The sequence below is a fragment of the Dromiciops gliroides genome, chromosome 4 (assembly GCF_019393635.1).
Source record: "Dromiciops gliroides isolate mDroGli1 chromosome 4, mDroGli1.pri, whole genome shotgun sequence".
NCBI classification, from domain to species: domain Eukaryota; kingdom Metazoa; phylum Chordata; class Mammalia; order Microbiotheria; family Microbiotheriidae; genus Dromiciops; species Dromiciops gliroides.
The window spans coordinates 284565621-284637709 of record NC_057864.1 but is presented as its reverse complement, the minus strand read 5'-3'; the positions used below and the strand labels follow the sequence as shown (position 1 = coordinate 284637709).

Sequence of the window (72089 nt, the reverse complement as noted above, 5' to 3'; positions counted from 1 at the left end):
AATAATAAAAGCATAAAAAAATGTTCTGCTCTCAAAGACATTATATATTAACAGGGTAAAACAACACATAAAAGGAGGCCAAAAAGGAAGAGGGAATTGGGGGAAGAGTGTGGAGTTAGAGGACCTCCACATTGTAATGTGTAGAGAAATGAGACGTGTCTGCCCCAAACACACTCCTTAAAATGGAGCGAACTTTCACAGGATTTAAAGGTACCTCCAATATATGAATTTCAGGGCTGGAGTGAGCTTCCAGGATAAGGAGCTTGCTAAAGCATGTGTTGCGAAAAAATTTTAAGTGCAACGGAAGAATGAAAATAACAAAGTTTCCAGGCTGTAGCAAATAGGTTTATTGAGAGAGGGCCAGTCCCTCAACTAAACCGGTCATCCAGGCTTTGAGCCTGAAAGACCCAGAAGTACAAACTGCATGGGTTTATATACCCTTGGGGACATTTTCTAAAATTAGAACATAGTCTTGAGTAATAACAAGGGATCAGAGTTATGATATCAATAGGGTGGATAATTGGTAGGCCAGTGGAAAGTAGTGTGAACAGTATTGCTGACCACCTACAGACCCTGTGACATTTCCTAAGGCAGATATCACAAGATCAACTACACTATATCATAGGAAAATTGAGAAATATGGAAAAAGGACTTGACCTTCTAACCTCATGCAATCTATATGAATCACAATTTTTTTTGTTAATATATTGATCATTATTTTAATTAAATCACTTAAAACTATAGTAAATCTCTTATAACTAAGGGACAGGGAAAATCTCACTCACACATGGCAGAGGAAGTCAAAAAAAGTCTAGAAAAGAAGGAAGTCAATATTAAATATAATTAATACTGGATAAAGAGAAGGGTTATATTTGAAATCTTAACATGTATTTCTTTCCAAATACTTCAAAAATCTATCAAAATTATTGCCAGGCATTCTGGAGTTATGGAAATGTAATTTTCACAAATTCAGACCCCTTCCAGAATAATAAAATTGCAATGGAATTAAATTATATTGAAAAGTTATAAAAATTAAGTTCATGTAACCAAGGTTAAAAATGATAAATAATTTTCTTTAAATAGCAATAGAAAATGTTTTTATGACTGTGATTTTAATTTTTTTCTTTTATTCCATTGTTTTTACAATACACTAACAGTACATGAATACTTGAAGAATCTATAATTTTTCTATGAGGTACTCCCATCTTGGATACTCTACCTGCAAAAAACAGTTTTTAAAATTCTCATTGATTTTGTAGAAAACACCTTGGTATTTGCTAAGGCCTGTTGATGCTACATATCTGAATATAAGATAATAATAATGATGATGATATGTTATTACAATTATATGATATATTTGATAGTAATTTATATTATATTAAATGACTGTCATTGCCATTGTTAACAATAATTAATATAACTACATTATGATATTATGTAATATATTGTAAAGAATGACAAATAATATTTAAATAGGTTTTAGAAGTTTACAAAGTATTTTACATATGTTATCTATGTGCTATTATTATCTGCATTTTGCACAGATAAGGACACTGAAATAGTGAACTTAAATGACTTACCCAGAGTCACATATGTCATAAATGTCTGAATCAGTATTCAAACTCATGTATTCCTGACTCAAAATCTAATACCGTCTACACTGCACCATCCATCTGCATCAACTAACATACATAATCAAGGACACTTGAGATTTCGACAAGCCAAAGCAACTGATCTTGAAGTTAGAAGACAAAAAGGCAATATGAACACTTTTTCTCTCTAAAAAAGACCTGATAACAAAAACACTATAAGTATTAGAAATAGAAAAAAAAAGGACAAAGCATAATCCATTAGTATAAAAAGAATGCTGTTAAAACAAAGTTCTCTAAATTGAGTTTATGAGAAATAGGGTCTCCAAGTTATAGAGTTTGAATCTATAGGCTAGGGAAATAATAAGAACGGTGTGTACTAGTTCATCATTAGTCAAAAACCTATAATAAATATAATTAAAATGAACATTAAATTTATCATTAGTTTCAGTACTCTTTAGTCAATGAAGTATTTCCCACTGTGTTCTCTTAACACCCCTTAGAAGGATATAATTCCATAAATATGTCATTATATTCAAGATTCAGGATTATTTCAGTAATTACTTGGAAGTTTTATTTATTTTCCATATAACTTTAAACAAAGGTCTTATTTTCCCAAATTGAATTTATGATTGAAAAGTAAATGGAGGGGGCAGCTAAGTGGTGCAGTGTATAAAGCATCAGCCCTGGATTCAGGAGGACCTGAGTTCAAATCCAATCTCAGTCACTTGACACTAGTTGTGTGACCCTCGGCAAGTCACTTAACCCTCATTGCCTCACAAAAAAAAAAAGAAAAAAGAAAAAGAAAACAAAATGAAGAAAGTAAATGGAAATGAATTTGTATCCAACTATCTCTTCTGAATCACTTGTCAAAATTTCTTAGTGTTATTTTAGAAAAGTTTAAGGCTTTTGCACAGAATGAGGAAGTTTCTTCAAATTGTACCTCTTAAATTTTAATTCTACTTTCATTTGTTGTGTTGGCTTCAAAATTAGTCACTACAATCCTGAGGCAATGTTGATAGCTAAACAAATGGGATTTGGGGAAGAATCCAGGAATATCCAGCTCCAAAACAGAGACAGAAGTCATTTAAATATAAGGTGGTCTATAGCCAGATCCATCACTACTGATCAAAACACACCAGTACACTAGCCAACAAATAAACAAATGAACAAATGAACAAACAAACAAATGATGTATCTCCAGGTGAAATGGATGTTTAGTTGTTTTCTATTATAATATGTGTTCTTTTTTGCCTCTCCTCCATCTCCACACAAAAGAGAAGGGTGGGAGTATTTACTACTAACATCAAAAGAGGCAGAAAATCTGAATTCCAATTATAATTTATCTCATCTATTTTCATAATTCAATTTAATTTTGTACCCTAGGAAGATAAGATTTTTTAAAAGTAGGTTGTTGAAACATGTTAATTTATAATTCAAGATAAATGCATAAAACTTGTATGGAATTCTATTTTCTTACATAAATTTCATTGTCTTACATTATTGAAGAAAGAATCTCAAGAAAGCAAAAAAAAAATTATTTGTGTTTTGATGCCTAGCATATTTTGACAATCATAATTGGCTTTTACATATTCTTTTTAGGAATGTAAGATGCTTTACACACATTACCCTCACCCTAGCCAGATGAGGTTCATGCTACAGTTATTGTTGCCCATATTTTACAGATTAAAAAAGACTCAGAGAAGTTCAACTAGTCATCCATTCTCATACAGATAAATGTAGAGATAATTCAAAAGCAATTCTCTCCAGATTCTCACTCATGTCCCTTTTATATTATCATGTTACTTTTTGATACAAACTTTTATCATTAAACATTTATTTTTAATTTTATCATAAAGTGGTCCTTGACATAGCAAAGTATATTCCCATAAAACTGGCCAAAAGGAAGGTTGAAGCTAACCAAAGATTCAGCTAAGCTAGGTGACACTCTTATAAGATGTAAAAATTAGAATTGGAGTCATTCCTTTGAATGATCTTTAAAATTCATTGCAATTAGAAGCAATCAGGAAAGAGGGATTCTATTCCTAAGGATATAAGTAGAAGATTCATGGAGCTGAAGGAGCTGGTGGGGGAAAATGGGATGGGAGGGGCCATACCTCATGGAACTGGGAAATGGAGAGCTTGGCAGATACAGTGACCACAAGGCCAGAACTCTGGGAATAAGGTCATTTTGGCCACTTGTGCATCAGGAGTTTGGAGATAAATGCTGTATTGATGAAATCCTAGAGAAACCTAACATGGAGTCTGAATACTTTTTTTCTAAGGTATAGAGAAAACCTGTTTATCTTTCTTTGTTCTTTTTTGAAATTTATTTATGCTTTGAACAATGATAACTAGTAACATTTTCTAGTCTCTGCATTTTTATTAGGAATGCCTTTGGACCTAAGCAAGGAAAAGGAAGCCTCTCCAGCAGAGAGGAAGAGATTGAGAGAGAGAGAGAGAGATGATACTGAGATATTATAAAAAAAAATAAGAAGTGTTATCTCTTGGTGGGAATTCAAAACTAAAAACAAATAAGACAAATATAATTATGGGTATTATTTTTGGTACCACAAAGATCAAAAACGTATTGTTATCCTGGAAAAAACTATTTAGTCAATAATTCAGTAAGTATGGATGAGGAAATGATAAATAAGAGGAGCTGAATACTCTTGTTTACTATTTCATTCCACAACAGCCACATTATTTTTTAATTTGTTTCAGCCACATTATTAATAACATAGTTTCTATAATCATCTAAGGGAGAAAACAATAGACAATGGACATATTTGAACTTTTGGAAATTTTCTGGCAGAGCATAAGTGAAGTGGAAAGAGAGAGTGACATTAATTCAGGGAAACCAAAACACACAATATACAACAATATTTCTATATTGTTATCTTTGAATTCCCCTTCTTTCATTTTTGTCCTGGAAGTTCCTAAAGAAGTTATTTCTTTTTACCCATATTAATCTTTTTTAAAAAAATTTCTTTAGCATTAGTGACTATTTTTATTTTAGCGTGATGGATTTTTGTTTGTTTTTCTGAGTAGAGAGTTCAGAAAACTAAGAATTCTTTAGTAGGCACAGAAATGCATAATAACTAGCAGAACACTTCATTTTGGACCCTAAGGCATTGAGCAAGCCAAAAATTTAGGACTAGGAAGGGAATTATTGAATCATGGCATTGCTAGATTATTGGCAATGTGAGAAAAGTAGGTGCTTATGTCTCTCTATAGCCTCTATTTTTAGGCAAAAACAGTATGCTTCTCTTGCTTATCAATTTTTTACTTTTGTCATAAAACATTTGATCTTCTTAGGGCAGCTAGTTGGCACAGTGGATAAAGGAATGATCCTGGATTCAGGAGGACCTGAGTTCAAATCTAGCCTCAGACACTTAACACTTTTGAGCTGTATGACCTGGGACAAGTCACTTAACCCTCGTTGCTCTGGAAAGAGAAAGAAAAAAAACAGACATTTGCTCTTCTTTGTGAAATAATTTACTGATAAATTCAAAAGTGTAACTTTTAAAAGTATATCTTTGCATTTCCAAAATATGTGTATCTATATATAATATTAATGTCCATATATGTTTGCATTTTTACCTAAAATGCTTTTAAATTTAAATTATATTCAACATGAATGTAAAATACAACACATGAATAAAGCATTCTATAGAAGTGTTGTTTTTTTCTTTATCATTGGTGATGACTGTTATTTATTTATGTGTTTATTATCAGAAGCAGGGCAATTAAGATACTGGACAATGGAACACTTTGATAGCAGGGAAAATAGTGGGGATTAGTTAAATGAATGAAATAAACCAAACCACTAAACAAAATAAATTTTGAAGTAAAGATTTAACAGTAACCTATTTAGCAGAGAAGGTATACAAATATTAAATAATTTTTAAAGGATTAAAAATAATAGAAAGAGAATTATAGATCAAGGTAGAAAATCAAATGAAGAAGGAAAAAAAGGGATGGAAATGACAATCATAGTTGGTGCACTGAAATCATGAAGTTTACAAGGTTATTGAGAACCATAAAACATTCTCCTAATAAAGCCTATGCTATTTATTATGCCCTAGGAAGAAAAGGAGATAAGGGAAAACCTATAGCAGCATAACTTAAGAATTCTCTCTCATTCCCTATGTACACTTGTACAATCAATGTACAGCCAATATATATTCTTGGATTCTTGTGGGAATCAATGATTGAAGAGAATGTAGGAAGTTAGATGAATCACAATCAGTGGTCTTAAAGAATATAGGTGCAGTCTATAGTCATACTGAAGCTCTTAAAAGAGTCTGAAAGGAATAGTAATGAAATTTATAATCTATATAAGGTTGTTCAGAGATTTTTTGTTTTTGTTTTTGGGAAACAGTGTTTTATACTGTTCTAGATTACAAACCAACTTGCTCCAGAAGAGAAATATAATTTTTGACAATATCAAATGAAAAACTAGAAGTAACTAGCTAAGTATTGAAAAAATTCTGAATACTACTTTAGCAAAATTATAAGATCATCTAATAATAAAGTTAATATAAAATAAGTTAAGTTTTTTTAAAAATTGATAACTCTTCCAAAAATTTCCAAGAATGAAAGAAGAGAAACTTGAAGCATGACAGATAATATCCTTTTATGCATGCAATATCAAGTTGATGTATAAGGGATCTAATTAAAAAACCTTCAACATTCACATACACACACAAACACATATACACAAACATCTACACAGACACATACACATACCTATACATAAAGCCTTATACTGAAGCATAAAGTAATATACTACTAGAATTCAATCTTCCTTCTCCTTTAATCTTAATAAGTACAATAATAATACTCAAATACCTAAGGCAAGTTACTTATACTGTCTGGATCTCATTTTCAAATATGTCAAATGGGGAATTTGAACTAGATGACCAATAAAGTCAATACCATTTCTACATGTTATGTATTTTCAAAACATTAATATTAATAATATATGTATACATGTATTCATTTCTCTGTTATGCTTTAATTTATTTTTATGTTTTTATATTTGTCCAAACATGTTGTCCTAATGAGAAAGCACCTCTTACTTTCACCCTGAATATTTCTAAATTAATATATTTTCTTTCAAAGTATGATTAATATGGAAATATATCTTGCATGACTATATATGTTTAAATTCAATTTAATTGTTTGCCTTCTCAATGAAGAAGGTGGAAAAGGAGAAAGGCAGAATGTGTGGAACTCAAAGATTAAGGAGAGATAATATAAGAATTGTCAGACTTCAGGAAAGTTATGATTAAAAAATCTAAATGAAGAAATATATTAAATGTGATTGAATATATATAACCTATATCGGATTTCTTTCTGTCTTGGGTAGGGGGAGGAAAGGGAGGAAGGGAGAAAAATTTGGAATTAGAAATCTTATAAAAATAAATGCTGAAAACTCCCTCTCCATGTAACTGGAAAATAATAAGATACTTTTATCATTAAAACAATCTAGGCATTATAATTCCAGAAATTGTTAAGGAAAACTGTGATAAAGCTCTGGAACTAGAGGATAAAATAGAAATATTTTAAAATCCATTCCTCACTGCCTTAAACACATCCCAACCTAAGTTTAAAAGCTCACAGGTTAAACAGAAAATCTTGCAGATACTAGTAAGAAATATTTTAAATATTGTGGAACTAAAATCAGGACAACAAAAGATTTATCAGTTTCTACATTAAAAGACTGAAGGGTTTAGAAGATAGAATTCCAATGAGCAAAGGTGTTGGGTTTCCAAAAAATAATAACCTGAACAAGTGCAAAACCTACAAAAAGACAGACTGAAATAATCTTTTGGCTTAAGACAACCTAGAAGGTCTTTAGAAAAGGTCTTTCTCACCTGAGTATAAGAGGAGCACAATTCAATACAGAGGGTATCTGGGCAAGCCAGCAAAAGGCTCTTAGCCACAGCACAGATCATCAACTTAGGAACCAAGGTCCTAGCTCAGCAGGCCAGTTGTGAGACCCCCAGTGGTCACAATTAAGCTAAGCCAATCCAGTGCAGTGAACAAGCTACAAGTGGCTGTGGCTTCAGAGCAGAAAGTCAGTGACTACCCTCCTAGCCTTTATCAAAAGAAGGTTGAGACAGTGCTTGCTGTACAACAGGAGCAGGACTTCACTTCAAAAGGCATGAAAAAAGAAAAATATGAATGAAAAAGAAAAAAATCTCACCACAGAACATTACTATAGCAATAGAGAAAATCAAATCATAAACTCAGAGGACATTAATGTTAAAATGACTACACAGGAATACTTAAAGGGGAAGAGAAATTGGTATCAAGACTAAGAAGCCCTCTTAGAGGACCTAAAAACAAAAGATATTGTAAATGAAATAAGTGAAGTAGAAGAAAATTGGGAAAAGAAATGAGATTTGTAAGAGAAAGTCAATATCTTGGAAAAATAAAATAATGCCTTAAAATACAATTGAACAAAAGGAAAAGGAGGTGCAAAAACTAACTGGGAAAAATAATTCCTTAAGAATAAGAATTGGGTAGATGGAAGCTAATGTCTCAATGAGACAACAGGAAGTTGTAAAGTAGAATAAACAGAATATAAAAATAGAAGAAAACATAAAATAACTCTTCAGAACAACAACAGATCTAGAAAATAGATCCAGAAGGGAAAATTTAAGAATAATTGGACTACCTGAGGACCATGATAAAAAAGAGTCTGAAGAACATATTTCATGACATTATCAAGGTGAACTTCACCAATGTCTTAGATAGAAGTCTTGGGGTTGAATTGAATATGATGAGATGATCCTAAAAAATAAAATTAATGTAGGCAGAGGTAAATCCTCCATCTTCTGATCATCCAATTGGGTACGAAATTCCCCCTACCCTGTCCCTTTAAATCCGAAGTACTGCTAAGTATGGCTGTTTTCCCTTTATATTTTCAAATGGGCTTTTTCAACTCCCTATATACCCTATTTCTGATTTTCGTCTATTTAAACAGACAAATGGGGGATAATATCATGTTAATGCTTTGTTTTGTGGATTTTCTATTTTTATTTTTATTTTTGTTAGATGAGACAGCAAGGTGCTCACACAAGGGAATAGAAATATGCCCCCCCTCCCAGCCATGCCTTTTCAAAGATACCTCTGACTCCTGCAGCTTTTGCAAATTCTAACACTAATTGTTCCTTTAATTTTGTATGCCTTGAGGCAACAACCCAGCCTCTAGAAGCCTTTAATCCCCTAGAAGCAGGGGAAGGGGAAATCAGGCCTGAGTTAGATTCCCTGGCTGTGCACCATGTGGGAGAGGTGGTGCCCTCCCCCTCCTCTGGCACCACCTCCTATTCCTCCATCCTCCTCAGAGCATGCACAGCTTTCTCTACCTGCATTTGCAGCTTCTACTCAGTTCCTGGAGCAGTCATTCTCAGCCCTTCCCCAACCTGGCTTTGATTCTGAATCGACCTTCTGTAGTTCTCCCAAACCAACCTTAGAAAAACCTTTAAATTCCAGATATGCTTGTTTTGTTCATAATTTTGTTAACCTACTTTAGTTTTTAATTAGTAACCTTATCAAGCATTTGTATTATGAAAGGACCAACAGAGAATATAAAGGGGTTAAAAAACAAGAGATCCTTAAGGTGAATACAGATGTACAAGACAAGTCTCATCCTCATAGTTCAAGATTCAACTTCTTTTGCCATGGAGGGGTACGTATTTTACAGAAATTTTGAAAGTAAACAGCAAGGTATTAATATGATTATAGGGGGTTTTAGATATCAGAATCAAAATTGTTCTAAATTCACTCAGAGAAATAATGTCAGTTCAGAGGTTACATAGGATTTCTATGGTATTACATCTACATTTTGAAATTAATTGTATGGGTTTATTTTCATAGAGATTTTCATGCTTTTGAGATTGTGTTTTATACTTAGCTTTAAAAAAAATTCCCTAGTTTGAATTTCATTGTCTTTTATTCTTCCATGTGTATTTTCTTCTATTCATTCATCTATCTAATTTTGAAACAATGCAAGATGGTTTTGATTTCATAATGTGATGTTAATTCTGGGAGTATTGTGCTCCCATATTCTGAGTTGTTTGTTTTTGTTATTTTTTTTTCCTCTCAACTGAATATTTGATCTAACTCTATAAAGCATTTCCCTGGTGAATTGGTTGCCATTGCAAGTGTAAATTGATTCTAGAGGTATTATTTTTGATAAGCATATTCCAAAAAAAAAAAAAAAAGAAAAAAGAGGGAAACATTTGTAAAGATTTTCTTTTTTTAAAAAAGTTTTCTTTAAGATTGTGTTATGCTTTAACTTGTATTTAAATATCTTCTGATTTTTCACAAATGTAATTGTATACTTAGTAAAGAAAAGTATTATTTGAAATTATTGCATAAATGTATATTGTATTCTGAGTCAAGGTACATTCACATTTTTGTGATCATTACTGTCCTCAATTTTTAAATCCATGTGAGACTTGGATTATGGGAATTTATCATTTAAGACATTAATTGCCTTCATTCTGAGTTATCAGATGTCATTTGGCCAGGATGCTATCTGATCACAAGAGGAATACACGCAAGAGCAGATATTGAAGTGTCACATGAGGGGAGACATGCTTGAATCAAGGTATGGCCGAGGGAATGGCTTTTGACAAACTTTGATGTTGATTTCTCTTGGTTTAATTTTTTCCCATAATATTGTACAAATGGCTGGAAGTTTTCACCTCACCCATCTCATTCTATACCTGGCTTCTATGCCCCCTCGTATATGCCTGATGCCATGGACATCTCAATGCCATGCATCTGATTAAGTCTGACTCAGTTTCCTCCAATATTTTCAGTGGCATGGATGTATATCCCATCTACCTATTTTAAGCCTGGGATACTGCATGGGCAGTATATATTGCTCAAGTGTGTTAATGCTCATTATCCCATCATTTCACTGTTCTTTTATGGTAACCTCCATAATTATCTCAGGTGTCATGATAAATACAGTGTTGAATTTGGCCTTGAAATCTGTTACCAATTATATTAGATTTTTTAATTTCTCATAATGCCATGAGGATAATTAGGCAGATGATGCAAAAAGTGATGAAACAAAGATAAAAATATATATATTTTTAATTAATATGGCAGCAATCGTCTTCTCAATTTTCCCTCCACAAGGGGCGACTATAGGAATATTAAGTTTTAGAGAATGTATCAATTTTTTTTTATTATATGTTTCATGTGTAACAACTAAGATTCTGAATTCCCTTAGACATGTATCTAAGAACTTTCATTGTTTGATTTTATTATTGACAAAGCTATTTTAAGGCCGTGTTAAGCTCAATTTTGTAGGAAATTTTCCTGTCTGATTACCAGCATCCATACATCAACTCCTGAAAAGACTTCCATTCCATTATTATACCCAGAGGAAATACCAGGAATCATGTGAGAAAAGACTTACAAAGACTTTAAATTAACAGTTTTGTTTTATTGATTTTCATTCCCTTCTGTTCTTATGTACACCATTTGTAATATGTATTCTCTGCAGAGGCCCTCCCTCTGCAGGCCAGTGTCGAAGCACCAGTTCATGAGGGACCACCCCTCTGGAGAAAACTTTCCTTTCTCCCTTTTCTATATTGTTATTAATATATTGTTTATTAGAATAGGGTATTATATTCTTTTATTTTTGATTGTTTCATCAAGGAAACACCCTGTGTTTATTGAAGAAATGAAGGGGGGAACTTTAATGATTGGAATCATGCCACCTGCTGGAGACATACTGTAACAAAGCTCCTCCATGAGGAGAAGGTGTCTGAGAGCAAGACATCTGGCTCTTTGGCATCAGGAAGTAATATCTGTTTGCAGGAGGAAGAGGCAGCGAGGCTGGCACTCTCGCTCTCTTTCCTCAGGAGTTGGGGGGAGAAGGGAGCTAGAAATGTACTCTCCCTTTAATACATAGATGAATCTAGGCCTTCCTCTCTCTCTTTACCAAATTCTTATTCTCTTTAACAAATGCTTAAAAGTCTAACTCTTGTTAAAGCTTATAATTTACTGGTGACCACTCATTAGATATTTTAGACAGAATAGCTAGAATTTTAGCCCCTTACAAGACCAAAGGCATTAGCATCATTCTAGGAAAAAAAATATAATTTTCCTTAGGGAAAAAAATGTTGAAGAATTTGGAAAACAAATCTATTATATTCCATATATATGTGAATGATTAAAACACATATATGTATATATAACATGTCTATGTGGTATGTGATTATATTAAATATATATTTCATACATGTATGTATATATGAAATAGAACAGAAAATACATTGCATGTATTTTGTGCATGTGTATATATACATATAAGTATGTATATTTATATATATGATTTTTTTCTGTAAATCCAAGTTATAGAAAATATTTTTTAATGCAGACCAGCAATTAATTTTTACATTTAAGTCTTCAAGAGTTTATTATGACAGAGATGAATCAAGTGACATCTATGGTTACACAGCCAGTATGCTGAAAAATAGAACTCGATTATATGTCTTCCTATTTCTAAGACTGGCTTTTCATCCATTGTACCTTGAATTCTCTCCTTCATTTCAGTATTTACTCAGAAAGAGCTCATTCATGAAAACAAAGACATTTATAAAATCAAAATGGATGACTTTAAGAATTCAGTTGGGTCTTAATACCAGGTTGTAGAAGAGTGAGACAGTATCTTTTCATGATACCTCAACTTTTTCATTTCAATCAATGTTCCTTTCTGAAGTAATGTAAAAGACCATTTTGACAGAAAGGTTAAGTTCTGTCTGTCTAATTAAGGTCTTTGTGACATGGATAGTCTATTTATTCTCTACTTCATGTAACTGTGAGAAGAGCATAAATGAAATCACAAACAAAATAGGATGTAAGTACTAGTTTGCTAGTTGATTTTTTTTATTACTTTTTATTATTTTTGGTCTATACAAAAATATAAGCTGGTATGTCAGCATGATAGAAACATTTATAAATGTTCATATTTATTTATAAGAATATTCATAAGAATTTGTGATCTCATCAAAAAAAGGTACAGATCTCATCAATTTAATGGTACAGACCAGTACAATCCACATCTACTCAATCTGAATGTTGCGCCTTTTCCTCTCATAGATTCAAAAAAGAGTCTTGACCCTTTGTAATGAGGGCCTTCTTTTAATTTTCTTAACTTTATAAAGACACCAGGATAAACACATAACCAGAAATAATGGAAATTGTTTCAGCTTATCTCTTCCCTCTGATTGGAGGGCAGAGCAAAAATGACAACAACAACAACAACAGCATACTATTCCCAAGTTTTTCCTTAAAGAAGGCTCATAATTTTAAACCATCTTTCATTTCTTACTAATTGCTCTGCTTGGTTTTTTGAGAACACAAATATCATGGTCCTGTGAAGGGAATGCCCTGTAAGTCCTTTAACTTCTTTTTAGCTTTCTTTTGTGTATTGCTATACCTCATTGGATTGTAAATTCTTTGAGGATATGATTGCCTTTTTACTGCTTAAAACCCAACATTTAACATGGTGCCTAGCACATGGTAATTATTAAAAATATTTATTGAATATTGATTTTTTGTTGATTAATAGTGCAACATCCAAAAAAGTTCTCTTCTGTATAAGTTTTTTTTTAATTCTACAGTTTGTATGTGTATGTGTGTGTGAGTATGTGTGTGTGTGTGAGAGAGAGAGACAGATAGACAGAAAGCGACAGAAGCAGAAGCAAAGAGACAGAGAAGAATGTAGTTTACCAATATAGTAAAATCAAATATATTTAATTATATAAGCATAACTACATGCATATATATATGTGTATATATAGGTGTGTCTATTATGTATATTTTAGTCTAATTATGTACTAAAGTAGTAAATGTTTCTTGGTACCTACTCATACAAATCGTTGGGGAGGGCATACACATGCGTTTGGCATAGTTCATTCAAAACCCAAAAATTCCAACTTTTGACTAGTTGCTCATTTGACCTAAATGAATATTAAACCCATTTTAAATGAAAAATTTGTCCTTCTTTCATTCAGGATAATTTAGGAAATGGCCCGGCATAGCATCCCAGTTAAAAGTAGAGGAAGAAAGAATGCTCTTAGAAGGGGGAAAAAAGAGACAATTTTGCAGCAATCTTACACTAATATTTTTTCTCTTACTGCCTATTATATTCTTCCTTTTGTCTACTAGGATCTTCATGACATATCAATTTAGAATTGGTTTCTGAGGGTGAGAGAAAGGAGTGGATCTAATGAAAAAAAGCCAGCAGGTTTCAAAAATTACAATTGCTAATGAATCTATACAAAGAGGTTAATGCTCATTGATGAGAATTTGAGACAATTTTGGTGTCATTTTCTAATGAAGGTGAACACATTCATTTTCCTCCTTAATGTAAGAAAAAAAAATTTAAAAAGTCCAAAGCAGTAAAGAAACAAAAATCTAGACTTTCTATAGAGGAAAATAGAAAAATCTCACTGAATCTGTGCCTAGGAATAAATATAACTTATTTCCTCTTGACATTGAGGTGCCCAAATATATATATATATATATATATATATGTATATTTATGTATATATATATATATATGTGTGTATGTGTGTGTGTTTCTATATGTGTATGTATATATGTCTATGTATATATATGTTTATGTGTGTATATAGATATATTTTTTTTTGGTTTACTTGGGGACTCATTGCTATTGTGTATGGTTTCAGTAAATAGGTAGTGGATGAGAGCTTCAGACATTTTTTCACTGCTATGAAATTACTCTGAGGAAAACTGCATCCGAGAAATCATTACAACCTAGATAGAGGAGCACAAAGGTTTTGGATCATAGAAAGCAGCTTCCATAATAATGTAGGGGTGGTGGGAGGGAGAGAGATAGAACATCTGGCATAGATCAAATGGCTGCCAGAAGGAAGATATGGATTGGAGAGTGCTACTGTAATGTGATTTACCTTGTCTTGTCTTAAAAGGTAAACATCACAGTGTTTTCTCAGCTCTCTTAGCTTTGCTGTAACAGGCCCTTCTAACAGTATTAGATTCTTAGTCCTGAGGTAGCTCACAATGACTTTACCTGATAATCCTGTGACCCTCTGGCCACAGGGGCAAACCATTAATTAAACTATCATTCTACAAGTTATTCAGTAGGATGTGAGAGAAGAAAATATTTATAAGAAACCAAATTAAATTGGAAACATTTACATTGTGTCAGAACAGAAGTGTGGAAGAGTCATCAAGTATAAAAAGAAGTCAATTTCATCATTACAGTATATGGTTTTATAGTTAACTTGGTTTTTTGTTTGTTTTAGGTTTTTAGGGTTTAGGAATTATTATTGCTTTGTTTTATAGGAGAGGAACTAGCAAGGTATAGTAGTGGAGTGCCAACTTCAGCAGCAAGAATAATTGAATAAATGATTAAATGAATAAATGAATAAAAATCATTATGAGCACTTACTACATTCAATACACAATTATGCATAGGAGATACAAAAAGAAAAGTAGCATAGTTTCCTGTTGTCAAGAAGCTCACATTCTAATTTAGGAAAGCAATCAATATAACAGTTGCAAGTCAGATGGAAAGGCCTACTGGTCCTGATTATACAGTGGTAAAGGATCCAAGATTCAAGTCTAGTCTTTGAAATATATTGGCTACATAACCCTGGGATCATGACTTAATCCCTAAGTATCCAAAGTACTCTCTAAGACTTTAAGTTTCAGAACAGCTGCTGATCTGCATTGTTTGGTGGAGTTTTATCACAAGGAGTTCCTTTATCAAAGAAAGTACAAGGCCATACCAAGACAAAATAAAATAAACTGTATATTGAATATAGAACCAGAGTTAGAATTTAATTCTCTTTACACCTAGTCCAGTGTTCTTTCTAATGAATGATATTCAGAATTAGGTACTTTCAGTGTTTCCATAGTAGTATTCTGTTCACTCCATGATAGCACACAACATAAGATAATGGAAAGAGTATTGTACTCTGAGGAATTAATTTCACCCAAACCTTAATGACCAATACTCAGTGGTATTAAACATATTGTTTTAACTTTTGGGGTCCTCAAATGTATACTCTTTAAGGATAGAGATAAAGATTAGAATTGGGATTTCATTGATACAGGAAACTCCCAGATGAACTTCCTCTTCCAATACAAATTGGTACCTCCTTTGAAAATCATAGTCTTAGATATTTGTCTGGGGCATTGATAAGTTAAGCAACTTGTTCGTTATCACAGTAAAAATATGTGAAAGGCAGCATTTCAACCCAGGTCTTCCTGGTTTTGAGATCAATTCTCCATATACTATGCCATACTACCTTCCCTGCTCTATGAAATGGCAATAATGCAGCAGTCACTAAAAATTCCTGCATTATATTAGATGTTCTTTTGTGATTCTATAAAATTGGCAAGAATTCCGCAATTTCTCCACATAATTTCTCCTTAAGACATCCCACCTCCCTCTTAATTCTAAGGTTTATATATACCACAGTATAGTCTATATGGCTAGTCTATACTATCATTAAAATTTTTATATAAGGAAAATTCATGAGCAAACCCTATGATGAGAATGCTTGAACCACAAAGAGAAATTGACTTAGAATGAATAGAGTCCACAATTCAAATCCCACCTCTATTACCAATAGAATGAGTGACCATATACAAGTCATATGATCACCATAGATTTGGAGTGGGAGGGGACTCCAGAGCTTATCCAGTTTAACCTCTTCTCTTTACCTCTAGAGAAACTTAATTATGGAGAGGTTCAATAATCCATGAACATATATGTTTAAGTCTCAGTTTCCCAATCTGTGAAATGGTTCTGCTGCCTTTTGTGGCAATCATATGGCTCAAATTATATAGTGCTACATTAATGCAATTAGCATTATTATTTTCATTAATGATTATTAACTATATGATATTCTATGTCCTACAACTAACCCCCACCCCCACACCCCTTGTGTTCTATTGTGAAAAAATAGACAGTCATATTCAGATACTCTGGGAAGAAGCAGAATAAATTACTAAGATAATAGGAAGACCTACTCAATAAGTATGAGCAGGAAATATTTTTAAAAGAAAATATAAAGTGAAATTGTGTGGATATATACACACACACATATATGTATATATGTGTGTGTGTACATATGTATGTATGTGTGTATATATATATATATATATATAAATTTAAATAAAGATAAATTTGTGCTTATAAAAGTTGTCCAGGATGTAGGATATACCAGACCTGTTTACAGTCCTTTTATTTTTATACCAAGTATTTACACTCTATTAAAATATAGACCAAAATTTTGGAAACATTTATCTTTTAGTTGTGATAATTTTTTTATATTGATATTTAACATGATTTTGTTTAAATACTTTTTTATTATGACAATATATTTATACTTTTCCCTAATCTAATTTAAATGATTCTATAAGTCTCAAGGCAGTGGTTTGTAAAGCACCAGTTTGGGGCCACACATAGAATATCCAAGTTCAGTGTAACCTTGGTCTTAAAACAGTGGGGGGAGGGGGGTGAACTACAGTGTCTCCCTGTGTATTACTCTAGCTGCTGCAGTGATTTAACTTGATTGAACAAATTCATCTCTTAGAAATGGAAGAACTGAAACTGCTTGAAGTCATTTACACTGACAGTGTGGGGATAGAAAAGATCCTTGAATTTCTATTATGGAAAATGTGCTGTACAAGGAAGTTGCCATCAGAAAAAAAAAGCTCAGTGAAATAAAGCTGCTCAGTCAAATTCAGGAAGAGTCTATTCTTTTAAGAGTAAATGTATAGAATGAGGGTCATGATCTAGAGATCAGTCTTTGTCCTCACTGATTTGAGATAGCTTAGCTTGGACCTACCCTAGAGATGTGGCTTTAACTGGCTACTCTGAAAGGTAGAATTGAAGGTAGCAGCTGAAATAACTGTGTCTCCATTTGGGGCTCACTTAAACCTCTATGATGCAATCCACCACTCACCAGACAAATGCATATGAACTGTTTCTTTTTTGCCCATTTTTAAAAATAGCTAATAAAGTTATTTCATGAACTCCATCACACACCCTGGGAAGGCTGGATCTCTTTGAGGTTTACTCATTTAGCTATAGGTTGCTAAATCTTCCCTCAACCAAATGACCTGAAATAATGGGTACTCCTCAACTTCTACCCCAAATATGATTTTCCCAAGGTCAGCATTATATCCAGGTAGTTGAAACAAAATTGTGCGTTTTTCTTTTATGTTTTGTTTTCTTTCCTCCCTCCTTACCTCTCTGCTTTCTCTTCCTTCTTTCCTTTCTTTTCTTTCTTTCTTTCCTCCCTCCTTACCTCTCTGCTTTCTCTTCCTTCTTTCCTTCCTTTCTTTCTTTCTTTCTCTCTTTCTTTCTCTTTCTTTCTCTCTCTTTCTCTCTTTCTCTCTCTCTTTCTTTCTTTCTTTCTTTCTTTCTTTCTTTCTTCCTTCCTTCCTTCCTTCCTTCCTTCCTTCCTTCCTTCCTTCCTTCCTTCCTTCCTTCCTTCCTTCCTTTCTTTCTTTCTTTCTTTCTTTCTTTCTTTCTTTCTTTCTTTCTTTCTTTCTTTCTTTCTTTCCTTCTCTCTTTCTTTCTTTCTAGCATGCCATTGTCCAGATCTGATTCATAAGTTTAAAGAATTCCAAATAAGGAAACACTCTTCACCCAAGCAGAGTAGCAAGTCCTCTTTAACGTATAGTTTTAGCTAGTAGGCTGGGATACTAACACATTGGGTCTTGTCCCTGGTCACACAGTTTGTGTCACAGACAAAATTTAAACCAATGTCTTCCTCCTGCTGAGCCTGGTGCTCTTTCCTTTCAGCTACATTTTTTTTTCCTCTTGTGAAAATAATGATGCTATTGAATTATTTAAAGATTACTTTCTTTTGTGTTGTTTTGTTTGGATTACCTATTTAATACTCAAATAGGATCTGTGACTTATTGATATAGTTCCTTCCTCAAATGATGGAGATTTAAACCCATTCATACCTGACTATTCTCTGTGACTTATTCTAGCTCTCCAAGAAGTTAACCAGTATGATCTTGTTCACTTTTTAAATAATTTTTCTAAGACAGTAGCTGAGCACTGAGGTTGTTCAAGAGACTGTTCCTCTCTCAACATGGAACTAGTCTAAATTTTCCATCTTCTTTTTTCATTTTGTTTTTTGTCATCATTCATTCTTGTTTGTATCCATAGTACATAGGATCATGAAATTTATTATTGAAAAGGAACTTATGATTGTTCAACTACAAACCCATCATTTTACAGAAGAAAAACAGAGAGATTAAGTGACTCGGTCAAGATCACACAGCTAGTATAAGAGGTGGAATTTTACTCTAGTTCTTCCTGACTCAAGATCTAGTTCACTATCTGTTTTTGTCACCTATCTGCCACTGAAAAGTAATTGTTGCAATGCCTTAATCAACGATAAAATAGAGTTTTCAGCTTTTATTTTTTAACTTTATATTTTTTCTTTCAGCTTTTTCCCATATAAATATTTTATTATTTTCCAGTTATATTTAGAGATAATTTTCAACATTTGTTTTTATAATATTTCTAGTTTCAAATTTTTCTCCATCCTTCCCCTCTTCCCCCCCTCCTCAAGACATCAAGTAATCTTATATAGGTTATATATGTACAATCACATTAAACATTTCTGCATTATTCATGTAATGAAAGATGTATCAGAGCAAAAAGGAAAAATCTCAAAAAAGAAAAACAACAAAAACAATAGAAATAGTATGGTTCAATCTGCATCCAGATTCAACAGTTCTTTTTTATTCTTTTTTTCTGGATTTGGAGAACATTTTCTATCATGAGTCCTTTGGAACTATCTTGGACCATTGTATTGCTGAGAAGAATCAAGTCTATCACAGTTGATCAACACACAATGTTGTTGATACTGTGTACAATATTCTCCTGGTTATGCTCATCTTACTCATCATCAGTTCATGCAAGTACTTCCAGGTTTCTCTGAAATCTACCTGATCCACATTTCTTATAGCAAAATAGTATTCCATTACATTCATATACCACAACTTATTCAGCCATTCCCTAATTGATGGTCATGCCCTCATTTTCAAATTCTTGCCACCACAAAAAAGGAGATATAAATATTTTGTACATGTGGGTCCTTTTCCCTTTTTATGATCTCTTTGGGAAAAATCCCAAGAGTGGTATTGCTAGGTCAAAGGGTATGAAAGTGTTTTCAGCTTTTAAACCACAATAAAATGAAAGGTCTTTCTCTCACTCTGACTCTTGTCTTTCTTTTTTGTTTCTTAATTTGTTTCAGTTTCTGCCTATCCCTATATAATTCTTTTCACTTTTTCTCTCTCTCTCTTTATCTATTGGATATCATAGAAGGACCCAGGGGTGTATAAATGCAGAATGATTTAAAGGGGATCAGGTTATATTCATGTTGTGACCCAACTGGGCAGAGGGTCACCATGGTCTCTGGTGAGGATGGGACAATTAGGAAGATTTTCTTTGGCTTGGGAAGGGTTGCAAATTATTTGTGTCCAAATTTCATTTCTTTTTTAGGCTGAAATAGTTACTTCTCATGGGATAAAGAAAATTAGTGTTCTTATCAATTTCACATAAGATCTGTGCATAGTTCCTGAGAGGCTTTTAGAGACTAATAACTTCCAGAACACATGGGACAGTCAATGTGATATGAAAGCAACGTTTCAATGAACAATACAATCATCTTACAGGGTTGGTACTGTGGGATGTCAGGTCAAGTATGAGCATGGATCTGTTATAAGTGAGATCAACTTCTTTTGAGAATGTTTTCCAGGAAATTTCTGCAACATGCATGCAGAAATACAGGAAACAAAAAGTTTCATCTGTTTTAAATGAGATCCCCAGCAGTAAAATCATTCTTTTAAGACTTAGAAGCAGGATATGATGAATGGTATTTCTAGCAATGTCTATTAATACTTCATGCTTGAAATAAGTAGAATTAGTTAATTACCAAGTGACTGAAGATCTTTATAAGCACACGATAGATTCCTTAAATTCAAATACTTCAAAGTTCTATTAATTTCAAAAGTTATCATTCAGTGTAATATTTTTACAGATTACCATAATGAGTCTTCTTTGATTCTGTGAACAAGAAAGTTTACTTGAAGATATTTCTATATAATATTAAAAGTTATGTACAGCGTGTTTTGTATGTGTCTGTAAGCATATGAAACTTGTTCATGACTATCATAAGACCAGAAGATATATAAACTTTTTATGTTAGTCTATTCCCCTGTTTCAAGACAGGGTGAATATGCTGAGAAAGTAATCTATTTATTTTTCCTTTAATAGAAGTGAGCTCCAAAGTCATAGCAAGAGGAAAAAGTGGCAGTTTCAGCCCTCTGGCTGCTATGGCTCAAGCATATCAGAGCCATAGCCTTGTGTTGCCCTGCCAACTTATACAGCTTGGCGCCTTAGCCTTTAGCAATGATGCCAAGAATTGCTGGCTCCTGGGGTAGACAGTATGTTTGGAAAATTAGCTAATGATACCAGTTTGGCTACTAGCTTGCTTAAAAAAATTAAAAAATAACTTCCTTGGTAATTTATTCCTCATTAACCTTAACTTTAGGAAATAGCTCCCTAAAACTCTACTCTATGTGTATGTGTACATACACACATATGTATGTATGAATGCATCTATTTTTGTGTGAACATATGTGTATGTATGTATAAACATATATATGTACAAACATACACATAGGTATAAAATATATAGCTGTATATATATATACACACACACAAACATACATACACATATTCATATGTTTGTGTGTGTATTCTGTTGTCTATACCTCTAGGCAATGACCTTTATTCCTTTATTTCATTCATAATGGATCTGGAAAGTAGTTTACCAAAAAAATAAATAAATAAACAAAATATTAGCTTGTGCAGTAGGAAGCAAGTATCCAAAGAACCTGTCTAAGTTCAGATTCTAACTCTGCTCCTTACTGCATCTGTGATCTTGAGGAAAATCCTTTAACTTTCCTTAACTTTAGTCTCCTTCTCTGTAAAATAGAGTAGATGACCTCTAAGGCATTTTCCATCTTTAAACTTATGAGTTTTCCTCTTCTGTACAGCTAAACGTCAACTAAGGGCAATCATGAGGGGGAACATGGATACAAGATATTCCACTGTGGTAAATTATCTTAAAATAATTTCAGTTTCATTTTGGAACATTTTCTTCTCCTTGATCCCCAACCCACCCACCTCATCTCCAGAGACTGTTGTTCTCTATTATGACTAGCATATGGTAAGGCAAAAGAAGGCTTGGATTTGCTTTCCTGAGCCCTAAAACTATTAGAATATGTCCCAAATGTTGTTCTGGAGGTGGACTGTGGAAAGGTCATAGTATTATATATTTTTAAAAATTCCCACAGATGTTTCATAAAGCATAAAATCCACAAGTGGATGATTAAGAATCTTCTACACTTGGGGCGGCTAGGTGGCGCAGTGGATAAAGCACCGGCCCTGGATTCAGGAGTACCTGAGTTCAAATCTGGCCTCAGACACTTGACACTTACTAGGTGTGTGACCCTGGGCAAGTCACTTAACCCCCATTGCCTCTCAAAAACAAAAACAAAAACAAAAAAGAATCTTCTACACTTGAGGCCTGCTATTACATCTCTCCTACCCATATCTTCTTTAGTCTCAATATTTTGAATTTCTTAAAACTGGTCTCTGTTGTACTCTTCCAATCCTTTGAATGCTTTGCTTTTGTTACACTTCCTTGCATTCTCTTTTATTGCTCAAGTTGAAGGGTTCTGCAATGAAATTGCTTAGGGTTATGAACACTGCTTAGTGAATTGTAAAAGTACCATAACTTAACTCACAATTAAAGAGACTGCCTCGCATAGAGCACCCTTACATGATCACTACTTTTTAGTCCATCAATAAACATTCATAAGCACCTATTAAGTGTTAGGCAAAATATAATTCCTGCTTTCAGGAAGTTCACAGTTTAACTGGGGAAGACAAAAGGCAAACAATTATGAACAAATAAGACATGCATGATAAATTGGGATTAATTTATGTAGAGGAGGCAGTATAATTAAGGGGAATCAAGAAAGGATTATTGCAAAAGGTGAGAAGTTAACTCAGACTTGAGAGATTCCAGGGAAGCCAGGAGGGAGACAACTCCAGGTACTGGGGATGCCAATGAAAATGCTATGTGATGGGGGATGTAATGTCTCCTTAAAGGAATAGCAAGAAGGTCAATACCACTGGATAACAGTGTATGTAGAGGTGAGTAAAATGTAAGGAAGAAGGTATAGATTATGCAGAGATCTGAAGGACAGAGAACTTTATATTTGATCATTTATGTTGTAAGGATTGAGATGTTTAAAATCTAAATGTGTGGTCACCTTAAATTGGAAGCTTTAGCACCAGTCTTTGGGCATTAAACATTTATTTAAGCATACTAGGTACTAGTAAAAAGGAAAACACGTGTAGTTCAGAAAGTTAAGAAAAGGCCTATCTAGCCTAGAGTTCTAGCCTGGTCTTGTTCTTCCTCAAGTCCTCCCCCATGAGCCAGCTTCAACCATGAACTGCTCTCAAACTGAGTGTGGAAGCTTTTTATAGGTCTGGAGCAGAGGGGGTCCTTACACACTGCTTCAAGCTTATTGGTAGGTGTCACCCAAATCCATTGGTTCACTGGAATTGAAGGTGGTCTCAAGTCCATTTCAAAGTCCTTAGCTTCTGAGAACAATACCTTCTTAAGGGCTGGCAGGTGTGGTTACAATCTAATTAACTTTAAGTAGGCTAATCAGCAAAGTCAATCACTCTCACTTAATTCAATCAGTTTAGATTAATCTCCAGGTGAGCCTTTGAGTATCTGCCAAATTCCATTATTTTCTTACATTCCCCTCTGTGCTTCGTTAAGAAACATTGTTTCCTTAACAAAGCAATAATATTACAGATACTTATGACTAACAAAGTAAAGGGAATGAAAAAAGAGAAAAGAAATCAAGTTCATTAACAAAGGCTAAAGGTGGCACTCCCCTTTTAGCAGGAAGACATTACTAACAGAAAAACTAAAGGGGGAACCTCCCCTTTAGTAAGTGGACATTATAAACAATGTATACAATGGGGAAAAGGAAAAGAGAAAAATGTCCATTTAAGTCTTTGGAAGGCTTTTCTCAGATGATTCATGGGATGTCCTCTGGGTGTAGTTGTGGAGTGAAAGTCTTTCCGATGTGGATTCTGATGATCAACTAAGAATTCTCAGCTGTAGGGTTTCAGGTGTGATTGTAAAGTTCTTCAGATGTTTCAGATACTGGTAATCAGCTAGAAAGGTTCCTTAAAAAATTGAACTTAACACAACTTTAAATAGCTTTGTCAATAATCAAATCAAATAATAAGAGTTCTCAAAAACATGTCTAAGGAAAATCAGAATCTTTTACAGATTTTGCAATTATTGTCTCGTTATTATGCATGAAATATATAATAAAAACAAAAATTGAAACATTCTATAAAACTTAGTATCACTACATTTCCCCTCTTGTGGGGAATAAATTGAGAAGACAATTGTGATATAAATTAAGAAAATAATTTTTTAAAAATATTCATTTCATCACTTTTTGCATCATCTGCCTAATTATCCTCATGCCATTATGAGAAATTAAAGATCTAATATAATTGGGAGCAGATGTCAAGACCAAATCCAACATTGTCTTTATCATGATATCTGAGATAATTATGGGGGTTACCATAAAAGAACAAAGAAATAACTGAGTCAGGCTTAATTAGATGCATAGGATTGAGATGTCCATGGCATCACGCATATAGAAGGGGGAATTGAAGTCAAGTATCCAATGAGATGGCATAGCCTGACCATCTAGTGCCATATGGGGGAAAATTAAACCAAAAGAATCCAACCTCAAGTCTTGCCAATAGCCATTCTCTCTCCTTTCCCAAGGCAGTGCACTACCTGAACTTCCTATGTGTCTCCCCTTTTGTGACAATCCAATGCCTGCTCTTGTATGTATGCCTCTCATAGATAAAAACAATTAATCTCACAAATAGTAAATTCTCATAATCCAAGTCTCATATGGATTTAAAAATCGAGGATAATAATGATCACAAAAAATTTGCATTTGCTTTGACTCAGAATATAAGTTATAATGTGCAATAATTCCAAATAATATATTTTTTAAAAATAGTATTTCTAGAATTAATTTACACTTCTCATGGTAATCAATTTACCAAGAAAATACTTTATATAATTTGATCAAATAACCAGTTGGAAAACAAACACTTTAGAAGAACAAAATACACTTGGAAGAATAAAAAACCATGAAACTCAAATTGGCTTAAAACAAAATCTAAAAGGAATGAAAATCTCTATGAAAATAAACTAATACTATTGATTTCAAAATGTAGATACAATGGCATAAAAAGAAACCCTTATGTAACATTTGAACTGATATTATTTCTCTGAGTGAATTTAGAGCATTTTTTATTTTGATACCTAAAATCTCCAGATCTCATATTAATATCTTGGTGACTAGTTCTGCATTTCTGCAAAATATGTCCCCATCTATGGCAATAGAAGCATATTCTTAAAATATGATGATGATAAAATTTCTCTTGTTTTTCTTCATCCCCTTTATTTTCTCTTTCATAATACCAATGCTTTATAGGTATTAATTAAAGGCAAAAGCAAGTAAAGATAAATCAAAGTGGAAAATCCACAAAATGACACGTTAACATGTTCTTATCCCCACTTTGCCTGATTAACCAGACTAAAGTTAGAGAAAAGCAGGTACTTAGGAGATACTTAGCAAGTAGAAGAAATCCAACTGAAAATATAAATGGACAAGGCATAAAATTAATGAAAATAGGAGAAACTTACAAAAGTAAAATTTCTTACCCAAGTTGTTTTGCAGAGAAGATCAGAAGGTTGTATGGTTCAGCAATCCCTTCATGGTTGCCAAACTGTGATATTTGGAAGCTGGCTAAAATCACTGAGAAATGCAGCATGAGTTTAGGCTTTTAAAGATTTATTAAAGTTTGGATCTACTTGGTATAGCCAGAGAGAAAGAAAACTTTTCTTTCCTAGCAGCCCATGTGAAAATTTGCCACCAAGCTGATGTCTCAAACAGTAGTACAGTTCCTGCCCTCAAGGAGCTTACATTTTAATATGGGAATCCAAAACCTGCCCAACATTTTAAGCTGAGAAACTAGGAGCAAGGGATGTCATTTAAGGTTTAAAGAGGGATTAAATATATTTGTAAAAGGCCCTATAGTGAATGGAAAATTGAATCAAATTTTTGTTCAGTCATTTCAGTAATGACTGACTCTTTGTGACCCTATTTGGGATATTTTGTCAAAGATGTCCCAAATGACAAGGGGGACTCCTGTTCTCCCTCTTTCACCACACACCTATTCCTCACCAAAAAGAGGCTCCTTCAGTGAGAGAGTGTCCACTGTTGAATTTTTATCCCTAGAGCCTAAGAGTGTCTAGCATATGCCTGGTACATAATAAATGCTTATTAATTAATTAATTGTAACCACATCATTTTAACAAATGTTTATTAAGGGCCCCCTCTTCAAAGAACACTATGCTAGGAAGGGCTGAGGAAGATGTCTTCATGGGGTATGCGTTCCTATGGATCTTACACTGTAATAATAGAATAAGAATCCATACATAGGCTTCAGTAACCAAAAATACAAATGAAACCTAGGACTCTAGATAACAAATTAAATGAGACAATGATGAAGAATCCTGAGCATACCATTATCTCTATGTTTTTTCCCATGCCTACTTAGACATGTTAGAGAATAGAAGGGATTTGCAATTGAACTGTGGGTCTTTGGAATACCTGGAACTGTGGCAATGATTGGGAATATAGATTCTATGTGAATATTGATGATTTAGGCTAGCCTTTAGTGATTCATATCAGGAGTTATATGAATGTTTATTATAAACTCTAATGCAATCACTATTGTAAGACCCAAACCTCTGCACTAGGAAGTCCCAAAATACAGTTTCAAGTCTAGCTATTTAGCTAGGAGTGACTCTTGTATTTGTTCTAGAGGTATCACTACCAAGACAAAGATTTACCTCCTAGATGAAAGAATGGAGCCTCAAGGGGGCATAATAAAAACCAATAAGAAAAATAAAACTTTAAGAATCTTTATTTATTCTAAATAAGGGAATGTGCTTTCATGTCCAAGGTTAACTTATTTTTGTATACAATTATGTATGTTGTATACATATATGTATATATGTGTGTGTGTGTATATATACTAAAAGAGTAGACTTTTATGCCCTTTAATTTCAAAGTTAAAAAGTTATACATACACACACACACACACATATATATATATGTACGTATAATATATGTATGTATGTATGTATTATGTATAAATATTGGGGGGTTGCATTAGAAAACCTTGTAACTTTTAAATGAAAGATCATAAAGGTCTACTCTTTTAGTTAAAAGTTACCATTCCCTATACCAAGATTTCAACTGAAGCCAAAAGCCATGAATGCTTCACAACTAAGTTCCCAGTGGGCCTATATTAAACAGCATCCAATGTGGAAAATGTATCCTGCATAGACCCCACATATCCAGTGGAAGAACATCAGAAAAGATGGTATACCTAGTAAAGAAAATTAGGGAAGAAGCCATGTAGAAGAACAAGAAAAAGCAGAAGAAATCAGTGGCCTAGAAGCACTGGAAACAGCATTATGTTTGTGTTACTTACCTATGCCTCTATATGTTTCCTGGCCAAAGACCTTCCTATGTATTTGCCTCTCTATTTTCATTCTTTATATGTACTTGTTTTTCCTACTGATAATACATTTATTTGTCGGAGAGTGAGCTGTCGGATTTCAGAAGAACTGCCTTCTTGCTACTTTTATTAGTGTGGTATTTTAATAAATGACTTTTTCTTGCAACTCTCTCTCAAGCACACACACACACGTTTGTCTGTGTAGTTTGTGAGTAACAAAGTAACTTAAATGTAGTTCTGTCTTTGTTGTGGAAGTTGCTTTGTGAAGTAAGAGAGGCTACACCCAGAAATATAAAATGGAACAGCTAGATGACACAGTGAATAGAAATACTGGGTCTTTAGTCAAGACCCAAGTTTAAATCCTGATTCAGACATTTATTAACTGTGTGACCCCGAGCAAATCACTTTGCCACCACTTGCTCATTTTAAAAATGGGGATAATGTCATAACCCCCCACCCCCATGGATGTAATGAGTATCAAATGAGTTAGTATTTGTAAAATGCTTGGTAAAATGACTGGCACAGAGTAGGTGACAGTTCTTTCTATGCTGCTGCTCCTGCTACTGATGATGATTAGATTATGATTATTCACATTAATGTAAAAATAGGTTCATGAAAATAGTTGCAAAACAAAATGTGATATGAGATCACAGGGGTAAGAGGTTACAGCAAAAAGGGGGTTAGAAGGGTTCATCTTTCAGGACAAGATAACATTTAAATCAGCATGGTTAGATGGATGGATAGAAATTTATTGGGTAAAGTGCAGGCAGAAGGACATTCTAGGCACAAAGAATATGCTCATTAAAGGTACAGAGAAAGGAAAGCACAGTGCATGTTTGTTTGGCAGATAATAGTCCAGTTTCCCTCAAGTGTTAAGTACATGGAGGAATATAGAATGTCCATAGCTTCTCTATATGTAATTGAAAAAAAAACATTTTTTAAAAATAATAAACAGTTACATTTATAGATTTGAGTTTTGATTTTTATCCTTCATTCCCTCCCTCCCGTCCTCCTTCCCTGAGGTAGTACGTAATGAGATAAAGTTTATACATGTATGATTAGGGAAAACATTACAATATTAGTCATTTTGTATAAGAGAACTTGAAGAAAAAATTAAAGAAAAAGGAAAAATAGCATGCTTAAGTTTATTCCATCAATATCAGTCCTGTCTTTTTTTAAATAAATGAATAAATAAATAATTTTATTATTTTCCGGTTACATATAGATATAATTTTCAAAATTTGTTTATATAAGATTTCAAATTTCAAATTTTTCTCCCTCCCTCCTCTCCCTCCCCCCTCCCCTAGACAGCAGGCAATGTGATATAGGATATATATATATATATATATATATATATATATATATATATATATATAAAACATTAAACATAATTCTACATTAGGTATGTTATAAGAGAAGAATCAGAAAAATAAGGAAAAACCTCAAAAAAGAATAACAAGAGCACCAAAAACAAAAGAAATAATATGGATCAATCAGCATCCATATTCCACAGTTCTTTTTTTTCCTGAATTTGGTGAGACTTTTCCATCAAGAGTCCTTTGGAACTTTCTTTTACCTTTGTATTGGTGAGAAGAATCTAGTCTATCACAGATGATCAACACATAATATTTATGATACTGTGTATAATGTTCTTCTGGTTCTGCTCATCTCACTCATCATCAGTTCATACAAGTCCTTCCAGGTTTCTCTGGACTCCTCCTGATCATCGTTTCTTACAGCACAATGTAATTCCATTACATTCATATATGACAACTTGTGTAGCCATTCCTCAATTGATGGGCAACCCCTCATTTTCCCATTCCTTGCCACCACAAAAAGAGCAGCTATGAATGTTTTTGTACATGTGGGTCCTTTTCCTTTTTTTTTTATCACCTCTTTGGGGAAAAGACCCAAAAGTGTTATTGCTGGGTCAAAGCATATGCACAGCTTTATAGCCCTTTGGGCATAATTCCAGATTGCTCTCCAGAATGGTTGGATCAGTTCACAGCTCCACCAACAACGCATTAGTGTAACAATTTTCCCACAGCTTCTCCAACATTTATTATTTTCCTTTTTTTGTGATTTTAGCTAATCTGATAGGTGTCAGGTGGTACCTCAGAGTTGTTTTAATTTGCATCTCTCTAAACAATAGTGATTTAGAGCATTTTTCATAAGGGGATAGATAACTTTGATTTCTTCATCAGAAAACTGCCTGTTCATATCCTTTGACCATTTATCAATTGGGGAATGTCTTGGGTTCTTATAAATTTGATTTAATTTCCTAGATATTTTAGAAATGAGGCCTTTATCAGAAGTGCTGGCCATAAAAATCATTTCACAACTTTTTGCAGAGAAAGATTTTGACAAAATACAGCACCCATTTTGACCTTATTTTGTACTAACATCATTTACTACTTTGTCTTCTGTGCCTAGCCTATTCCAATGATCCTCCACTCTATTTCTTCACCAGTACCAGATAGTTTTGGTGACTGCCACTTTATAGTAGAGCTTCAGATTTGGTACAGCTAACCCACCTAAATGTGCATTTTTTCCATTATTTCTCTTCATATTCTAGACTTTTTGTTTTTCCAGATGAATTTTGTTATTATTTTTTCTACCTCTATAAAATTATTTTTAGGTAGTATGATTGGTCTGGCACTGAATAAGTAAATTAATTTAGGTAGAATTGCCATTTTTATTATATTAGCTTGGCCTATCAATGAGCAATTGATATCTTTCCAATTATTTAGATCTGATTTGATTTGTGTGAAAAGTGTTTTGTAATTGTGTTCATAGACTTTCTGGGTTTGTCTTGGCAAGTAGACTCCCAAGTATTTTATACTATCTACCATTATTTTAAATGCAATTTCTCTTTCTATCTCTTCCTGCTGGACTTTGTTGGTCATATATAGAAATGCTGATGATTTATGTGGATTTATTTTATATCCTACTACTTTGCTAAAGGTGATAATTGTTTCAAGTAATTTTTGAGTTGATTCTCTAAGATTCTCTGTGTATACCATCATATCATCTGCAAAGAGTTATAGTTTTGTTTCCTCCTTGCCTATTCTAATTCCTTTAATTCTTTTTTTCTAGAGCTATTACTTCTAGTACAATATAAAATAATAGAGGTGATAATGGACATCCCTGTTTCACCCCTGATTTATTGGGAAGGCCTCTAATTTATCTCCATTACATGTAATGCTTGCTATTAGTTTTAGGTAGATAGTACTTATTATGTTAAGGAATGCTCCACTTATTCCTATGCTCTCTGGTGTTTTTATTAGGAATGGGTGCTGTATTTTGTCAAAATCTTTCTCTGCATCTATTGAGATAATCATATAATTTTGGTTAGTTTTCTTATTGATGTGGTTGGTGATGTTAATAGTTTTCCTAATGTTGAACCAGCCCTGCATTCCTGGTATAAATCCCACCTGGTTATAGTGTATTATCCTGGTGATCACTTGCTGTATTTTCCTTGCTAATACAAATAATATTAAAATAATATCTTATTTAAGATTTTTGCAGGGCAGCTAGGTGGCCCAGTGGATAGAACACCGGCCCTGGAGTCAGGAGGACCTAAGTTCAAATCCGGCTTCAGACACTTAGCTTTGTGACCCTGGGCAAGTCACTTAACCCCAATTGCCTCACCAAAAAGAAAAAGACATTAAGATTTTTACATCAATAATCATTAGGGAAATTGGCCTGTAATTTTATTTTTCTGTTTTTGTTCTGCCTGGTTTTGGTATCACCACTGTATTTGTGTCATCAAACGAATTTGGTAGAACTTCTTCAATTATTTTTCTAAATAATTTATATAATTTTGGAATTTATTGTTCTTTAAGTGTTTGGTAGAATTCATCTGTAAACCCATTTGGCCCTGGGGATTTGTTCTTATGGAATTCATTAATGGCTTGTTCAATTTCTTTTTTTCTAATATGGGCTTATTTAAGGATTTTATTTCCTCTTTAGTTAACCTGGGCAGTTTGTATTTTTGTACATATTTATCCATTTCATTTAGATTGTCAAATTTATTGGTATACAGTTGGACAAAATAAATCCTAATTATTGCTTTAGTTCCACTTCATTGGTAGTAAAATCAGCACTTTCATTTTGGATACTGGTAATTTGGTTTTTTTCTTTCTTTTTTTAAAAATCAAATATACCAGTGATTTATCTATTTTAATGTTTTTTTTCATAAAACCAGCTCTTAGTTTTATTGAATAATTCTATAGTTTTTTATTTCAATTTTATTAATTTTTCCTCTAATTTTCAGGTTTTCTAATTTAGTATTTAATTGGGGATTCCTAATTTTTTTCTTCTTCTAGGTATTTAAGTGGCATGATCGATTCATTGATTTCCTCTTTCACTTTTTTATTCATGTAAGCAGTTAAGCTACAAAATTTGCCCTAAGCACTGCTTTTTTGTGTATTTCCTCTTGTAACTCATTTAATTTCTCCTCTAAAAATTTAGATACATTACCACTTAGCACATACATGTTTAATATTGATGTTACTTCATTTTCTATAGTACCCTTTAGTGAGATGTATTTTCCTTCCTTTACTCTTTTAATTAGATCTATTTTTGCCTTTGCTTTGTCTGAGATAAGGATTGCTTCCCCTGCTTCTTTTACTTTAGCTGAAGCACAATATATTCTGCTCTAGCCTTTTACCTTTACTCTGTATCTCTCCACTTCAAATGTGTTTCTTGTAAACAGCATATTGTAGGATTCTGGTTTTTAATCCACTCTACTATTCTCTTCCATTTTATGGCAGAGTTCATCCCATTCACATTAACAGTTATTATTACTAGTTGTCTATTCCCCTCTATTCTATTTACCCCCTTTGTACTTTTCCCCCTTCTTTTCCCCTATTCCTCCTCACCAACATTTTGCTTCTTACCCCTGCCTCCCCCAATCTGCCCTCCATTTTTATCACCCCCTCCCTTTTCTTTACCTTTCTCCTCCCTTGCTTTTGACCCCCCTTTAGCCTTACCCTTTTACTTCCCTAAAGAATAAGCTAAGTTTCTTTATCCAAATGAACATATATGTTATTCCCTCTTTGAATCAAATCTAGTAAGTGTGGGGTTGAAACAAGATTCACCCCTCCCTTCTTTCCCTCTATTGTAATAGGTTTTATGCACCTCTTCATATGATGTAATTCACTCCCTTCCACCTCCCCTTTCCTCTTTTCCCCATAAACTCCCTTCTTAGCCCCTAAATTTTCTTGATATCATCACATCAAAAACAGTTTATATTTATACCCTCTGTGTATAATCCTTCTGTCTGCCCAAATACATATACAATTCTCAAGAGTTATAAGTATTATCTTCCCATGTAGGGATGCAAACAGTTTAACCTTATTGAGTAACCTTTTCCCCCCATTTACCTTTTTAAACTTCTCTTGAGTCTTGTATGTTAAGATCAAATTTTCTATTGAGATCTGGTCTTTCCATCAGGACACCTTGAAAGTCCCCAATGTCATTGAATGTCCTTCTTTTCTCCTGAAAGAGAATGAACTGTTTTGCTAGGTAATAGATTCTTGGCTGCAATCCAAGCTCTTTGCCTTCTGGAATATCATATTCCAAGTCTTGAGATCCTTTAATGTTGAAGCTGCCAGTTCCTGAGCTATCCTGACTGTGGCTCCGTGATATTAAAATTGCTTCCTTCTGGCTGCTTGGAGTATTTTTTCCTTCACATGAAAATTCTGGAATTTGGCTACAATATTCTTTGGAGTTTTCCTTTTGGGGTTTCTTTCAGGAAGTGATCAGTGGATTCTTCAATGACAATTTTATCCTCTAATTCTATAATATCAGGACATTTCTGCTTAATAATTTCCTAGAATATGGTGTCTAGACTCTTTTTCTAATCATGGCTTTCAGGCAGTCTAATGATTCTTAAATTGTCTCTCCTGGATCTGTGTTCCAGGTCAGTTGTCTTTGCAATGAAGTATTACGCATTTTCTTCTATTTTTTTTTTTATTCTTTTGATTCTGCTTGACTGATTCCTGGTGTCTCATGGAGTCATTATCTTCCAACTGTCCAATTTAAATTTTTAAGGCATTGTTTTTTTCTGTGAGATTATGCACTTTCTTTTTCCATGTGGCCAAATGAATTTTTTAAGCAATTGTTTTCTTCATTCTATCTTTGTGCTTCCTTTGCTAAGTTGCTGTTTCTTTGTGCTTCCTTTTCCAAGCTGCTGATTCTTTTTTCATAATTTTCTTGCATTGCTTTTATTTCTCTCCCTATTTCTCTCAATTGATTTTTTTTAAAGTGAGGCAATTGGGGTTAAGTGACTTGCCCAGTGTCACACAGCTAGCAAGTGTTAAGTGTCTGAGGCCAGATTTGAACTCAAGTACTCCTGACTCCAGGGCAGGTGCTCTATCAACTGCGCTATCTAGCTGCCCCTCAATTCAGTTTTAAAATCTTTTTTGAGCTCTTCCAAGAAGGTTTTTTGTTAGGTGATTTGAGAGTATTGTCCTCATTTGAGTTTGTCTTTGCCTCTTCCCTGTTGATACAGAAGTTCTCAATGGTAAGAGATTTTTGTTTCTTGCTCATATTGCAGCTTATTTTTTTTTTTTAAGTTGAATTCTGCTCTAGGGGTCCCAGCGTCCCTGTTTCAAGCTTCTTGTGCTGGGGTATAGAGGCTGTGTCACTCACTTTCTACACTGAGGCCTCTATGGCTTGTGGAGTTCTCACTGCCCTAGGATTGCTGGCTGCTTGTGCTGTGATCAGTAGGCCTAATTGTGCCTTTCCTGTGTGTGGCCCTCTAGCTAGCAACCTGACCTCTCAGCTGGTGAAGGTGCATTTCATCACAGTCCTACCGTGCCACCAGCATGTTGAGCCAGGATCCAGGGGCCTCAGTTGATCAGCTGTGGCCCACAACTTCCTGCTGACTTGCCCCAACCCCCTCCACATGTTGAGTTGCTGTGTGCTGAGCATCCCTTTTGCCAGATTGAGATTGACCTTTCCTTAAGTCTTCTAAATTATCTCTGGTTGGAAGACTGTGTCTATCTGTCTCTTTCCAGGTACTTTAGTTTCAGAATCTGTCCAGAGGCTTGATTTAATGTTCTTTTTGAGGGAAGAGAAAGAGAGCTCAAGCAACTCGCTGGCTTCTCTCCGCCATTTTGGCTCTGCACCCCAATATCAATCCTTCTTAGGAGATGGATATTATATTTCTTTAACATTCCTTTGGGATAATCTTGGATCACTGTATTACTGAGGTTAATAAACTCATTCACAGTTCTTCATCAAACAATATTGCTGTCTCTGTGCACAATGTTCTCTTGGTTTTGTTCACTTCACTATGCATCAGTTGATACAAGTATTTCCAGGCCTTTCTGAAATTATCCTGCTTGTCATCTCTTATTCATTCATTCATTCATTCGTCTATTTATTTGTTTGTTTAGAATTTTATTTTTCCAAGTTCCATGTAAAAACAAATTTTAATAGCAATTTTTAAAACTTTGTGTTCCAAATTCTCTTCCTCCCTCCCTCATTACTCCCCCTTAAAAATGCAAGCAATTCAATATAAGTTATACATGTGTAGTCATGCAAATTATTTCCACATTAGTCAGGTTGTGAAAGAAAATAGAAAAAAAAAACTTAAGAAAATGTAACTAAAAAAAATTATACTTCAATCTGTATTCAGACACCTTAAGTTCTTACTCTGCAGATGGAATGCAATTTTCCCAAGTCCTTCAGAGTTGCCTTGAATTATTGTATTACTGAAAATAACTAAATCATTCAGGGGCAGCTGGGGCAGGGTGCAGTTTATAAAGCACCAGCCCTGGCTTCAGCAGGACATGGGTTCAAATCCATCCTCAATGGACACTTACTAGCTGTGAGACTCTGGGAAAGTCACTTAAACCTCATTACCCCATAAAAACAATAAGTAAGTCATTCACAGCAGATCATTTTACAATATTGTTGTTATTTTGTATATAGTACATTTCACTTTGCATTAACTCATGCAAGTCTTTCCTCTTTTTTCTTATAGTATCATGTTCATCTTTATTTTTTATAGTAAACTACATTTATATAGTACTTTAAAGAGAGATTTCCTTAATATAAACTTGTGATGCAACAACAATAATAGATAACATTTATATAATACCTTAAACCTGACAAAGAATTTTCTTCACAATAGCCCAGCAAAATAGCATGCATTTCATCATCATTCTCATCCTCCTCATCCTAATGCTCCTCTTCCTCATCATCATCTTACATTGCTCTTTCCTCTGCTTCAATTTTTTTTCACCTTTACTATTGCTAAGTGTTTCCCTCCATCCTATTCCCTCACCATGATATTTTTCTATTATTCTATTATTCTATTTTCTATTTTCTATTTTCTTTCACCCTATCCCTCCTCAAAAGCATTTTGCTTCTGACTGAATCCTCCCCCAATTGGCCCTCCCTTTTTTCTACCATCTTCTGTCCCCTTTCCCATCTACTTTCCTGAAAGGTAAAATAAATTACTATACCCAATTGTGTGTGTATATCATTCCCTCTTTGAGTCAGTTCTAATAAAAGAAAGACTCACTCACTCCCCCACACCTCCCCCATCTTACCCTCCACTCCATAAGCCTTTTTCTTGCTTCTTTTATGTGAGACATTTTAATCCATTCCATCTCTCCTTTCCCTTTCTCCCAGTACATTCCTGTCACACCTTAATTTGATTTTTAAAAAGATAGCATTCTGTCATATAAAACTCATACCTGTTCTCTCTGTCTAAATAAACTCCATTCAGATGCCCTAATAATGAGAAAGTTCTTATGAGTTATACATATCTTCTTCTCACCTCAGAATATAAATAGTTTAACCTTTTAATATCCCTCATGCTTAATTTTCCTTCTTTACCTTCGCATGTTTCTCTAGGGTCTTGTATTTCAAATTCAAATTTTATATTCAGTTCACATCTTTTCATCAAGATTGCCTAAAAGTCCTCTTTCCTTGAATTTCCATTTTTCCCCTAAAAGAGTATATTCAGTTTTGCTGGTAGGTGATTCTTGATTGTAATCTCAGTTCCTTTATTCTCTGGAATATCATATCTCACCATCTCTGATTCTTTAATGAAAAAGCTGTTAGATCTTTTGCTATCCTGACTGTGGCTCCACCATACTGGAATTATTTCTATCTGGCTGCTTGACATATTTTCTCCTTGATCTGGGAGTTCTGGAATTTGACTATAATATTCCTGGAGGTTTTCATTTTGGGATCTCTTTCAGGAGGCGATCAGTGGAATCTTTCGATTTCTATTTTACCTTCTATTTCTAGAATATCATGGAAATTTTCCCTGACAATTTCTTGGAAGATGATGTCTAAGGTCTTTTTTTTTCTGATAATGCCTTTCAGGTGGTCTAAAATTTTTCAAATTATCTCTCCTGGATCTATTTTCCAGGTCAGCTGTTTTTCCACAGATGTATTTCACATTACCCTCTATTTTTTTTCATTCTTTTGGTTTTCCTTTATTGTGTCTTGATTTCTCATGAAGTCATTAGCTGCCATTTACTCAATCCTAATTTTTAAGCAATTATTTTCTTCAGAGAGCTTTTCTACCTCCTTTTTCATTTTGGCTTTTCATACTGTTGACTTTTTCATGACCCTCCTTCATCACTCTCATTTCTCTTTCCATTTTTTCCTCTATCTCTCTTACTTTATCTTCTGAGTCCTTTTTGAGCACTTATGAGACGCATCTATATTTTTTGGGAAGCTTTGGATGTAGGAGCTTTAACTTTTCTATTCTCTTCTGGGGTCTCTTTTGATTTTCCCTGTCACCAAAAAACTTTTTAGGGTCAGCATTTTTTCCATTTTGCTAATATTTCCAACCTATTTCTTGACTTTTAACTCCTTCTTAAATTGGGACATTGCTTCCAGCCTGCATTTTTCCAAGCTTCAGGTGGTGCCAGGTGGTATGATTTAAGGAGAGACACATTCACCAGTCCCTTGGCCTGTGCTCTAGTTTCCAAGTAACCACAAGTCTGTTTGCCCCCTGACTCTGAAGAGAATCCTGTTCTACTATGTCTGCAAGCTCTGGCATGCCTGTGCCCTTTCCCACTTGGGATGCCAGTCAAGACTGTGACCTGGATCCTAGCTCAGACAAAACAATGGAGTCCCACCTGAGCACCTGCAGAGAACCCTGTAATCTCTCTCTAGCCAAATGCTTGACTCCCTACTCATCTGTGGGATGAGTTCCAGAAACAGCTACAGCTGAGAGGCTCCTCTGGAGTGACCTGCCTGGGGCTGGAATTGCATGAAATGGCAACAGGGCTGTGACTCACACTTACCCTGGCTGAATTGATCTTTCCCATATTCCTTCCAGGCTATTTTTGTTTGGAAAATTACCTCACCCTGTCCTTTTTTGGGTTCTACTGCTCCAGGAGTTGTCTTATGACATTATTTGAAGGAATTTTGAGGGTTCTTGGGGAGAGCTCCTAGGAAGTCACTGCCTTTCCTCGGCCATCTTGGCTCTACCCCCTGCTTGTGATTTCTTACATCACAATAATATTCCATCACTATCATATACCACAGTTTGTTTAGCCATTCCCCAATTGATGGGCATTCCTTCAATTTCAAAATCTTAGCCACCACAAAAAGAGCTGCCATAAAAATTTTTGTACAAATAGGTCTTTTTCTATTTTGGGCGATATCTTTTGGAAATAAAACTAGCATTGGTATTGCTGAATCAAAGGGTATGCACAGTTTTATAGTCCTTTGGGCATAGTTCCAAGTTGCTTTCCAAAATGGTTGGATCTTTTCACAACTTCACCAACAGTGGATGAGCATCCCAGGTTTCCCACATCACCTCCAACATCCAATATTTTCCATTTTTGTTAGAATTACAACTCTGATATGTGTGAGGTGATACCTCAGAATTGTTTTAATTTTCATTTCTCTGATCAGTAGTGATCTAGAGAATTTTTTCATATGATTATAAACAGCTTTGATTTCTTTGTCTGAAAAATCTGTTCATATCCTTTAATTTATCAATTGAGGAATAACTTGTATTTTTGAAAAATTGACTCAGTTCACTATATATTTGTGAAATGGGGCCTTTATCAGAGATATTTGTTTCAAAAGTTATTTTCCAGTTTTCTTCCTCCCTTGTAATCTTGGTTACATTAGTTTTGAAAAACTGCATTGTTTGTTTTGTTTTGTTTTGTTTTGTTTTAGTGAGGCAATTGGTGTTAAGTGACTTGCCCAGGGTCACACAGCTAGCAAGTGTCAAGTGTCTGAGGCCATATCTGAACTCAGGTACTCATGACTCCAGGGCTGGTGCTCTATCCACTGCACCACCTAGTTGCCCCCTGAAAAACTGCATTGTTAACTCACACTTAATTTGTGATCTTCTATGCTACTCTACTCTTCAATTTTTCTTTTGCTGATAAAGATTTTGCTTGTAACAAAGAAAAAAAAATAAACAAGCAACACCACCAACACAGCAATGTTATTTGACAGCCTACACCATTTTCCATACTTATAATCCAATGAAAGGAGGGAGAGGCTAAGATACACCAATACAATTATGTAAATTTGAGCTTTGTTTTATATATGTTTATTCATCTCTTGTATGAGCACACATATCAGCTTCCATATTATAACAGTCATTACCAATTTTACTTTCCTGGTTCTGCTTACTTTATATTGTATCTGTTCAAAAAGTCTCCCCATATAGTTCTAAATTTTTCATGGTTGTTGATGTTTATGGTAATTTAACATATCACATTTATGTACCACAGTCTGTTATTAATCTATTCTCTAGTTGACAAACGTCTGCTTTGTTTCCATATTTTTTTGCTACTTCAAAGGTGCTATGAACATTTTTGAGTAAATAAGGCCTGACTTTTAACTGTGGTGCATATACTTTGCAGTTATTTAGTCAAAAACATTTAATAAATGATTTCTATGTCACAGGCACTATGTTAAGCAGTGTACTGCATTTTCTTACTTTTTCATCTTACACTTGTCCTCCAAGTTTAATTTTAGAAATTAATTTGACTCTTAAATGAGTTTTTCTGGGTATATCCTTTTAAAAGTTGCATCCAGTTTATATCCTTCCAGGTTTCCAAAATCATGAAATGTAAAGTATGTGTTTCACCAGGCTAATCCAAACTAGTGCCATCAGCTAATTTACTGAGCATACTATTTTTTCCAGGAGTCAACAACTCTTGGCATACATGCTAGAGTGTGGTGCACACCAAGCTGTATGGCCTGGCTGAAGCTCAGACAAACCCCAGCTGCTGCTGCCTTAAGGTTAATGCTGACACTTTTTTTTTTCTTTTTTCCTGGCACTAGAATTCTCTCTAAGTTGCCTCAATTGACTACTGGCAAGGATATTGGAGAAGTGAAAAAAGTTTCCCATTCACAACCTTTGTAGTTCCCTCAGTACAATATGTAAATAGATTGCCACTATCTCATTTATTATACTATCCAAATTGTTAAAGATGAAAATACTAAATAACCCTTTCCTTGGGACTGTTTTATTTTTACAAACCACTTACTATGTGTTCAGGTAGTAAAAAAATGTGTTAGCAGTTTGTTAGATGAACTTGGAGTCAGGAAGACTTATCTTCTTATCCCACCTCTGATATCTACTATCTGTGGGACCAGAGACAAATCACTTAATCCTTCAATTACTCCAAGCAGTTCCTGAAAATATAATTAACATTTGGCTTTTCCAATGACTTTTACCCATACCTAGAATGTTCTCCCCCCTTAACTGCCTTTTAGAATCCCAGTTTATTTTTTTTCCCCAAGGTTCAATTCAAGAGATTCCTTTTGCTGAATGTCATTCCTCCTACCACCCGATTCTGGTGCCTTTCCTTCCAAGGTTACTTTGTAGTTTGCTTTATATGGTTTCTTTTTTAATATGCATCTATACATAAAATGCATTGGTTAATTATATTTTGTTGATGAAAATAATTAATAGATTTATGTCAGTTTCCATTGGTGAAGAGATTAAACACAACAGGAGTTCCACATACTAATGAAATCACAAATGCTCCAAGTATATATCTCTGAATTTACTATCAACCTCTGAAACCTATCTATTTACTCTTCTGGTGTATTTGCCTCGGAACACCATACTTTAAGCATTTATTATAGTCCTGGTTAGAAACAATATGGTAGATTGAAAAGAGTGTTGAAGTTAGAATTTTTAAAAAGTTACATTCTCACTTTATAGCTATTTGAATTTGGACAAGTCACTTACTTCATTTTATTTCTCATGTACAAAAGGAGAGTATGGAAATAAATGACTTTTCATGTCCTGTCTAACTCTATAATCTCCACATCTTTGAAATTATGGAATCATAACTTTAGAGGTTAAAAAAATAAAGATCATCTAGTTCAATCTTATCACTTTTCTTTTATATGAGAAAACTGAGACCCAGAAGGAAAAAAATGACTTGCCCAAAGTCACACAGGTAGTATGATCAGATTCATTTTAATGATAAGCATCCAGGACACCTACTGGTAAAAATAGGCAAGAACAAAATGAATGACTAACTTTCTTTCATTTAATATCTGTAATTAACTGAGATTTTCTTGATGCTGTTGTCTTTGTGTGCTCCCACTGATCTTAACAAGAAGTAGCATCACATCATTCTACCCCCAGTGCAGCTCTACATTACCCTTCCCATTAAATTTCTATTATCTGTTGTAACATAAATCAAGCTGTTCTCAAAAGAAGTTCTTACCCAGAATACTAATAATGCTGAATAGAAGTAACTTGTGTAAAAGTGACATAGGGTGACATCCCTTAGTTTAATAGGTTTGCAATTATAGAAGAGACTTAAGTTTCAAAGAAAATTCTATCCCCTAATTTTATGACATCTACACTCTAGACAACTCTGCATCTGAACTATAATTACCTCATTTGTTGACAATCTTATGGGAAGAAGGTAAATAGTTTCAGTGTTATTTCCAAATGGGAAAGTTAGTTCTACATAACCAGAAGTTATAATTTATCTTGGGCCTGCTAACTCACATGTGTATTGGAGATCAATAGGTAGAGATGTTTTAGTTAAAACTACCAGCATATTACCTCTCTCCCCCTAATGGTCACTAAAATTTGCAGGAACTAGGGTGACAGATAATTACCTTATAATTATCTATTTTGCATATATAGTATATTTACTAAATTCTAATATGTTGCCTTCAGATTAAATAAACTCCTTGAGGTCAGAGATTATTTTATAAAGGACTTTATGTCCTTTGCTCCCAGCAATGGCTAGGTGGCCCAGTGGATAGCATATTGGGCCTAGAGTCAAGAAGACTTGAGTTTAAATCCTGGCTAAATCAATTGACCATTCTGTATCAGTTTCCTCAAATGAAAAATGGGGATAATATCAGCACATTTTTTCAGGGTTGTTGTAAAGTTCAAATTAGTTGATATATAAAAAACACTTAGAGAAAGTACTTAGTACATTGTCTGGCACATATCAGTCACTATATAAATACTTACTTTATTACCTCCCCCTCTCACAATTATATGCCAAACAATCATGGTTCTAGTACTTATAAAGAGATAAAATGAAGTACTCCTGTTGGGAAATGAACTCTGTCTCTCTTTCTCTGTCTGTCTGTCTGTCTGTCTGTCTCTCTCTCTATATATATTCACACACACTTATATGTGTGTGTAGATATGCATATATGCATATGCATGTATGTGTGTATATATATATATGCACATATAGATTCATATATAATACATCTAAATACATTAATAATTTAGGGAATCAGGAAAGGCCTCTTAGTTTCACTTGAACTGAGACACAAAGGAAGCTTAGGTTCCAAGAGCAAAGGTGAGGAGGGAAAACATTTGAGACATGAGGTACAGTATATGAAAAGCCATGGAGATGAGTGACAGAATGCCCTTTCCACAGGAAAAGATTGGATCTTATTGTAATAGAGGAAGCAAAGACTCCAGTTGGGAGGAATAGGTCTCTTCTATATATGAAGCTTTTCTTCATGGCAACCATTTCTAAATGCAAGATGATTTAATAGAGTAATGATCATGTAGTCAGGAAGACTTTAGTTCAAGTCTGTTCTCAGAAGATTATTAGCTCTGTGACCCTGGTTAAATCACTTAACTTCTGTCTGTTTCAGTTTCCCAAGCTATAAAATAGGAATCATAATAGCACCCTCCTCCCAGGGTTGTTGTGAGGATGAAATGAGATCATATTTGTAACACATTTATAATAGTGCCTGGCCCATAGTAGGTGCTTAACAAGTGCTTATTGCTTTTATTCCTCCCTCCTGACTTCAATTATATGGACAAGTGTATAGAGAACTGTTAGTTAATTTTAAAAAGTTATTCCTTTGGGACATTTTTACTGGAATGTATGAGAAGGTGTAATGCTTACCTTGTAAAAGTAGAATACAGTCAGACTGTGGAGCACTTTGAATGACAAAATGAGGAATTTATATTTTATCCTTAAGACATTGGAGAGCAGCTGAAGCTTCTTGAGAAGGTAAATGAGATGGTCAGAAGTATGATTTAGTAATATCAATTTGGTGGAAGCTCTGTCTGCCAGTCAAGAGTCATTTAATAAGCATTTTTAACCATCTACTATTTTCCAGGCTCTCAGCTAAGTACTCTATGGAGACTGGATTAGAAGAGAGAAGAATGGATGAAGGGATACAAATTAGGGTGATGTTATGATTGTGAGGTCAAGAGTTGTCAACACTAGAATGGTAGATATGTGAGTGTTGAAAAGGGGTATGAGGTGAGAGATGTTGTAAAAGATGAAAAGACAAAATTTGACAATTGGTGGAATGTAGAGGGATGGGTTTAGGAGTTATGAAAAAAGTGACCAATTTTATGCTGTTTTCTAGAACTGTAATCCTTTTTTATTTAAGAAGCTTATTTTCCCTGAGCCCAGATGTCTCTTATACTCATCAAGGCCTTGGGTGGGACCAACTGCCTCCAATTTAATTGGTCCCCTGATTTGGTGGAGTTAGAAATCACTGTAGGCTGGAATGGTTAAGGAACGTAGAACTTGACTCAGTTCTGGAAAAAAAAAAGTTCATATAATACAGATATGTAAAATAATTTACAATTAAGTCTGTTCAATCAAATCATTCTTACCTTCCTAGTTACTATAGATGGCAACACCAACCTCCCAGATCCTTATGCTCCTGTCCTAGGAGTCCTCCTGATTCCTCACCATCTCTCATTCACCGTATCCAATTGGTGGAAATGAGTTAAAATCTGACCTAAGACACTTGACACTTAACTGTGTGACCCTAAGCAAGCCACTTAACCCTGATTGCCTCAAAATATCCAGGGCCATCTCCAGTTGTCTTTACGTATAGCTTTCCACTGGACCCAGATGGCTCTGGAGGAATAAGTAAGGCCAATGACTTTGCACAAGTGCTCCCTCATTTAAATCAAATTCACTGCAAGTCATGACATCATATCTGATATCATGGACCTCTTTGAGAACAGACAAACAACCACAACAATATCTAATCTGTTGCCAAGAACATTTAATTTCATCATTTCATCATCTCTTGTATGTGCCTCCTTCTTTCTTTTGACAGTGCCACCATTCTGGTGGCTACCCTTATCACCTCATGGCTGGATTACTGTAATAATCTGCTTGTAGTCTGCCTCCCTCAAGTCTCTCCTCACTTCCCACTCCATCCTCCATTCTGCCATGAAAGAGATTTTCCTTAAGCACAGGTCTGATCATGTGAGCCTTCAATTCAATAAAATACAGTTGCATTCTCTTGCCCCAGGAGCAAATACAACATGCTGTTTGACATTCAAAGCCTTTAATAACTTAACCCTGCCCTACCTTTCCAATCTCCTTATACCTTATTCTCCAACTCTGATCCATTGACAATAGTCTGTGACCAGATCAACAAATAACACAATCTATCTCCCTGTTCAGGGTATTTTCACATTCTTTTCTTTTTTTTAATTGTGTGGGTATTTTTGATTTTGGTTTTTTGGGTTTTTTTTTGCATATGTGAGACAATTGGAGTTAAGTGACTTGCCCAGGGTCACACAGCTAGTAAGTGTTAAGTGTCTGAGGCTGGATTTGCACTCATGCTCTCAGGGCATTTTCTATGACTATCTGCCATACCTATAATATTTTGCCTTCTCTGCTCCCTAGCTTCCTTTAAGTCCCAACTAAAATCCTACTTTCAACAGAAAGCTTTCCCAACCCCTCTAAATGCTAGTAATTTGGCTCAGATAATAATTTCCTATTTATCTGCATATAGCTTGCTTTGTGTATTTTTTTCATATTCTCCTCCCCATTAGATTGTAATCTTCTTGAGAGTGGGTACTGTCTTTCACCTCTTTTTCTATTCCTAATACACAGAACAATTCCTGGCACAGAGTGGGTGCTTCATAAATGTTTAGTGATTGATTACTTTTAAAAAAATTGCATATATATATATATATATATATATATATATATATATATATATATATATATATATATGGTATTAGATTTTACCCCATGAATGGCTAGGAGGAGGAGGAAGAGGAGGGGGAGGAGGAGGAGGAGGAGAAGTAAGAATAGTAGGAGTAGCAGGAGTAATATTGATGGAATGTGAGAGTTGGAAAGAACCTCATAGCCATACCATAGATCCACATAGGAATCTTCTCCAATAAGTCATCATTCTTACTTCATACCTCCTTCACTACTGCATTAAAAACAACACATTACAATATGGAATGGTTTAAATTGCTAGGGAGTGTTTTTTTTCTCTTTTATATTGAGCCAAAATCTGCATCTTAGCAACTTCCTCTTGTTATTCTTAGCTCTGCCTTCTGTGGCCAAAAGGAACAAATATGGTCCCTATGGCACAAGACTTCCTTTCAGATACTTGAAAACATTTAATGGATCTTCTTTTAAGTCATACTTTCATCATTCTTGAATGGGGATAGAAACTGAATCTATAATTTCATTGGGTGAGGGATCCCCACCCCCCAATTAAGAAACTACCTCAATGGTACAACCAAGAGTCTTAGAAAGTTGCATAGGAAATTGAGAGGCTAAGTGATTTGGCCAAGGTCAAATAGTCAGTAGGTGTCAGAAGAGGAACTTCAATGTAGGAATTCCTTCTTGAAAAGCCAGTTCTCTGTTTACTATGCCATGTTACATCTTATCTAAACATAATAAACACCCTCCATTTTATTCATCTCTCAACTGATCCTTCTATAAGACTGCCTTTGATATCACTCTTCCCAGGATACCTTCCACTTTAAAAATGACCTTCTATAATATAACATTCAATATGAAATTCAATACTCAATATGACAAATTCCTTGAATTTCTCATATGCAAAGGAGCAGGCCAAACTAGACGACTTCTAAATTCGAATTCAGCTATAAATCTATGATACTATGATATGGTCTATAGAGCAGTACCCTAAACTTCTGAATATTATGGCTCTCTTGATACATTCTAAGATTATATTTGTTCCTTTTTCTGCTGTCCTAGAATATTAGAGCTGTGTTTTCTAAAATTATTTCTACTACTATATTTTATAAATTAATTGCTATTACACCCATTTTGGAAGTAAGCATTTATAAGTAATCAATATTGGATACTAGTAAATTATTGACCACATGGCTCCCTAACTTTGCATGGTCTCAGGCCTTCATACCTACATAGTCCTAAAAGGAAGATGTACACTAAGCAAGAGCAAGGCCAGAGAGAGGGGCAAGAGAGGCAAAGAGACCCCAGCATGGCCAAGGGTTTTATCCTCTTTTGATAGAGATAAGTCATTATATATTGATCGATTCTTTTTTTAAAATTTAATTTAATTTTTTTTAATTTTTGCTTTTATTTTTTCTCAATTACATTTAATGACATTATTGTACCAATTGTTTTCTCCTACACTCCCTACCCTCACCTCTCCCAAGACCAGAAAGCAATATGATATAGGTTTTACATTACAATCATGTTAAACATATTTCCATATCAATCAGAATAAAAGGGGAAAATGATGCAAGAAAGAATAAACAAGAACAATAACAAAAAAGCAACAACAAAAGTGAAAATAGTATGCTTCAATATGGATTCAGAATCCATAGTAATTTTTCTGAATGTGGAGAGCATTTTCCACCATGAGTCTTTTGGCATTGTCTTGGATAATTGCATAGCTGAGAAGAGTTTATTCTATCACAGTTGATCATCACACAATGTTGTTGATACTGTGTACAATGTTCTCTTGGTTCTGCTCACTTCACTCAGCATTAATTCATGTATGTTTTTCCAGGTTGTTCTGAAATCTATCTGCTTATCATTTCTTTTTTTTTTTTTTCATCAGTACCAAGTCCCTTTATTGGGATGTAAATGGTGGTAGTTTTTTGGTACAGATTATGAAAAGGTCAAATAACCAAAATATGCATGCACTGAAAGACAGGAGGAGTGGAGCCTACAGTTCCCAGGTGTGGGGGAAGCCAGGTGTGTGGCTTAGCTCTTGTTGTCACTGTCTCCAAGGGTGTGCTTGTCAAAAAGATATTCTGCCATGCCAGAATCGGGGGCCCCCATTTTGCTCAGGTTGGTTATGTGATCACCCAGTTGTTTGATGGACTTTACCTGTTCGTCTAGGTAGTGGGTTTTTGATGAAATCACGTAAATGGGGGTCATTTTTGTCAGTTGCCAGCTTTTGCAGTTCCAGTAAAGACTGATTTGACATTTTTTTCCAAGTGCAGAGCACACTCCATTGTGTTCAGTCTGCTCTCCCAGTCATCTCGGTCTGGTTTGTTGATGTCCTGAAGGAAGATGTGGCCACCTCGTTGGTTCTGCAGCTTCATCAGCTTCTCAGAGTGCTCCCGCTCCTCGTGGGACTGGTGCAGGAAATACTTGGCAAAGTTCTTCAGGGCCATGTCATCTTGGACAAAGTAGTAAGACATAGACAGGTAGACGTAGGAGGCGTAAAGCTCCAGGTTGATCTGCCGGTTGATGGTGGCCTCAGAGTCCTTGTGGTAGTTCTGTCACACCTGAGAGGGAGATGAGGTCGTCATGGCAGCGGAGATGGTGGAGGCGGCTTAGAGGAGGAGGTGGAGGGAGGAGGCAGCTGCAAAGTGGCTGAGGCTGGGGCAGCGGAGGCGACGGCTGGGGTGGCTGAGGTGGGCAGCTGCTGCTCGAATGGAGAAGTGTTGGTTAGTGGAGGTGAAGGTGGAGAGGTGGCTAAGGGTGGCTCTGCCCGGGAATTGAGCAGCGGGTTCCATTCAAGCACTGTTGAAGCAGGAAACCGCAGCGACTCCCCTTCCCTGCACTTCTGGCCTGCTTATCATTTCTTAAAGCACAATAGTATTCCATTGAAAGCATGTACCACAACTTGTTTAGCCATTCCTCAATTGACAGGAATCCTCTCAATTCCCAATTCTTTGCTACCACAAAAAGAGCAGATATAAATTTATTTGTGCATGTGATTCCTTTTGCCTTTTTATGATCTCTTTTGGATATAGACGTAGTAGTGGTATTGCTGGTGCAAAGGATATGTACAGTTTTAAAGCCTTTTGGGCATGGTTCCAAATTGTTCTCCAGAATGGTTGGATCAATTCAACTTTACCACATCTCCAAACTTTATCAATTACCTTTTTTTGGTCATATTAGCTAATTGGACATGTGTGAGGTGGTATCTCAGAGTAGTTTTGATTTGCATTTTTCTAATCAGTAGTGATTGAGAACATTTTGTATTCTTATATATTTGATTCAGTTCTCTATATATTTTAAATATGAGGTCTTTATCAGAAACACTGTTTGCAAAAGTTGTTTTCCAGCATTTGGCTTTCCTTTTTTTTGGGGGGGGGGTTTCAGGGCAATGGGGGTTAAGTGACTTGCCCAGGGTCACACAGCTAGTAAGTGTCAAGTGTCTGAGGCCGGATTTGAACTCAGGTACTCCTGAATCCAGGGCCGGTGCTTTACCCACTGCGCCACCTAGCCGCCCCTCGGCTTTCCTTTTAATCTTGTTTGTATTGGCTTTGTTTGTACAAAAATATTTTAATTTAATGTAGTCAAAATAACCCACTCTGCATTAAATTAAAACATTTTTGCAGAAAGCCAATGCAAACAAAACTACCTAAAAATTATTTTATAGAGCTAGGAAAAATAACAAAATCTATCTGGAAGAACAAAAGGTCAAGAATATCAAGGGAACTATTGAAAAAATATGCACAGGAAGGTAGGGTAGCTGTATCAAATCTGAAGGTTTACTATAAAGAGGCAGTCATCAAAACTATTTGGTACTGGCTAAGAAATAGAGTTGTGGATCAATGGAATAGGTTAGACAGAGGAGACGCAGTAGTAAATGACTATAGTGATGTACTGTTTGATAAACTCAAAGACTCCATTTTCTGGGATAGGAACTCAGTATTTGATAAAAACTGCTAGGAAAACTGGATATGTAGTATGACAGAAACTAGGCATAGCCCCAAATCTTATACTTTATACAATAATAAGCTCAAAATGGGTACATGATTTAGACATAAAAGGTGATATCATAACTGCATTAGGAGAGGAAGGAATAGTTTACCCCTCAAATTTATGGAAAGGAGAACAGTTTATGACCAAACATTAGATAGAGAATATTATGAAATGGAAAATGATTGATTTTGATTATATTAAATTAAAGTTTTTGTACAAACAGAAGCAATGCATCCAGAATTAGAAGGGAAGCAGAAAGCTGGGAAACAATTTTTATAGACAGTATTTCTGATAAAAGCCTCATTTCTAAAATATATCAGGAACTGAATCAAATTTATAAGAATGTAAGTCATTCCCTAATTGAGAAATGTTCAAAGGATATGGACAGTCAGTTTTGTGATGAAGAAATCAATGCTATCTATTGCCATATGAAAAAAAAATGCTCTAAATCACTATTGATTAGGGAGATGCAAATTAAAACAACTCTGAGGTACCCATTGAAACCTATCAGATTGGCTAATATGACAAAAAAGGAAAATGATAAATGCTGGAGAAACTGTGGAAAAATTGGAACACTAATGCATTGTTGGTGGAGCTGTGAACTGATCCAACCATTTGGCAAAGCAATTTTGAACTATGCCCAAAGGTCTATAAAGCTGTGCATACCCTTTGACCCAGCAATACCACTACTAGGTCTTTTCCCCAGAGAGATCATAAAAAGGAAAAAGGACCCACATGTACAAAAATATTTATAACTTCTCTTTTTGTGGTGGCAAGGAATTGAAAATTGAGGGGATGCCCATCAGTTGGGGAATGGCTGAACAAGTTGTGGTGTTTGAATGTAATGGAATACTATTGTGCTTTAAGAAATGAAGAACAGTCGGGGAGGCTAGGTGCTTCAGTGGATAGAGCACTGGCCCTGGAGTCAGGAGTACCTGAGTTCAAATCCAGCCTCAGACACTTAACACTTACTAGCTGTATGACCCTGGGCAAGTCACTTAACCCCAATTGCCTCACTAAAAAAGAAAAAAAAAGAAATGATGAACAGGCAGATTTCAGAGAAACCTGGAAGTAATTACATGAACTGGTGCTGAATGAGATGAACAGAGCCAGGAGAACATTGTGCACAATATCAACAATGTTGTGTGTTGATTGACTGTGATAGGCTTGACTCTTCTCAGGAATACAATGGTCCAAGATAGTTTCAAAGGACTCATGATGGAAAATGCTCTCCATATCCAGTAAAAAAGAACTGTGGCATCTAGATGCAGATTGAACCATACTATTTCTATTTTTTTCCATTTTGCTCTAATTATTCTTTCAGTGTATGACTAATGCAGAAATACGTTTAATGTGATTGTACATATATAACCTGTTAAGGGCTAAAATTCTAGCTAAACTGTCTAAAATATCTAATGAGTGGTCACCAATAAATTATAAGCTTTAGCAAGAGTTAGACTTTTAAGCATTTATTAAGGAGAATAAGAGTTTGGTAAAGAGAGAGAGAAAGGCCTAGATTCCTCTATCTATTAAAGGGAGAGCACATTTCTAGCTCCCCTCTCCACCAGCGTCCTCAGGAAAAGAGCGTGAGACTGAGCGCCAGTCTCTTCCTTCCTTCTCCCACTAGTCTGCGTCACTTCCTGACGCCAAAGAAAAGACTCCTGGTCTTGCCCTCAAAGACCTTCACTTCATGGGCAGAACTCTTCTACAGTAAGTCTCCAGCAGGTGGCTTCATTCCAATCGTCACAAACCTATATCAGATTGTTTGCTGTCTTGGGGAGGGAAGAGGGAGAAAAATTTGAAACTAGAAATCTTATAAAAACAAATGTTGAAAAGTATCTCTACATGTAACTAAAAAATAATAAAATGCTTTTAGGATTAAAAAAGAAAAAGTAGTGGGAGATTGAATTCTATAGCAGGAAAGTCAGTTGGATGTGGCTACTACCTGAGCTATGAGACAGAGAGAACTGCACAGGTCAGGTCTATCATTCCAAAAGAAACTTCCCACCTGTCATTCAAACTTTCCTCACCCCCAAAGGGAACTTTCCATTGTCAGGTAGTCACCCCATTCATTCTCTGTAAAAGCTTTGGCCTCCCTTCCTGTCCAGAAGAAAGATATCTCCATGTCATCTTCTCCCTCTTGTTCACTTTTGCCAGCACCCAAATAAAAGACTATTGGAGACAACTGGGGAAAAAAAAGAACTAGGCTTTCTGAAGTGGATGGTTGGGACTGAAACTTGTCTCTGGGTCCTCCCAAGAAATTCATCTTTAATAATGATTTTCTAAAAGAGATGAAAGGAAGTTTATGTGTTGCATATTCCAAACCCCTCATTTTATAAATGAGAAAACTGAGCTGAGATGAAGTGAACTAATCAACTAATCACAGTCACATAGCTAATCAGTTTTAGGAGAGTTCAGGTCCTCTGACCTTTGCCAATTTTTTTAATACTATATCCAATTATAGCTCCCACTACTATAATAAACCCTTAAACATGAATTTGCAGACCAGAATGCTTAAGAGAATATATTCCTTATCAAATGTGGCAATATGGAATAAGAGCAATACAATGGGTATCAAGTTTGGAAAGATCTAGATATTTCATTAAAGGTCTGGGAAAATTTCAAATAATTACTATCATATAGTGGGCAAGTCACAATCTCTGTGCACTTCATTTTCCATATGCATAAAACAAGATGTTAGACAACATAATCATTAATCTCTTTATCAGCTCTAAATCTATTATCCAAAGTCATGTCATGTTATGGAAATTGTGCTAAAGTTTAGTGGATAATTTCTTTACTGAAGGAAATAAACAAGTCAGGGGTTGAAGGTCATGGAATTTTCAGTCAGTCCAAATTCAGAGTCTAATATCCTCAGAAGCAACAGAACCTGGGTCATAGCCAAAATAAATTTTAAAAAATTAAAAAAATAAACAAACAAACAAAGGAATGCAAGAAAATACTTGAAGAAATAAGTGAATAGGCAGATAAATAAATTAATGAATGAATATCTAAATAAATAAATGGATGAGCAAATAAATAAGTAAAGGTATAAATAAATAATAGATAAATGAATAAATAGATAGGCAAATAAATTATATGAACAGCTAAACAAATAAATTAATAAATAAATAGACAGACAGACAGAAAGATAGACTGATAGATTAGATAGAAAGAAAGAAAGATAGATAGAAAAATAGATAGTCCCAGACCCAAAGGAAAAAAATTCAATTACAGTTGTATAGCAAAAAATTCAAGTTGATGAAATTTGGGAAGGAACAAGGTCAACATTGATCAGTATGATAATATATCAGGAAGTTTAAAAAGGGTAAAGCATAATGCATGGGCACTTTTTTAGGTATATTGTATAGGCATAATGTATAGGTCAATTTCTCTTGCATTAGAAATCAACCCAAAGGACTTCAATTTCTTTTTGATGATGTGCTATATATTTCCCCTGAGCTGTGGGCTCTGACTACCAATGTATTGAGGTTACCCCAGGCTCTTGATATTTTCAAACTGAAAAAATGAAAGCCATGGCAGACTGACACTGAGCTAAGTAGACTCTGTTAGCTTAGTCATGAGCTATGTGTTTCTGTCCTCTGAGTACAAGCTGAGTTAAATTAGAACAGGCTTATTACTAGCACAGTAGTCATTGGGTGATAAATAACTTTAGATACTGATGAAAACGCCCACCGATATAGTGACATGCTACAATGGAGAGGGTACAGGAATATCCTGACACTATAGAAATTGCTAATCTTTGAAATATTAAGGTAACTAACTTTCCACTTGTAAATTGGTCTCTCTGGTACTTTGAAAGAACTTCTTTTCCTGTGACAGAGTTAAAAAGTGCTTCCCAAAATGAAGCAGTTTATCTTTTCCTTTGACCAAATATATTAAAAATATCTCAGATTCCCTAAGAACAAGAGGAAACACCACAACAGGAAAGGAAATAAATTAGACAATTATTTAATTAACTGGGAAGCACAGTGTGCTGTAGAGGCTATGAATACATTATAATAAATAAAGCATTTTGTACTCGTGGTATACTGTGCTGAAGACAAATGATGGATTCCTGCCCTTCCTGCCCCAAGGGAAAACAAATATTTCTAATTTCTCATTAGGCATACATAAAAGCCTTATTAGGTTGATATTTTATTAGAATGTGTCATTTTCTCTGCATCTAAATTGGTTTGCCCAATTCTTCTACTTTCTGCTGGTACAATAAATTAGATGGAAAAAATGGGGAATTGGAAGTGGAAAGGTGGGACCAGAAAGGGGAAAAAAAGCAAAACAAAGAGCAAGCCTAGTATTCAATTGCCCCGGTTTTTCTTTTCTATAAATAAAGCCAGATGTATATTATGTGTCAGCCAATAAGTGTCATGGGAGGCTACCTGTACTAGTTAATCCTACACAGCAGATAGATAACATTTACATATGAGGGATTAGAACTGAGGCAAGAATGGCATATGTAGAGGAGTTGGAAATATATCTGTGAGGTCACTGATTTGAGGAACTTTATGATAAGGAAATTACTTCTTTCAATTCAGGTCATCACTTTATCTGAAACTTGAACAGTTCACTGTCTAGGGAAAGCTCCATTAAGTCCAGGGAAATAGGGCCAGCATGAAGCTGCAATACTAGGACCCAGGTTTTTCTGGCTCTGAGGCCAGTTTGTAATCCATTAAGTTCTGATACTTCTCTCATATAAAATGGCCTGTCTAGGAGAAGTAAGAAAGAATCTTACGAAACAATTAAAGGGGCAGCTAGGTTGCACAGTGGATAGAACACCGCCCCTGGAGTCAGGAAAACCTGAGTTCAAATTTGACCTCAGATACTTGACATGTACTAGCTGTGTAACCCTAAGCAAGTCACTTAACCTCAATTGCCTCACCAAGAAAAAAAAAAAAAAGAAGAAACAATTAAAGCAATAAACACAGCTGACATTTATGGAGTATTTTAAAACTACCTAATATTGGTTATTTCATTTAATCCTCATAATAATCCTATAAAATGTGGAGAATAAATTTTTTTATACTAAGTAGAGTATAATTATATAATTTGCTTCGGTTCACTTCACTAGGCAATGGCAGAACAGTGGTTGAAATCTACGTATTTTGCTTCTATATACATTCAGTATCCTCTAACATTTGATTTATGTTGAGTTCCAGTTTTCTGTTATTTCTGTATTATACTTTGTCTTTTCTTCTTCCCTTTTCCCCTTTCCCTTTCTCTTGAGTATTCATTGTAAACTAGCTTTATCTTGGCTTTGGTAATCTTGATTTTCCTACAGATCTATGCCATTCTAAGTAATCTATACTCCCCCTTCCCCGTTTTCTAACAAATTGCAATCATATATAAAATATCTCCTCAAGTCTTCAAAGTTGTATAGATATCAATTTATTGTTGAAAACTTGGGCAGATATAAATATAGGCAGATATGTATCTATCTATCTATATATATAATTTCAAATATGTGGGCAGGTATACATTGATTGATTTATTAATTTGACTAATTTATTAATTGATAAAATTAAAAATACAAATCAAAGTAATTTAAGAGACAGATTAATTTCTAAAATAGATTATAATATATGTATGTATACACATACACATATGTATATGTATATATATATATATAATTTTCATAAATTTTATTCCCAATTCAAATTGTGAATTCCTTAAAGACAAAGAACATTTTTCTTACTCCTTTGTATGCCTATTATGTACTGATTATAGAAAACATTAATTAGTTGATCTATAGATGAAATTACTGAACATAAAAGGTATTACAGGAATTTATGCTTTTCCCCAAAACTTCTACAAGTAGAACCATTACTTTTCTGTAACCCTTCATAGAAATACAATTATATTCCATTCACTCAAACAATGATTGATGGGGTATTTTGGCAGAAGTTAGATAATACTTCATCTTTCTTTATTTTTGCATCTTTTGTCAGAGATAAGAACTATTCATGAACTTGCATGATAGTCATTCTATATATATTGTAATGAATCATTCAATTCTTTCTCAAAATCCCAAAGTTAAAAAGGAAAATATGGCCAATCAGTTTATTATTTTGAAATTTCAATTTGATAGATAAATAGAATTAATTTATTTGTTTATAGCAACTGGATGAGGAAATGAAATCCACAGATGCATGTATTCATATATTAGCCTTGTGCATGAATAATACCTAAGATACTTCTTTTCTAAGCAGTGAGTTACTAAAGAAAAATAATCATTAGGACTTAAGATATTGCATATATTTCTCACCTTCAGAGGTTAGAAATCCACAGCAGGTTCTTTCTTCATCTAAAATAAATTTTGGCTGTTGGAAATATTGCAGGGGGGGAAAAAGCAGTAGGAAAACAGCAGTAGAGAAATATTTTCCCATTTTTAAAGCTGTAATGAGTTGTAATGGAGATTTGTAGAACTTATTAAATGTCTCACTACTTTACTTTTCACTTTCTACTGGAATACAGTAGAAGGTTGGCACTTGAGCTCTGGAATCTTTGGAAATTAGCAGGTTACAAGACAGCCTTAGTGATAATCGGACAGTCCTGTCAGTAATTTCTGCAGAAACAATTGTCTAAGTAAATTTAGCGACCTGGCTGAACAGGAGTGTTTAATGAAATTTCTGATGACACATAATCCTTTTCATTAAATGAATACAAAGAATCCTAGTCAGAGCATGGTAATAGTGAAATATCTAAACTTCCAGTTATCCAAAGCCCTTTGCAAGAAGGTTCTAACAAATAGCAATGAATACACTTGCCTTCTCCAAAGTGTGAATAAGTAAAACATTAGAAATAATGAAGAGAAAGCATGGTAGACTTAACAATGCTCTCCTAGTCAAGAAGAGATTAATTCAACTCCAACCTTAGACACAGAAATTTTTGGGAAATTGGGTAAGTCACTTCTCAAATCCCCTGAAAACTCTTGAAGATAATAAATTACTGGTATTTTGCTGATTTAAATCAGTAGTGGAAATGTACATATTGAGATTTAGTTATACTCATGAAATCACACATCCAGACTGAAACCAAAGGAAACCAATAATTGTTGTAACAGAGTTATTTTATCCATTATGAGTTATCCATTTTGAGATTAGATTATGATCATTTCCATTATAGCATAAAACCATATACATAGCATAAAACCTTTAAGAAAAAATCCAAATAATATTTCAAAAATGGTCATACAATGTTAAAATTCAGAGATAATTTTAGAAAGTCAATAGATACTAATAAGTATAAGCTTTATATTTGAATTGTTAATCCCTGAAGGTGTACAAAGATTAATAGACCAGCCTTAGATTTCAAGAACCTTGCAAAGTAACAAAAGTAGTAAATATATGGCAGCAAATAAACATAACATAAAATAATGTAAGAATAAAAATGAGAGGGGATCGAGCCAAGATGGTGGAGGAAAGACAATAAACACACAGCATCCGACACAATTACGTCAAAAACAGCAACAAAACAAACCCTGGATCAGAAAAACCCACAAAAAGACAGGCTGAGATTGTTTCCAGCCAAAGACAGATTAAAGGGGGCCATGCTGGGCTGCAAGAAGAGTCGAATCCCTTGATCATTCCTACACAGACCCCAGGCATACAGTGCCAGAGGAACTTAACCCTAGGCCTCCAAATCAGCTGCTGCACAAGTGTCTTCAGGAACTAAGCTTACAGTCAGTTGAGTGAGAAGGCTGAACAACTGGTTAGAGGGGGAAATACAGGGGTGTCTGGAAGACCTAAGGAGGAATTCAGCTATCCCAACCTAGCAGGGAACTAGGAAGAAATCTTGAGCAGTAGGAGGCCCAGGTGAGGGAGGGGCCCAGGCTCATTAGAGCTAAGAAGCACCACAACACTCTGCCAGAAAAACAAAAAAAAAATGCCCTCCCTCAAACACAAACATCTGGGACTCTCTGAAGCTTGGGAGAGTGTAGCTTGGAATTATGGCCCCACTATAAGAGGGAGTTACAAGTCAAGTAAAAGACAGAAAGATGAGCAAGCAAAGGAAGTTGAGAATTATTGAAAGTTTCTTTAGCAACAAGGAAGATTGAGGTGCACCCTCAGAAGAGGATAAAAACCTCAAGGCCCCTATATCTAAAGCTTCCAAGAAAAATATGAATTGGTCTCAGGCCATGGAAGCTCTCAAAAGAAACTTTGAAGAGAAAGTAGGAGACATAGAAGGAAGATTTAGAGAGGTGAAGGAAATAATGGAAAGAGAAATGGGAGCCATGTAGAAGAGTCATGAGAAAAAACTCAACAAGGGGCAGCTTGGTGGCACAGTGGATAAAACACCATCCCTGTATTCAGGAGGACCCGAGTTGAAATCCTGCCTTAGACACTGGACACTTACTAACTGTGTGACCCTGGGCAAGTCACGTAACCCTCATTGCCCCACGAAAAAATGAAAAAAAAAAAGAAAAAAAAAACCTCAACAACTTGAAAAGCCAAATGGAAAAGCAAATATAAAGCCCTCTGAAGAAAAGGATTGCCTAAGAATTAGGATTGAAAAAATGGAAGCTGGTGACTTTATGAAAAACCAAGACACAGTAAAGCAAAACCAATTGAATAAACAAATAGAGAGTGATATGAAATATCTCTTTGGGAAAACAGCTGACCTAGAAAATAGGTCCAGGAGAGATAATTTTAAAATCATTGGAGTACCTGAAAACTATGATCAAAATAAGTGTTTAGACATCATCTTTCAAGAAATTGTCAGGGAAAATTACCCTGATATTTTAGAAGCAGAAGGTAAAATAGAAATTAAAAGAATCCACAGATCACTTCCTGAAAGAGATGCCAAAAGGAAAACCTTCAGGAATATTATAGCCAAATTCCAAAACTCCCAGGTCAAGGAGAAAATATTATAAGCACTTAGAAAAAAGGAATTCATATGTTATGGAGCTACAAAAAAAGGATAAAACAAGATCTAGCAGTATCTACATTAAAGGGTAGGAGGGAATGGAATGTAATATTCTAGAGGGCAAAGTACCTGAGACTATAGCCAAGAATCATGAACCCAGCAAAACTTTGTATAATCTTTCAGAGGAAAAAATGGAACTTCAATAAAAAAGAGGAATTTCAGGCATTTGTGATGAAAAGAACTGAACTGAATAGAAAATTTGACTGTCAAATACAAGACACTGAAGAAGCATAAAAAGGTAAACCAGAAAAAGAAATCATGAGGGATATTAAAAGATAAAATTGTTTACATTCCTACATGGGAAGATAATACTTCAAAATCATAAGAACTTTCTCAGTATTAGGGTAGCTGAAAGGAATACACTTTAGATAGAGGACAAAGGTATGAACTGAATATGAAGGGATTATATCTGTAAAGCATTTATTTTTTTATTTATCCTTGTTCTTTGTGCGTCCAATAGGGTGGGGTGTTTTATGTCTCAAGCTAGATTTGGGCTCAGGACCTCCTGGGTTGAGGGCTGGTGCTGTGTCTAATGTGCCATCTAGCTAACCCATGATGATATCTTTAAATTAGGATTTAGGGGGTAGGAGAATATTCTGGGGGAGGGGAAAGGAAGAGGTGGACTGGGGAGAGGTGACTCATATGGAGGAAACAAGAAAAAATCTTATGGAGGGGAGAGAAAGAGGAGGAAGGGGTGGGGAAGTGAGTGAACCTTACTATCACCAGAATTGGCTCAAAGCAGGAATAGTATACATACCCAAGTTGGTATAGTAACATATCTTGCCTTGAGGAAAAGTGCGAGGGGAAGGAGAAAAGGGGGAGAGGGTGGAGAAGAGGAGAAGGAGGGAAGGGAAGATAGGAGGAGGGAGCAGTAAAAAAACAAATCACTTTTGAGGAAGGTGAAGATATTCTGCATTACTGCACATCTATAACATATTGAATTTCTTGATTTCATAGAGAGGATTGAGGAGGGAGGGAGGAAGAAAAATTTAGAACACAGTATTAGCTCAAAGACCTTAATTTCACCAGAGTGGGCTCAAGGAGGGAATAACATACACACCCAATTGGGAGGAGTAATATAGTTAACCTTACAGGAAAGTAGGAGGGTAAGAGGATAAGGAGGGAAGGGTGAAAGAAGGGAGGGCAGAGCAGGGGAGGGGGAAGTCAGAAGTAAAACACTTTTCAGGAGGAATAAGGTAAAAGAAGTTAGATAATATAGTAAATATCATAGGAAGGGAATAGTATGGAAGGAAATTGTTATGATGGTTTTCTATAATTGCAAAATGTATGGTCCCTACTCTGCTGAGCTATTGTGGAGAAAATTCTTCATCAAGTTTTAGGTACTATATAAAAGTTATGATGAAGAGGATACTATCAGAAAAACCTAGAAAGACCTACATGAATTGAAGCAGATTGAAATGAGATAATCTGCTGGGAAGTATGTGGTTATTCTGAGCAAGGCAATGATCTAATATAACTCTGAAGGACTTATGAAAATTGCAATCTTTCTACAAAGAACTGATGGTATCTGAAAACAGATTGAAACATTTTTTTTTGACAAGTCCTTGATCTGTTTTTTTTTTTTACCTGTTTTCCCTCACAACCTAGCTAATGTGGAGATGTTTTCCATGACTACTCATTTATAACTTATATTAAATTACTTGAGTTCTTGGGGTGGGGGTGGGAAGGGAGGGAGGAAGAGAAGTTGGAACACAAAGTTTTAAAAAATTGATGTCAAAATTTGTTTTTACATGTAATTTGGAAAATAAAATTCTAAATAGAAAAAAATTGAAAAAGAAAAAAAGAATAAAGCATTAAAAATAGTAATTGTCACACATATTCATAGGACATAGACCAGTTCTATACCATGAAAAAAATGGAAAGTTTCAAGGAAAAGGTCATATGTGAGCAGTTTTTAAGGATGTAGGATTTTAATAAACAGTTATTGGATGGGAAAGAATGAAAGAATATTTCAGGCATTATGAATATTGAAAGTAAATACATGGAGGCAAGACAGAGTATGAAGAATTTAGAGAATCATTCTGTATAAGCAAAAATGTAAATGAAATAGGTTCATGAAAATGTCCTAATAATGAACGTGCAATGACTCCCAGTTATTTTTGTTACTCTTGACTATTTCTCTAGTCAAAATATTTATTCCTATATCTTAGGGAATTTCAATTTTTCAATGGATATCTGTATTCATTAATGTGATTACTCCCTCCATTTGTTTGGATCACAACCAGAACAGGCCTTAAAATCATCAGCAGTACATATACTTTTAGTGCTTACCTCAGTAGCTTCTACTTGTGTCACCATTTTTATTGATTTAAATTGCTGAACTTTAGTATTGTAATATGTCAGAGAATGAAAATATTTGATCCTTCAAAGGGTATTCTAAAGAAAATGCTTTGTAAAGCTTATAGTTCTTTCTAATTGAATAATCTCAATTATCATCCTTATCATCCTCTTGTCATGAAAGGGTTACCAATCTAGTACTGAAAAAGGTGACACTGTTTTCTTTTTAAACCCTTACTAACAAAACTTCAATATTGCCTGAATTTATTTGGTGTCAAACAATGGTATGCAAATTTACCTGTTGTTTAATGGTGTTTTTGTACCAGTTGTTCTCAATAGGATCTCAAATATAGTATGATTCTACAAAGTTATATCACTCTTAAGGCAACTGACACTACTAATGTCATATCATATTATAGAGTGTCAAAGATTATACCAGGGGAACACAAGCTCTGCTGGGTCCCAACCAACTTGTAGAGGCTTTGAGCATGGTGCTCAGAACAGACTGTCCCTGCTATCTGAGAACTAGATCACTTAATGACAAAGAAGCTTATCACCAACAACTTTTTTGAACCAGGTGATTGAATAGTTAACAGGATTTGGATTCATGATAAAATAGAATTTAAGGACAATAAACTTGGTGAGTCTTTCTTCCCTGGAAAACAATGCTTGATTTATGACAGAGAAATAAGTGGTGAGCAAGGCAGGAAGGTTCTTGATTGTGACATCAGAGAAGCATCTCAAAGTACAAGAGGTATATTCATATGTGCTTTTTCCCTCTACTACTTTTATTACCATTTTTCTTCAATGTATCTTTTTCATTTCATTTTCTGTGCTTAGTATTCCAGTTTCAATGGGACCTCAAATCTAGTATGGTTAATCAAAACTGCATCATCCATATTATTACAGAACACACTAGTGAGTTTTTGAAGGAATGTTTGACCTATGATATATTATAAAAGACTGAAAAGATATGGAGTAAAGTTGAAGTGACAGAATACTTCTAAATATTAAGACTAAAACTGAGAGGCTGATCATTTACTAGGTGACTTTAAAAATATATATAATACACACATGCAAGTTATCCTTCCTAGGAAAGAACAAATTTAGTCTGCTAGACAGAAAAGTCTTATAGTGAACTGCAGGGGACTTTACAGATATTACCTGAGATGGAATTCAGTATTACAATTCAAGGATGAGGTGGCTCAGCTTTAGAGTAGTTGTATTACCATGTAAATGGGAGAAGATGAAGAATGAATAGGGAAACCAGAAACAAGAAGCTGGGAATTTTAAAGAAAGAGTGAAAGACCAAAGTCCAAGGTAGAAACAAACAAACAAATCAATAAATCAACCATTAAATAAATAAAAAATGTAAACAAAAAAATCAACCAAAATAAATAAATAGGTAGATAAAGAAATAAATAAGTAAACAAATAAATGAATTGATAAATGGATAAATAATGATTGAATGAATGCACAAAACAGATAAACAAATGAATGAATAAGTAAAAGGTAAACAAATATGTGGCTCACAAGTCTATAACCAGCAGAATGATGCATAAAGACATTATGAAAAATAAATAAAATCTGACAGAAACTCCAAATCAACTTTTGAAAACCATGTTTCACAGACTCAAATTGTGTGTCAGGTATCTCAACAAAAGCAGATTTCAAAAATGCAAAGCAATATGAATACCTCAACCTTCAAAGCATATAACCTCCTCTTTTTCTTTTATATTCTCCTGTTCCAAATATGTTTCCAACCTGCTGTCTTGTTTATACTTTGCATTCCTTACCCACAAATACTTCACAGATTCTGTCTGATTCATCTCTCTCTTCTTTCAAAATACATACACAAATATTTATAATCTGTGCAGACCTTCCCAAGTGCATATCTTTGCTCTATGGTTCTGAGGTGCCCAGGGTAAATGGGGATAAAACATCTATGATCAAAAGAGTTATATACATGAAACTGGTATTTGCACGTTGATTTTTTAATAATAATGCTTCTGTTTTTATATCTAGCGGGACTAATCCTTAGCTCTCCCCAGGCTTCACCCTTATTTTGCTTTCAGTTGGTGTAGAATAATAATTGAGAACATCTATTTTTGCTATCATTATTACTATTTATATTAGTGATTTTGCAATGGAATCAACAGCGTACCTATAACCTAAATGCCTTTGTTTTGAAAGGCCATTGCATTGCACACCTGACCACATTTTAGAAAACATTTCCCGGTAAAAATAATATTACAAAGGAAAACAATATTTAATCATACTAATTTTTGGAGAATATACTATCGTTAAATACATTATTTCTTAAATTAAAAAAATGAAGGAAATTATATACTTAGTCCATCCCTGAATTGGCTATGCCAGTTTATTTTGCTGACTAGTTGCTTGAACTATCTGCCAAGGATTCATAATTTATCAGTTTTCACTCTATTTACCAGATTTTAGACCTTACATATCTTTGTAGATGGTCTCCCTGAGTTGTACTGACTGAAAAAAAAACATCATCTCTAGTTATTAGCCTTCTTATACTCAGTCTTTTCTACTTCCTATAGGTATTGACTTAGAATATAAATCAATAACTTATTGCATGGACCACACTCAAATATTTTTAGCTTAGTAGAATCTGCAAGAGTTTGTAAGTCTCTATTATAGCCTTAGGGAACAAAGTAAGATGAGGCATTAACAGAGGCCAGTAGTGAATATTATAGCAATGAGCTTTCAAGTAAATGTAGAGTTTCACAAATCTGTGTAACATAGACTAGGCCTACCCATCTTATTAAAACATATTAGAATAAGATGGTTTTCATTCCAACAAAATAAAGTAACTTATCTGTCTCTAGGCTAAAGAAATTGAAATAGTTGTTTTATATAAACCAATAGGGTATGTTAGCAGGCTTCTAAGTATTGAAGTAACCTTATTTTGGTCAATATAAATTGATTTAATGGTAGTATATATTTGGAGGGATACTGTGGACTCTAGTTCATGCAGTAATTGTGGGAACCTGAGAGGAGGAAAAGGAACATGAGGAGAAAGAAGAGGAGTAAAAGGAATAACAAAAGAAGTTGGAGGAAGCAGAAGAGGAAGAGAAAAAAGAAGAGGAAGGTAAAGAAGAAAAGAACAAGAATAAGGAGGACAAAAACATGAAAAAGAACAAGAAAAACAACATAATGAAGAAATCATGTTTCATTACATATATGATCAATCATTAAGATTAATCAGGGGAGGGCAGCTAGGTGGCGCAGTGGATAAAGCACTGGCCTTGGATTCAGGAGGACCTGAGTTCAAATCCAGCCTCAGACACTTGACACTTAACTAGCTGTGTGACCCTGGGCAAGTCACTTAACCCTCATTGCCCTGCAAAAACAAACAAAGATTAATCAGGGAATAATGACTAACATTTTAACATTGAGTTCATGAGTTACTTGTAATTTTATACATGTAAGCATATTCATGCAAAATATTCTGTCTTCTTTCATAGATAACTATATGATACTTAAAGTCATTCTACTAAAAATAATTTTATTTTATTTTTTCATATTAAACATATTTATTTAGAATTTTGAGTTTCCAATTTTATCCCTTCTTCCCTTCCTCTCCTTTCCTTCTCCTGAGGCAGTAAGCATTCAGATGTATATTATGCATGTGCAATTATATAAAACATTACCATATTAGTCATTTTTATAAAGAATCCTGAATAAAATTTTAAAAATGAAAATGAAAAATAGCATGCTTCAGTCTGTATTCAATCAATATGAGTTCTTTTCTTGGAAGTGGATAGTATGCTTCATCATTAGTCCTGTGGAGTTGTCTTGGATCATTGTATTGCTCAGAATAGTTAAGTCCTTCACAGTTCTTCATCAAACAATATTGCTGTCACTGTGCACAACGTTCTCCTGGTTCTACTCACTTCACTATACATCAGTTCATACAAGTCTTTTCAAGCCTTTCTGAAATCATCCTGCTTGTCATTTCTTATAGCACAATAATATTCCATTACCATCTTATACCACCACTTATTTAGTCATTCCCCACTTGATGGGAATTCCTTTGATTTCCAATTCCTAGTCATGATAAAAAAGGTGTTATGAATATTTTTTGTACAAATAGATCTTTACCTTTTTTTGTGATGTCTTTGGGATATAAACCTAGCAATTCTATTGCTGGACCAAAGGGTATGCACAGTTGGACAGCCTTTTGGGCAGAGTTCCAAATTGCTCTTCAAAATGGTTGGATCTTTTCACAATTCCACCAACAGTGGATTAGCATCCCAGTTTTTCACACATCCCTTCCAACATTTCCTTTTTTTTGTTATATTTGCCACTCTGAGAGGTGGGAGGTGATACCTCAGAGTTGTTTTAATTTGTATTTCTCTGATCAATAGTGAAAACAGAGTAATATTTAAAGGACTACATATCAATGTAAAGCAATTTATTTTGATAATTTGAGCCAATATAGCTTCTTGATACCCTCATGACATCCCCCCCAAAATATGCTAAATGTAATGCAAGCACCTATAATAGGTTCAGTTAATTGAATTAGCTAATAAAATCACAAATGCTTATATCATTGCAAGACTACATTTTAAATCCACCAGCTTAAAATTTAAAGGACAACACAATACAGTCTTTGGGAGACCTAAAATATAAAAAAGTTGTGGAAATTTATGTGTGTGTGTGTGTGTGTGTGTGTGTGTGTGTGTGTTAAAGTGTCAAATATGGGAGAGGATATGGAAAAATTGGAAAACCAGTTCATTGTTTATGCAATTATAAAATGATGCATTCATTTTGGAGAGAAATCTGTAATTACCTCCAAAAAATTAATAAAATGCCTATAGGAGTGGGCCCGAGTTTGAACTATGAAGAGGGAAAGACTTACTGATTGCTTCTGCTGATACAGAAGATGAAGGATTTGATATTCAGAGATAGACTTGCCTGAGGTCTCACAGCAGGGTTTGTGGCAGAACAGGGAATATAACTCCAGTTTTCTGAAACTCACCCTTGTGAGATTTGAAAAAGATAACTCAAAATAGAAAGCAGTTATGTAACAGAAATATGTCTCAAAACACAGTTACAGAAAATGGACTGTTTCCAGCATTGATGAAAGTGAAGATGAAAAGTGATGCATTGAGAAACCTTCTACCTGTTCTCTGCCCAATTTTGTGTGAGATGTACAGGATGTTGCCATATACACATGTTCTGATACCTTGAAAGATGCTTTCCAAAGGAAATTATCACTAGTGAAAATTATCAGTAAAAATTCCACTTCTTAATTCTCATTCTCAAAAGGCAGAAAGTGCCCAGGTAAATTTAGGCTGGTGTCTGGTGAGTAGCAATGAAGGGTCCTAACCAAAAAGCCAGTCAAGGCATCCAGGGAAAAATGTACACATCAAAACAAAATAAAACAAAAATAATATCTGAACACAGAACCAGATATTTCCAACTTCCTGTCATCCCAAAGACAGGAGAGGACTCTGAGGCTTCAGATGAAGCTCCAAAACCTTGGTACCTATTGGATGAAAATGACCCATTCGGATTTTATCTCATTAAAGTCTTGGGAGTTATACTGTAGTATAACTGCAGCACCTCCTTTGTATGGGACACTTTTGTCTTCAGCTCAGTTTAACTATTATTCAGTAAGAGTACTAAGTAGTGGAAGCTCATATTCTTCATTCATGGAAACAAAAGAGAAGCCAAGTGTCAACTGCAGGAGCAGGCAAAGCCTTTGCCAGGCCAAGTTGGATATTGATTTTGGAAGACATCATGTGAAAATGATGCTGCTGTTATATGAAGAAGGCATTTGTGTTATCATCCATATTTCCAATTTTATTCAGGATGACTGGAAACAGAAAACTCAAGGAATATGACTCAACCCTTTATATCCACAATTACCATATAGAATACCCAGTACTTGTGGTGTATCACCAACAAACTTCAAATCTGATCTGATAAGTTACTTAATGGCTTACAATGCTCCTCCTCATCAAAGAATGGACAGATATCCATGAGCATGACATTTATGAAAAAAATAATTTATCTTATCTGGTCAAGTGCTGGATGATTTTAAGGGAACCATAAAGAAGACTGGGGCCATTTTAAGCTCAGGAATCTTCTGAAAAAGCATGCTTCATTGTTACCTGAGCAAAAAATCTTGGCCTAGCCTAGGCCTGTTTTCAAGCATCAGCTCCTTAGGAGCTGATCAGTCCAAGTGACTTTATGCTGAATTTAAAGACAGCCTGGTGATTCCAGGAAACTTTAGAAAGACTCAAGGACAGCATGATGTCTCACTCCATTTTGTTTATCCTATGGTGAAGAAATGTCAGGAAAATTTGGAAGGCTAAACTGCTAATGGCTCTCTTCCAAACAGCTTACCAACCCCAGAGAAACATTTTAATCTCCATTCCTATTTTCACAGATGGTCAGCTAGTTGTACCATTACTGTGCCTCCCATAAAGACTTATATGAGACTCTCTCCAGACTTTGCAAAGATGTCTTGGTTTTTTGTCACAAGTGCAAGTTTTTCTAAAGCTGCTTGGGGAACTTTGGAGGAAAATGGTACCCAGCTTCTGATCCAATCTTATGAATATGGGATTCTTTTTTATCCCTTTGGAGTGGATAACTTCAAAATCAAGAGGAAAGTCTTCCCAGAAATCCATGAGACAGCTACATCTTTATCTGATACTTTGATTTGCATCCATAAATTTACAACAGTAAAGATTATCCATGGATTTGGAATATACCCTATTTTAAGGCACCAGAAAATCAAGGAAATATGTTGGTTCCATCATGAAAAGGTGAAAGCATCCCAAAATAGGGAAATCAGTCAGACAGGGAGCCCAGAGACTGGAAACTTTATTATTCTCAAGTATAGAATTGCAAAAAGAATGTCTATTTTAAAATGAAAAATAGCAATAACAAAATAACTCTATGGACAAAATAAAGAACAAGATAACATTAAGAAAATCTATTCAAGGAACTAAAGGTGATGGTCTTCCCTATATGTATTATTGCCAAAACCAGATATTATATTTTAATTCACTTTGATAGACATCATTGTGAATTGGGGCTAGTAAAGGGGAAAATGCTTTAAAGAAATTAGAATTTTTAACAGCCACAATGTTGGCTAGATTTAAACTTGTCTTAGCAAGTTTGAATACAAATTTATTCATATTTCTATATTATGTTCCCATTTTCCAAACTCGTAAAGAGTAAATAAATGATAATTTAGTTAAAAATAAAATAAAATACACCTATGTTTTGGGCATAAGAAAACATTGCATGCAGTAACAGCAATACTGTTTTAAGACTGACTTTAAGAAAATAAGTAATTTTGTCTATTATAAATGCCCAAATGAACAATAAAGAACATATGAAGGAAGATGCTAGTTGCATCCAGAGAAAGAAGTGATAGAGGTATGTATAGAATTCAATTCACACATAATGAATAATAAATACATACATATATACATATATAACATGTATATATACATTCATGCATACGTGCATGTGTGTATATGTATGTATGTGTGTGTGTGTGTGTGTGTATATATATATATAAAGTGAGTGTATGTATGTATGTATGTATACACATCCCTATTTATGTCCTATGCTTTTGAAGCTAGGATGGAGATGGGAGAAAAAGAAAAAAAATGCATGACAATTTTGTTGTATATTTGTAAGGAATAGAAAGTTGTGAGTTTTTTAGTTTCATGAACAATCATCTTCTTATTGTATTATATTATGGAAAAGCTTATTCTTTTCCATACATTAAAAATAAAATTAAGATATATCTGAAAATAATATTTCATTTTCAATGAATTATAATTATCTGTAGAATGTGGTCTTCTATATCTCTTCACCATAGTGTGTAGCTTCTTTTGAACATCTGAAAATGAATAACAAAACATTTTATTTTCAACATGATGCTAGTCTTTTTTTTTGTATTTTTGTATTTTATTTATTTTATAATTTTATTTTCCAAAATATATGTAAAAACAAATTTTGATATCAATTTTTTTATTTTATGTTGCAATTTCTCTTCCTCCCTCCCTTCCCAACCCCCAACTACAAGAATTCAAGCAATTAAAAATAAGTTATACATGAGTAGTCATGGAAAACATTCCCACATTAGCTAGGTTGTGAGAGAAAACAGGTAAAAAACAAAACTTCAGATTAAGGAATTCTCAAGGAAAAAAATTTTAAAAATGTGTTTCCATCTGTTTTCAGATATCATCAATTCTTTCTCTGTAGATGGATTGCAATTTTCTTTGTTTTTCTTTTTATTCTTTGAGTGGGTAAATGAGGGTTAAGTGACTTGCCCAGGGCCACACAGCTAGTAAGTGTCAAGTGTCTGAGGCCAGATTTGAACTCAGGATCTCCTGAATCTAGGGCCAGTGCTTTATCCACTGTGCCATCTAGCTGTCCCCTGGATTGCAATTTTCATAAATCCTTCAGGGTTATATTGCATCAATGCCTTGCTGAAAATAACCACATGCTTCCCAGCAGATCATCTTACACTATTGTTGTTATTTTGTATACAATACATTTCACTCTGCTTCAGTTCATTTAGGTCCTTCCAGTTTTTCTGATAGTATCCCATTCATCATAACCTGTATGTAGTACCTTAAACTTGACAAAGAATTTTCTTCACAGTAGCCCAGCAAAGTACCAAATGTTTTGCCATTATAATCAATCATCATAAATATTTCCCTCCATCCCATTCTCTTCCCATGATAAATACTCTATTTTCTATCTTCTTTTACCCTATTCTTCCTCAAAAGTTTTACTTCTGACTGTCCCCTCCCCCACTCTGCACTCCCTTTTTTTGCCTTCCCTCCTTATCCTCTTCCCCTTCTACTTTCCTGTAGGGTTAAATAGATTACTCCTCCCAATTGGGTGTGAATGTTATTCTCCCCTTGAGTCCATCCTGATGATATTAAGGTCTTTAAGCCAATTCTGTGTTCTAAATTTTTCTCCCTCCCTCCCTCCTGTGGGGACCAATTTTTAATTGGGGAATGTTAGCTAAGTGGCTTGCTGCAATATTGGCCAGTGTGCAGCAAGGCATAAAACCCTCAAATAACAATTAATTCTTTATACTCTTAAACCCACCCTATGAAATCAAGAAATTCAATATGTCATACTTGTGCAGTAATGCAGAACATCTTCACCTTTCTCAAAAGTGTTTTGCTTTTTACTGTTTTCTCCTCCAATCTGCCCTTCCCTCCTTCCTCTCTTCTCCCTCCACTTATTTCCCTCCTCTCCCACTTTCCCTCAGGGAAAAATATATTACTATACCCACTTGAGTATGTATGTTAGTCCCTCTTTGAGTCAATTCTGATGATATTAAGGGTCACTCACTCCCCCACTCCTTCCCCTCTCTTCTCCTCCCCTCCCCTCCATAAGCTTTTTTCTTGTTTCCTTCATGTGAGCCACCTCTCCTCAGACCATCTCTCCCCTTTCACCACACCCAGTCTATTATTCCTATCACTCAACACTATTTTTAAAATGTCATCATGGGTTAGTTAGGTGGTACAATGCACAAAGCACCAGTCCTGGACCCAGGAGTCCCCAAGCTCAAATCCAGCCCCAGACATAAGTTACCCCACCCTGTTTTTCCCACAAAGAACAAAAGATATATGCTTTACAGATATCATCCCTACATATTCAGACTTGTGTCTTCTGTGAATTCCTTATTGAAAAGGTTCTTATGAATTTCAAGTATTATGTTCTCATTGTGAGATTAAAATTGGATATTAGATCATAAATCTACCCTACTTAACCTTTCCCTTAATTTATCTCCCAGACTAGTAAATGGAAGAAGCTTCTGGTTTTCTAGATAGACCTTTTATTGTATGGTAGTCACAAGGTGATGTTGATTAGAAGGATAGGAAAGTAGAAATACAATACAAATCGTCCTAAGTCTAGGCTTAGTCTATATTCTGTATAAAACTCACCAAAAAACCAAAGGCAACCTTTGGGGAGAGAGACTGAGTCAAGCGCGTGCTGTTAACCGAGAGCCGGGCCGAGTCAAACTCCAGTCCGCATCTGTCTGTGCAGCGCAGTCAGGAGACCAGCAGAGCAGGAAAAAAGGCCCCACTTCCATTCTCTCATTGCCTTTTAAGCTCGCACCCCGGAAGTCAAGTGCTCAGCAGGCAATCTGGTGTGCGTCGCAGGTGGACTGGTGTGTTTAGCTCATGCTGTTGGTCTCCTCCCCAAAAGGGTGGTCCTAAAAAACACCTGGCATCTCTCCATAATCTAATCGACTGTTAAAACTTTTTACCACACTGTGTAGGAAGGTAAAAAGTTTGATCTTTCAATATCCCTCATGAAGTCTTTTTCCAATTTACCTTTTTATGGTTCTCCAGGGTCTTGTATTAGAAAGCCAAATTTTCTATTCAGTTAAATTATTTTCTTCACAAATGCCTGAAATTCCTCTTTTTCATTGAAGGCCCAGTTTTGGGTACATGATTCTTGGCTGTAGTCCCAGTAACTTTGCCCTCTGGAATATCATATTCTCTGACCTCTTGTCCTTTAATGTAGATGCTTCTAGACCTTGCTTTAGCCTTATTGGAGCTCCATAGTATTTGAATTTTTTTTTCTTGCTGCTTGCAATATTTTCTCCTTGACCTGGGAGCTCTGGAATTTGGCTATAATATTCCTGAAGGTTTTCCTTTTGGGATCTCTTTCAGGAGGTAATCAGTGGGTTCTTTCTATTTCTATTTTGCCTTCTGCTTCTAGAATATCAGGGCAATTTTTCCCTGACTATCTCTTGGAGGATGCTTTCTAAACTGTAATTTGGTCATGGTTTTCAGGTAGTCTAATGATTTTCAAATTATCTCTCCTGAATCTATTTTCCAGGTCAGTTGTTTTTCCAAGGAGATATGTCATATTGCCCTTTATTTTTTCTTCATTTTGATTTGCTTTACTGTGTCTTGGTTTCTCATGAATTCACTAGCTTCCATTTGCTCAATCCTAGTTCTTAGGCAATAATTTTCATCAGACAGCTTTTTTATCTCCTTTTACATTTGGCTTTTCAAGCTGTTGACTTTTTTCTCATCACTCTCCTGCATGGCTCTCATTTCTCTTTTCATTCTTTCCTCTACTTCTCTAAATTTTCCTTCTATTTCTCCTACTTTCTCTACAATGTCCCTTTCAAGTGCTTTGAGATGTAGGGGCTCTGAGGTTGTTATCCTCTTCTGAAGGTGCACTTTGATCTTCCTTGTCACTAAAGAAACTTTCTATTGTTGTCAAATTTCTTTGTTCATCTTGCCATTTTTTTACTTGACTTTTAGCTCCCTCTTTTGGTGGGGCCCTATTTGCAAGCTACACTGTGTCAAGCTTTAGAGGGTCCCAGGTGTTCAGGTTTGAGTGAGGGTAGATTTTTCCCTTGCCTGGCCTGTTCTCTGGTCTGAAGGTAACCTCAAGCCAACTTTCTAGTTAACCAGCCAGCAGAATGCTGTGGTGGTTTTTTTGTTTTGATGAGCCTGCAACCTTTCCCCACCTGGGCTTCCTGCCACTCAAAATTTTTTCCTGGTTCACTGCTGGGGTGTGATATCCAAACTCCTGCTCAGGTCCCTCAGACACCCCTGCATTTTCCACCTCCCAGGATAGCTGTTCAGCCCTCTCACCTGACAGTAAGCTTAGTTCCAGAAGACACAGTTGCTACAGCTGATTTGGAGGCTGTGGGTAAATTTCCCTTCCGCAGCATGTTTGGGGTCTGTGTCAGCATGATTGGGTGTTGGATTCTGCTTACAGCCCAGTACAGCCCACTTTAATTTGAAAAATAATCTCAGTGTCTTTTTGTGGGTTTGCCACTACAGAGCTTTTTTTATTGCCATTTTGGAAGGAGATGATGCTAGTCTTAAAAAAAAAAAGTGTCATTCACAGTTATGTAAAATGTACCAGTGTAAAATGTATAAATCAATGTCAATAAAGGACAGCTTCTAACAAAAGATATAATCAGATGTGACCTACTTTTTGATTTCAACTTCTGGTATGATAGATGGTACCTTGAATAAAATAGTCTTTTTTTTAATAAATGAAATTGATTTTATAACTGGGACAAAGACGAAT

The 72089-nt window shown here is 34.8% G+C and overlaps 2 pseudogenes; one reads left to right on the top strand and one right to left on the bottom strand.

The window, feature by feature from the left end:
* Positions 1-46638: 46638 nt before the first annotated feature.
* Positions 46639-47374, bottom strand: LOC122725347 (annotated as a pseudogene).
* Positions 47361-66919, top strand: LOC122755035 (annotated as a pseudogene).
* Positions 66920-72089: the final 5170 nt, after the last annotated feature.